Genomic DNA, 68842 nt, shown 5'->3' on the forward strand with positions numbered 1-68842 from the left:
GCAGATTTGGAAGTGAAAATCAAAGCTGTGAGGCAAATACAGATCCTCTCCTCTCTCCTCGCCGAACCCGCACCCACCATCAAAGACCAAGTGTGCTTGGTGACAGTCCCCCCTTAATCATCCAGCCTGACCCAGAGCACTCCCGTCTGCTTGCTGGCCTGGATAATTCTTGCGGCATGGGCCTCACCCTTGTGAAGTTGGATGCATTAATACCAGCAAAATATTTCTTAATCTCCTAAGCCTCCTCTTTGAATGCTTAAAAAGGAAAGAAAGAAATGGCACAAATCTCTTAATTAGGACGCCCAATCACTTCGATAAATATTTACCCGGTTCCGGCATGAGGCATAGAAACCCTGCGCCCTTAGTCTGTGGAGGTCAGCAAAGTGCGCCTTGGGAACAGCGGGATGCGGTGGAGCTCGGCTTTGGATGGAATGCTGGGAGAATGTTTCCAGACTTAAGCTTCTGCTAAAGACAGGTGAACAAACACATTCCATGCCTACTCAGCACAGAGTCCCAGGTGGACATGAGGGGCTCATTAAATTACTGCCCTTAGCTTTCCTTAGCTTTCCGGAGAGAGGTGGTGGCCTCCTCTGCCAGTTGGGCCACCAGGCAAGCAAACCATCCCCAGCATTCTCTAGAACGTCCCGGCCGGGCACCTTTGCCCCTGTCTGGAACTCTCCCCTTCCTCTCCACTTAGCCACACCGAGGGCCACCCTCTATAGGCAGCTTCCCTGACTGTCAACCTCCACCCTTCTACCCAATACTGCTTCCCTGCATAGACTCTATTTGGTTCTTAGGGCCTACATACAGCCTGGAATTAGGGGTTGTCCTGCCTTGTGTATGTTCCAAAGGCAAAGGCTTCCCTTAGATTTTGGTACCTCCAAAGAGGTCTTACACAGAGTAGGCTTTCTGTAAATTCTTGCCAGGTAAGCAATCAAGTGTCACTGTTCCCATTCTACAGATCTGGAAACCGAGACCCTGAGAGTTTCAGGGTCTTGCCCAGGATCTTGCAGATCCTCAGGCCTCCTGATGCCCAGGCTGGGGCTGCCACACAGTACTAATGAGTGGATTCCTCTCTCCTGACCGTAGGAGACTTTAGAGACAGATTTCACTGGAGTCTGAAATAGAAGTTGGGATGAGGGCAGGGGTCTTAAGGAAGGGAGCCAAAGCACGTTGTCAGGTGGCAAAACACAGAAAGGACCCAAGGAAGCAGAAAGCACCCTGGCGCAGGCTGAGGGGGAAAGGTTTCTGTTAGAAGTCTTTGTTCAGCCTGGTCCCCTTTACCCACTGGCACTTCTGTCCATCCTTCTTGGCTGAGCTCAAGCTCCACCCTTCCAGGGAGCCCTCAGAGAACGCCCCCTTCACAATTCCTGTTCTCCCTCAGAGCCAGACTACTTTATACTCATATACTTCATTGTTGTGGCTTGTCTTCTCAGAAATGCTATGGACTCCACTGCTGTTTAGTCGGACTTCTCTGCCCCCAGAACCCCTCACCCCTCCAAGCCCTCCAAGGCTTAGCTTTGAATTGCCCCCTCCCTTCTGCCCTCCCCCTCCCACACACACCTCAAGGGTCCTTGGGCAGTATGGATGTCCAAGGTCATCTGAGGACCACGATAAAGAATGGGAATTCCAGAGAAGGAGGGGAAGGCCTGATGACCTCAGGAGGGGCTTCAGCGAGCTGGGTGTTCCCACCGGGGCTTGGCTACTGCCTGGATTATTCCCTGCAAGTGCTGGGACATTAGACCTTCCTCATCTCTGCAGGCACCCACAAAATGTGCAAGGAGTTGAATCATCTGATGGTTCTGCATCATCATCATCATCATGGCCAACATGGCTAACTGTTATTGATCACTTAATGTGCCAGGTCCTGTACTAAGTACATTGCATGCATTATCTCCATCAGTCCTCAAAACAATCCTCTGAGGTGGACAGGATTGTTATCTCCACTTTACAGACGAGGAAATGGAGGTTTAGCAAGATTAAATAAGTCCCCCAAGGTCACATAGCTGGGACCAGCCAGAGAACTGGAAGAGGGGTAGGGAGACCCTGGGAAGTTCCCCAGCCTCTCAGAACTCAGTTCCCTTCCCTGAAATGAGGTGGTTGCAGGAAGAGCTCCCTCTGGGACTTCCTGGGGCCCTCCAGTTTCCTGTGGTCTGTCCTGCAGCCCTGATCTCCATTCCCAGGAAAGCCAAGCTTGCACAGTGGAGTGTGGGGGGGTGAAGACTCTGGAGCCAGATTGCCTGGGTTCAAGTCCATCAGCCACTGAAGTGACTCTGGGCAAGTCATTGTACCACTGCATGTCAATTGCCCCCTCTGTAAAATAGGGGTGATACTGATAGTACCCACTTCATTCACTGTGAGAGGATTAAGTGTGTTAATATTTGTCAAGTGCTTAGAACAGTGTCTGGGACAGAGTTAAGCACTATGTAAGAGTATGTTAAATAAATAAAAATTCCCTTTCCTTTCACTCTGTGGTGAGGTGCTCACTTGTGGAAGAAGGCTGGGGATGACTGGGGGGCGGGTAGGGGTGTTGAAGGTGGGGGGACAGAACTGCCCTAGCAAGTCAAGGGCCAATCATCAGAGGAGCCTTACAGAATCAACCGAAGGGGAGAGGGGAGAGAAAGATTTCTCTTCCCTTTGGGCAGTCCCAACAACAGACCTTTAGAAAATCAAAGCCAGTGGAGGCTGGGGGTCGGGGAGGAGGGATGATAGGGAGCGATCTGAAACCCACCCAAGGTACTACTGAGCTCTTCCTCAAATAGGAGGCCACAGCCCAGTGGCTGACCTGAGTCAGACCCTTTGATTGCTGGGAAAGGGAGAAAACATATATTAACGCTTTACCTAAAGTGTTTGACAATTATTTTTTAAAAACCAGAAAAGCAGCTCTTGGAGCTGGCAAACAGCTGCCCACCAACCACCCTGTACCCCAAATGAGGGGCTGGAGAACCGCCGCTCTGCAAATCCAGGCCGGACTTTCTGTCTCACCGGGTGACTTTTTTTTTTTTTTTTTTTTTTTTTTTTATGCCAGGAATTCCTCTCCCACGTGGGGTGGACTCCGAGGTACTCAATTAAGCAGCCAATGAAAAGTCAGCTCTCCGGTAGCAAATGACCCTGACACTTCTTGTAACATAAACAGTTGAAACGTTTCCAATTAGAACTGGAGACAGAGACGTTTGAACTCTCTCTCTCCACTCCCCTCCTTCTTTAAAAATAATTGTCAAGCGCTTTGGACGGGGTGTTGTATACATGTTTTTTCTTTTCTCTCTCGAGCATAAAAAAAATTATTTTTCTCCTTGTTTTTCCTAATTTGTGGGGTGGCAAGGTGGGGGGTAGAGCGGTGGCGAGCTGAAAGGGGAGCTGGCCTGGTTGCTTACCTCTCCGCTCCTCTTCCGGCAGGAGGCCCAGACAGCCCAGCAGAGCTGGGAGTGATGCTGGGTGCAGAGCGAGTGGAAGCCAGGGGCTGGGGAGTTGGGCCTCTGACCTCATCGCCTGACCCTCAGAATGAATGAGTGAATATGAATGAATGAATGCCTTTCCTTTTGCAAAAGCTCGCGCCGGTCCAGCTCGCGCTAGCAAAGGGGGCGCTGAAGTTGGCTGTTGAGCCCGCTGCCCTGGACTATTAATCCTGACACCTCTGCCCAGCTTGGGGCAAGTTACTGAACTTTCTCGGCTTCTCTTTTTGACTCTATAAAACGGACTACCAGCCAGGCCGCTTCCTTCAGGAGTGAGGTGAGGATGAAGAGAGTTCTCGCCTGGGTAGCAGTGTCCTGCCTTGTACACAGAAAGTGCTTGGGCGCCGTTATCATTTCGGACTGGGTGGCGGAGCAGTCCAGTCGGGCCCTGCAGAGGAGGCGGCTCCCTGCAAAACGAGGTCGATGACACGCCCCGCGGGCTCCTCCAAGCTTCCAGGCCTGGCGCTGGCCGTAGGGCTAGGGCTCACAGGTGAACTCGACGTGAGTCTGCTCTGCTCATGGGGTCCCCAGGAGAGTGGACGTCTGGGCAGGAGCGACGCCAAACCCGAGACGTCTCTTCTGGCCACGGTCTGCGTAGACCTGATCTAGGGCCCGGGCTACGTCGGCCGACTGCGGGCGGGCGCCGTCGGAGCCAGTCTCGAGTGAGAGCGGAGAGGGAGAAGGCCGGAACAGGGGCCGCGTCCCGGGCATCTTGAAAGCATTGTGTTTAATAAATCCGGGCGAGACGCACACTCGCTCTCCCCCCCTCTCCTCTCAGCTCCCAAATCGAGACCTGCTGCGGGAGCCCCAGTTTATGGGGTCTTAAACCCCCCCCTCCACTTTGATTAGCAGCTTCAAAGAGCTCCCTTTAAAGTTTGCCCCCTTCCCCGTCCCCACCTCCTTTTACATTGCCACCCCTCCCCCATCACTCCTTCTAGACTTCTGGACGACAACAACAGAACACTTAATGCAAGTTTAAAAGTGGGGGGAGAGTGGGGGGAAGCTTCAGGCTTCCTCCTGAACGTGGGCCGTAGAAATTACCTGTTTCAGGCTTGCACAGGAGTCGGAGAACCGTGGAGTTTGGCTTTTTTCCTTTTTCTTTCTTTTTTTCTTTTCTTTCTTTTTTTTTTGGTGTGTGTGTGTTTTTACCTTTTATTATTTAAATTGATACGTTTCATTACTAGGGAGAAAAATAAAATATTCCTTTGATACACAAAATCAAATTGATATTTAGCCTCTGCTTACTTTTTTATGCATGGCTCCTTTATACCACATGGTAGTGACAGATTGTTTGAGCTGGAAGGAAAAGCCATTCAAAGCTAATTAAGCAGCCATTCCAAGCACTATTTGCAAGCGGGAGGCTCAGAAGCCTCGGCATTTGTCAGTGCTCCCCCACCCCGCGTGGTTTTGACTGACAGCCTTGGTCTCGGACTGACAGCGCTCGGCAGCTTCACCAATCGGTAACAGAGAGTCCCATCAGCCGTCTCTGATTGGCCTTCCGGGCCTTGATCGGGGGCGGGGTCTGAGGCCCCCACGTGGGGACAGGGCGAGAAAGGGGCGGGGCGGGTGGGAAGCGGGTGCGCCCACCCGTGACGTAGAGGGGAGGGCAGAGAAGGGGGAGGGGGAAAGGAAGCTCCAAAGAGGAGCCATTTTGTATCTAATGAATGCTGCGGCCAGATGCTCGCATCTGTCGAGCCGGGCTTCTCCCCCCCCGCCCTTCGGTGCGTGCCGCACACGATTTATGTTTTTATTTAGGAAAATAAATAAATGAAGAGAGGAGCACGGTTCGGGGCTGGCGGCCGGAACGGACGCGGGGAGGTTCAACTCCGAGGCGGGTGTTCACGTGTAACTCCCATCGCACCGGCCTCCGAGCGCCCGCTCGCTCTCAGCTCCTCATTAAGATGCAAAAGTGAACTCCAGCTCCTAATGAGGAGAAAATATAGATCCGCGGCCCGCCGACGGCCCCGGGGTGCGTGCGAGTTCGCGGAGATGCTGGAGGGGAGGGTCCGGGGGCCCACCTGGGCCCGCCCACCCGGCGGTGCCCGTGGGCTCTGGGACGCTGCCCCTCCAGCTTCCCAGCCTCTCGAGGGCCGCGTCCCCCAGGCCCGTCTACCCTGACGTAACCCCAAGCACCAGAGATGGAGGCTATCGGTGTGCGGGCAAACTGGCCCCCGTCGTCGAGCTGCCTGTTTGACCGCGCGGGGAGTCCCGGAGGCGCGGGGGCGGGGGTGGGAGAGGAGTGCGCGGGGGCGGATGAGCGTCTGCGCCTCGCGGGGCGTCGAGGCTGGCGGCCGAGATGCCCACAGGCTCGCACACGCGCCGCTCCGCAGGTTTCCGCCGACGCGGTGACACTGCCGAGGGCAGGCTGAGGAAACCGGGTCGGAACTCGGAGCTCCCGGGCCGCGGTGAGGCCAGGCCGCCACCGCATTCCCGACTTCGCTTCCCTGGCCCCGGCTCTCAGTGAGCAGCTGCGGCGAGGGCGTAGCCGTCTCCACCGGGAAGGAGCCCCGGGTGGGGACAGCGTGGACTGAGCAGGGTGTCCGCGGGAGTCGGGTTCTTCCGTCTGCGGTGCCCGCCAAGCAAGAGTTCCTCCGACTTCTCGGGGGCAGCCGCCGCACATCAAAGATGCTGTTTATTTGGCTTTCTGAAAAGAAGGACAAATGAACAAAGAAGAAAAGCTGGGGGCCGTGGGGTCGGGGGTGGGCCGGAGAAGGGGTAAAAAAAGGGACACCCTCAGTTCCGAGCAAATTTTTTAAGGTGGGAGGCAACTTTGGGAGCCACCATTTTATCAGTCCTAAATCTTGTGAAAACATTAAAGTGACAAAGTGATTTTGTTTGTTTTATAGTATCTAATTGGGCTGCTTTGCAGACCTAATGGGATTAGAGGGAGGAATCGTTTTCCGCCACTGCAGAATAAACTGATACATTACTACCAGCCACAGGTTTTGAGGACTGTACAGCTTGTCTTTTTTTCTTTTGTTATTATTCCTCTGTCTTCCCTCCTTCCCCCTCCCGCCAAATAATTATTTGCTAGTAGATCGTGGGAAAAAAAAAAAAGAGAGGAGGGGAAAAAACCCCTAGCAGCACAGGACTATAATATATATCTATTTATTATATGTCTTTCGGTTAATTCCTGATCTGAGGAGCGCTGTTTTTCACTCCCATGCGAAAGTCACCAGCGGGTAGGGCCTGATTGCTACTTTTCATGCATAGTTTTAGACACAAGAGGGCATTGTGACGTCGCGCCCGGCGGCGCCCAGTCGCAGGCCGAGTCCGGCAGCCCCACGTGGGGGCCCCGCGCTCCCATTGGCCAGCGCCGGGCGAAGCTGCCACATTATTTTGTTACTTTTCAGTCCCTATTTGGAACTGCTCTCGCGGCAGTTCAGACCTCGTGCTCGTCTCCCTCGCCTGTCTGTGTGTGGTATCCGCAGGTCCGGGGCACTTTTTTTGGTGCGAGTGTGTGTGTGTGTGTGTGTGTGTGTGTGTGTGTGTGTGTGTGTGTGTTTGGGGGGATTGTCGGGGCGCGAGAGGAGAGCCGAGCCGAGGGGAAGGAAGGAAGCCACAGAGCTCTCCGGTCTCGGGCTGCTTCTCTCCTCCAGCGCTCTCCTGCCTGCGCGCTCCGAGGCAGCGGTGGCGGCACCGAGCGCTCCTCGCTGGGGACTCGGCGCTCGAGCTGGGAGCAGCGAGGACCCCTTTGCTGCGGCTTCCTGTGCCTGCTGGAGTTAGGATGCCAGGGCGGTTGATTCCCACCTACTGAGCCCGGAGTTTCCTCCTCGGCCCTGGGAAGGGCTTGCAGCGGCGGCGGCAGTAGCAGACAGAACAGCAGGCTCTCCTCTCCGAGGGGGGGCGTCGAAGCGCCCGCGCCGGGCTCCCGCCCTCACCCTCCGGCGCTCCTGCGGCCCCAAGCCGCCACCCCGGTGCCTGCCTCCTTCCTCTTCTCGCCGAGAGCCGCCCCTGGGATCGGACCCGCGCGCCCCGGATGCTGGGGCTGCCCCGGCGCGCCTCCCTACTGGCGCGACGCGCTGAGTGAACCGGAGGGCGCCCGCGCTTGCCCCAGGAGGGGCCCCCTAACCTCGGGACCCCGCTCTGGACCCGCCGGGTAGACGACGATGTCCGCTCAGCCCCCGGCTCTGACGCGCTCCACGCAGCGGGGGGAAGGCGGCCGGCCACAGCCCGCCGAGCCCTAGGTGCACAAAGCCCGCGCCCGCCGCCCGGCCTCGGCGCCCGTCGACGACTTTGCCGCCTGCTCCGCGGCTCTTTGTCTCCGCTTGGGGCGGGCGCCCGACTCTGGGATTTCGGTGTGAGAGCGGGCTGGGGGGGCCGGGGGCGAGCTCTCGGTTTCCCGGCCGCCCCCCGCTCGGGCTTGGCTCCCCCCTCCCCTGCACCTCCCCTGCCCGGGCTCTCGGCGCTTCCACGCTCTCGGAATCACGACCCCTCCCTGCCATGTATCCGCAAGGCAGACATCCGGTGAGTAATTGCAATTCGGTTTATTTAAGCATCTATCATGACAGGGTAAACGAGGCAGTTTATCTGGCACCTCCATTTTGCTTGTTGCTACCTTTATAGTGTGTGCGTGTGTGTGCGCGCGCGCGCTCACACAAAGGGGATGGGGATGGGGGGGCGCCGTGACGAGAGGAGGTTAATTCCTCCCTAATGGCGTGGGGGGCTGCCAGTGGTCTTGGGGGACTGTTTTCACGCTGTCCCCCGCCCCCTCGCCTAAGTCTCCCAACTCACTCGTTGTGTCTCCCCCGCCCCAGAAGGGAATGGGAGCCCCTTCGTGAAAGGAATGGGAGCCCCGCGGCCAATGGGGAGAGATTAGCCCCCCCCTCCCCTCCCCCGTTGGGGAGCTGAGAAACTTGCTGGAACGGTTCTGGGCTGTGAGGGCGGCCCCTATGGGGGGGGGAGGTGCGGGGGGAGAACGGGGAAAGCCAGTGAGGGGTCTGGGCAGCTTGGAGCCGGGTCTGACGCCCCCGCCCCTCCGCTGTCTTGTCCTCGCCGGCTTCAGGCTCCCCATCAACCCGGGCAGCCGGGATTTAAATTCACGGTGGCTGAGTCTTGTGACAGGATCAAAGACGAATTCCAGTTCCTGCAAGCTCAATATCACAGGTAAGGCCAGTGGGGGCCGCCCCGGGGCTGGCGGGGCGGGGGCATCTCCGCCGCAGCTCCTGCCACCACCCCTAGGGGACCGAGCGGGCTCCCGACCCCGGGGCGGCGGGGCGGTCCGGGCCTCCTCCTTTTGTTTCCCCTTTCCGAGCGCGGCGCCTTAACCCTTTGCTGCCGGCAGCCTCCCGGCTCCCTGCGCCGCCCCCAGGGTGAGGGGTCGGGGCGCGAGCCGGCTCGCTCCGGGTTCTGGGGGTCGCGAGCTAGCGTCGGGGTCCCGCCCCCCCGTGGCCCGGATAAGTCCACTCTCTCGGCCGCGGGAAGTTTCAAGTTGTTTCACTCCATCTCCGCGTGTCGGGTACCCAAGCCCCCCTCCGCCCGAGGCTGCGGGATAAGGGGGTCCCCCCGGGGGGAGGGTGTCAGGAAAGTGACAAAGTGGCTCCCAGAGGCCCTTGGGTTGGGGCCTCGGAGGAGGCTGTGCAGGCGCCAAGTCTGAGCCGGCTCCTTCTGCCCTCGCAGCCTCAAAGTGGAATACGACAAGCTGGCGAACGAGAAGACGGAGATGCAGCGCCATTATGTGATGGTGAGAGGTGGCCGGGGCGGCGTGGGCCTGGGGAGCCTGGAGCCGGGTCCCCTGCCCGGCCTCCGCTGGGCAGCCCCGGAGCGCGTGTAATCCGAGTGTGCCCTCTGACCCTTCACCAGCCTCCCTCAGCCCGGCCACTTGGAGGAGGGTGGGTGAGAGGAGGGGCAGAAAGAGAAACCCAAACCCCAGGCCAGGCACTTGTGCACTTCCTTTGTGCCCCATTAATTTGTGTTTTGAAGGTTTCCCAGAGGGCTGGTTGTCTTATCTTGGCTAGTAAGATAGGGTTGGATCAGCCTATGTCAGGGTTGGATAAAAATCTCTCTTAGAGATCTCCTGGGAGTGTTTGAAAACTTCACTGCTCTGCAGCCCTGGGACCTAGCCAGAGTGGGACATAAGGCCCCTCCGCCTACCCCCTTTCTTCCCAGGGGTTTCTGACAGTGGAGGAGCCTTTTAGAGGCTTTTGCCTCCACTGTACACTCAGGGATCCCCCAACTGAGAATCTCATCGGCCCTGGGACAGTGTGTAGACGTCCGCCCTTTTCCCAGTGTCTGTTCCAGCAAGTTTAAATCTGTTGGTGAGGAAGGCACCGGAGGTCCTTAAGCGAGGCTCCCTGCACTGTTTTCCACATAAGAGACCTTGGACACATTGCTAAATAACTCTCAGAGGACGAGAGGGTCCCAGTGTACACATGATTCCCTGTTGAACCAGAACCTTGTATAAACAGGATATATGGCACAGACAGGGCTGGTGGGAGGGAGGGCCCCCCGCTCTTCATAATACTGTTGCACATAGGATGTTCTGTTGCAATGAGAACAGCACTCATGAGCCGGTCTTCAGCTCTGCAACCCCCTTATAGCTGGCTTTGGGCTTTGACTTAAACTTTTTCAGCAAATGTATCATAAAAGTACCATTTTGCCAAAACCTTCCCCAAAGCTGATTGTGGAACACAAACAGACATCGGTGTTGTGCATTAACGGCAGTTCTTTTTACTTTTAGTACTACGAGATGTCCTATGGCTTGAACATTGAAATGCACAAGCAGGTAAGTGCTTTAACATATATGTCTAGTTTTAAGAATTTTACCTAATACACAGATTTTTTTAAATGGTCCCTCCTGTTTGAAAATGAGCCTCGTTCTTCTGTTCCTCCTCCTCCTCCTTGAAGAGTGAACGGATCCAGCCCTTGACATGCGGGGTTTGAGGCTTGGCTGATTTCTTGGACATGTTGAGCTTCTAGCGTCCGAGCTTGTGAAGTTTGTCCTGGTGTTGGATCTTGGTGGAGGAGGAAGGAGCAAAAGAAAAGTTGTCCGTTCAGGATCTGCTTTACAAACTCCTGAAACCCAGAGGTGGCTGGCTGCTACTTGTTTTAATGTAAAATTTTCAAGAGGAAAGGCAGGAGGGTTTGTGTGTGTGTGTGTGTGTGTGTGTGTGTACAAAAATACGATGTTCTGCCTTGATGAGATTAAACTTCAAGAGTCTTAAAAGCCAGGCTGAGCTGTCAAAATTTAAGGGAACAAGCCACCAACCGCTTAAAAATACAAAGCCAGAATGAAATACAACCCAATACCTTATGTATATGAGGCAACTTTTTCATCTCCATCTTAATGTGAAGGCGGCCACAGTCTTTCCCATTTTTCAGAGAAGGAAGATGAAGCCGAGAGGTGAAGTAACAAGCCTGGGGCAGCCTAGCCAGGACTTTTGAGATGGCTGGGGGTTGAGCTCAGCTTTGAAATCCTGAAGTCAAACCAGTTTAGCTAGTGTGGTAGTGTGTGATGGATATGTAAACTACCCCGTATTGTCACTCTTCTAATAACAGTATACCTCAAACTGGGCAAATACAAACACCTTTATCTTGGTGCATATCAGTAACTCATCCTGGGTGCTGGGCTGGGCTGTGGGAGAGGCCTGTTTGTGTATTTGTGTTCCGAGGTGAGGCCGCCTATAATTTGGCTTGGCCAGCGATTAGCATTGACTTGGCAAGGAGAAATGGCCCAGGCCGGTTGTTCTCTTTAACAATTGGTGTTCTTGAAATCTCAGAAGACTGTTGACTCATTCTAGCCTTTGGTGACCGTGCCTTGAATGGATTTTCTGCTCTAAATGAACAGTGGTTTACAAGGTTTAAATTTCGCTCTTTAAGGGGGCAGGACCCAGGGCAGGTGAGAAGGGCAGGTGACCTTTGGAATGCTTGTAGATTCCTGTCTGCCCACTCCAGTGGCTTCGCAGAGAGTCTTTGGAATCTAGTTTCCTTTCGCCTCCTGGAGGGACCCCCCCCCCCCAGTGTCGGGTGAAGGGCAGCCAGAAAGGGACCTGAGTTTGTTGAGGAATCTGGGGAGGCACATGAAGGCTACCAGGTTTTTACTTCTTGACTCACAGGAATTGTAAACAGACACCACTTTGTAAGTAAAGATGTTTCTCCTCGGGAGTCTGGGCTAGAGACTGCCCAACTTTAGGTGGAACTGACTGGGTCTGACTGGTCCAGTAAGAATGTGTGAAGTGCAGCCGGGGTCCCAGGTGTTCAAGGACCTTGGGCTGTTATGCAGGATGCCACCTCATCCCTTTCTCCACTCCCTCTTTTTTTTTTGTCCTCAGCGCTTGGTATCTTGGGTGTGTTTAAACAGGGTAATTGCACCCAGGTTTAAAAGTTATAGCAGCCGTTCTTCTAAGAGCTTCGTAATTAAGGTGTAATATGTCGTTGCATGTTGAGGTCTGCGAGGGTGGTGCTCCCCGTGTCTGTGAGTGGATGGTTCTTTGGCACAAAGAATCCACCTTGGCTGGTGGAGCGAAGCTGATCCTGGAGTCCTGGGGACACTCTGAATCCAGGAAGAGTCATTCGCCTTCCTAGCACATTCAGTGGTGGGGTTTGCATAAGGAGCAGCTGTGTGCATCTGGGACTTCTGGCCAGGCCCCAAACCAGGTTCTTAGGGGGAGAATGCCTGAGGTTTGGCGACATGGTCTCATTTAATCCTGTCAGCTGCCAGAGGCAGATAGATGTATTCTTTGCCCCCTTTTTGTAGGCGAGGAAACTGAGGCTTCAAGGAGGCGAGGAGGGCAGAGCTAGGACTCAAATCTGGGCCTCTGGCTTCTAAACAGTACTTTACCCTGTTTGCCACTCACCTTTGCCTTCCAGCCTCAGCTCCCACTTGCTTCCCAGCAGGAGTGTTCCGTGCTCTGAGTTCAGTGCCTTTGCCGGTTTTATGGCAATCTCTGAGTTGGGCGAAATCGCCCGATGGCTGTGTAGGAACAAAGAGGCAAGGAGGTGAAGAAACCCTGCACTGAGAAATGCAGCCCTGACCTCCTGGGGCTGGCCCCTCCCTAGGCGTGCAAGGGTTCTGCAGAAGAAAACCAGCCACTAATTGTAGTGTGGGTCTTGGGTGCATTTGGCGGATGGTGGTTAGGCCTGAGCAAACAAGTTTATCAGCTGACCTGTTTAGCGGTTGACTGGTGTTTTATCTGCACACACAATCAAGTGACTGGAGTGCTTGAATTATTCATGCAGTGTCCTGCCCTCTAGACTTGACTGTTCGTGTGATTACATCTGCCTGGAACAAGCAGGCTGGATTCTTCATCTTGAAGCTGGGGGGGGTGGGGGGTGGGGGTGGGGGGGTGGGGACTGTCTGTACTTTTATATAATGGATGCTCTCCAGAACTAGCACCTTGGGGAGTGTGGCAGTCTTCAGCCTGCGCGCTCGCGCTCTCTCTCTCTTTCTGTCTCTCTCTTTCTCTCTCTCTCACACACACACACACACCTCTTACCAGCACCACGACATATTTTTTTCAAAAGCCCTTTGGTGGCTCTATGGGAAATGCCTATTCGTTGGGAACCTCAGGTTCTGCCAGATGGGCCTGAGTATTGACGGAGGGCAGCTGATGAGGTGCGTCCAGCCCGTTTTTATTTTACCGAGAGGTTAAACTCACTGTGGCTGGCTCCTTTCCTGGCTGTTTCTCTGTCTCCCTCTCCGTTCTTTTTCCAAGCTGTCAGATCCCAGAGAGGCAGTAAATGGTTTCTCCTCCCCTCCCTCCCTAATTGTGGCAAAGCAGAGGTTACAGCATCATGGGCCTGGCCCGAGATTTCAAGAGGTCACCCACCTCCTCCAAGCCTCTACTTCCAGGCAGAATGTCAAGGGTGATTCAGCAAGGCCAGGGAGGCGATGATGGCTGGCCAGCTCGTCAGTTCCCTTCTTGTTCCCGCAGAGGCTGACGCTCTCCACTGTCAGCCACAAATCACCAGCGTAGAAACAAGCACTCCAGAGCAGTCGTAATGCATTGGGTTTGAGGCACTGATGCTCTGAGAAGCTGGGGCAGGCCGTCTTTTCACCCCCCTGCTGGTGAGCGCTAAGGTTTTGGAAGAGCATCAGAGGCCTTTTGATTTGGGGACAGTGTCATGCCCCCACTTTCCTGTCACCGAGCAACACTTCTTCTAACTTTCTGTTCTAACTGGGAGAGCCCTTTGGCATCTCCTGCAGACCTTTCAAGTCACAGATGCGGAAACTGAGGCCCAGGCAGGGGAGCCGAGGTATCCAGTCCCATATTAGCAGAGGAACTGCCGCTGCCACTTTTCCTCCTGACCCCAGGTCTCTTAGCAAAACTCAAGAAATGAAGAGCGCTTATTTACTAACTAATAGCACTCTGTGTCTTTAATTATTGTTGCTTCTTTCTGCGTTATCTCAGGAGGCTAAGGCCCCAAACCTGGCAACACCAAAGTCCCCCATTTCTGGTTGTATAACCATATCAGATGAATCATCTTTGCCTGCCCAGGGTCCTCTTCTGAACCGCTAGCTATTTGCACAACTAATGATTCAATGCACCTAGTGATAAACACAATGCATAACTAGCAATCCCAGAGGTAAGGGTCACAGGTAAGGTAAAGTGATAAAACCTGTGACTCTTTCACCTAAGGATGGGGGTGGCCATGAACATGGCTGAAGAGGGAGATGGGACATCTTCATTTGTCATTGCCCTTCTCTGGGTCCTCACACCTACATAACAAGGGGCTTGGGCTGGAAGACCTCTAGGGATAACATCTTGAAGTTTTGTGGCCGCTGTGAAAGTGTGGGTGGCCAGAGGGGGCCAGCAGGTGGTGAGGTTACCAAAACCCTGCCCGGCAGTCAAGTCTGTCTTGGTGAGGAGAAGGTGGAACACTCAAATTGAAGGGGACCTGGGTCTTCATACTAGGGCAGTGCCTATTTGTGTGGCATCTGAGTCGAGCTAAGAACAAAACCTTTGAGTGTCATTTATTTTGGTCAGAATGCTGGCATCCAGGAACTGCTCTACCCACTGGTTTCCTTCTGACTTTCTTGCCTTGTCGCTTTTCTCCGGAACAGTCTCTCCTCTCGTCACGCTGGCCTGGGGTGCCTGCCTTGCTCCTTATTTAAGACTCTCCATGAATCCTGCTTGGACCAGGAGCTCCTGGAGGGCACGGAGCTCTTCTTTCTGTCTGTGGCTTCCTCCTTCCCCAGCTCGAACAGGAAGGCTCTAGCCTAGGTCAGAGGCCCTTTGTTTTCTTTTTTGTTGTAGGAGTGAGTCAGCCAAGGGATGAATTCCCTTTTCCTTCCTGCGCGGGGGGGAAAATGTTTTTCCATCCCGTTTGTACAAAATCCTGGGATGCCAGGGGCAAAAAGGTGATCCAGGCTAGACCTCAGTGGTGTGCCCTGCTGCGATCTGCATGCAGGAGATCCTCCTGCACCCCCATAGCTGGGGGGCAAGCCTCTCTGCTCAGGACTCCTACGTGCACTTAGCACATCATGGGTGCTCAGTAAACACATTGCTTTTTCTTTGGTCAGGATTACTGGGCCGTCGGAGGGTGTGAGTCGGAGATGGGGGTTGTTCGTTGCGGGCTGGCCGCTGGCTCTGCAGGCTTCCTCCTGCTTCTTCCTGCCGCTCACCATCCAGTTTCTCCATCAGTCAAATGAGGGGGTTGGACTGATTCCCAAAACGATTATTAGGGGCCTGGGAATGTGCCGGGTGTGGTCTGGGGCTTGTTCCACAGACACCCTTCCCTCCACGGGGGAGTCGGGCATCTAAATAAGTCATTGCAATGCAGTGAAGTAAGTGCTAACAGGGCCAGTGTCACAGGAGGAGCCCCCGGGGACAGAAGGGCTCATCCTTCCTGGGAAAGGGGAGTCGGGTCAGAGAAGACTACACCGAAGGGCTGTTACTTGAGCCGCGTCTTAAAGGGAGGGCCGCATTCGTTAGGCAGGAGCCGCCAGTGGAGGCTCCTCCGGGGGTGGCAGCAGCAGTGCTTGGAAAGGCAGCCAGGTGTGTCCCGGAAGCCACAAGTCCACAAGTCTTGGGAACGGGGCGGGGAGGGGGACTCCACTTGGGGCAGGAGGTGAGGTGGTGACATGTTGCAGCAAAGTGATCTCCAAGGCCTCTCTGCTCTCACACTCGCCGCTCTGTGGCTCTTCGGTCCCCAGATGGCTCTCCAGGGCTGGCCCAAGTCCATCTGCCGGGCCGGCGGGGTTGGGGGGACCGCTTCCTGCAGTCTGTGGCCTGCTTCCCCACCGTCATCTGCTGGTTTGAACTTTACTCCCCAAAGTGGCATTGTCTTCTTGCTCATATTGGTAATTCTGTAATGACTGGTTATGACCTGCCCCCTCCCCCATATTTAATTCTCATCAGCCCAGCTCTCCACTTTGCTATTAATGATAGCAGCCAGCAAAATAGCTTTCAACATGCCATTGACAGTCTGGTTTAAGAGAGCACTTGAAGTAGTGCTAGACAGCTGAAAGCACCCATAATTGTGTACCGGAGTGAGAACTGCGCACTCAAGGGCCTTGTTTTTATATGCTTAAAGGGACAACATCTTGTTTTCAAGATCACAGCCAAGATGCTGTCTCTCCCCTTCTCTCTTTGCTTTTCTCCCTTGGCTTTTGCTTTTCTCTTGCCTTTCAAAGTAAATGTTCCTTCTCAGGTTGAGGCTAAGGAGAAACTTAGGGAAGGGGGGGAATTTCCTGCTGCCACAGAAGTAAGGTTTGGTGCCGCCCCCGAGGGTCTTCTGGAGGAGATAATGGGGGAGTTGCAATTCTCCCCAGCAGTGATGTTGAGTTCTTTTGTCTGCTAGGGATGTTGCACGGTGAGCATGTGGGTGGAGCGAGCAGGCTTCCAAACTGTCACCTTGTCACCGTGGATGTGCAGGCAGAGGCCATCTGACGGGGGAGGGGTCAGCCTCTGGGGAGTCAGATCAGGGACCTCGAAGTCCCTCAAATCAGATTCCAGGAGGTCGTTCTTCTGCAGAGGCCCCTCTGGGAATCGTGAGGATGGGGAGGTCAGGGACTTGCCTTCTTCAGGGGAGGTTCATCCCAGCTTGGGATGAGCCAGTGGACCCATTTACTCAGCCCTGAAGATTCTGCCTGAGAACAAAGACCTCCGTCCCCTTCACCCCAGTGATGTCACGACTTTGAAGGTTCAACAACCTTTTAGGAAGAGGCTCCCTTCACTTGCTATCACCAAAACTTGCCCTGACCAATTGCGTCCTTTGAAGGGTGAAGGAAGAACCAAGTTCCCAGGAGTGGGGCTGAGATTCCAGGGGAGCCCCTTTGGGGTTGAGTCTGGCTGTGGCCATTGCCCTGTCCTCTCAGAGGCGCCCCGTTTCATTCACCCACCACATGAGTGACACAGGCGGGGTGCTGGGGCAGCTGCCGCCATCTCCAGATAATCGCAAGAGAAAGCCTTTGCCAAGGATAGAGTGAAAATTTGATCTTCCAAATATTGTAGATTATAATAATACAGCCTTTCATATTTCTGTAGCACTTCATTGTTTGCAGAGCAGATTAGACATTTTCATCTTAGAAGCCTAAACTCACAGGCATTTGGGTCCAGGACACACACACCAGGAGGAAAGCATCAGAGCCTGACACGAAAGGCCTGGCGTGTGAAGATGACCTGTATACTTCAGGGTGCCACAGGGCTGTGTTCTTATACTGGGGCTGGGTTTGGGAGGGGAGGAGGGCGGTGTGGAGGCTCTGAGCGCCCTGAGGGATGAGACCATTCTGTATCCACAGAGGCCCCTGAGCCCATACCAGGTGCACAGTGTGCATTTTGTGGGGGACTCCGGGACTGTTATGTTCCAGTTTGGGGGTCTCCCTGACCCTGTATAGCGTCACGGACCTTCTGGGAAGGATACCAGGCTTTCTCAGGTTTCTGAGAGAGGCCTGTGGTTGCGAAAGTCTTGCTGGTAGGAAGAAATATGTGTCATAAACCTGTATTATAACGTGTCTCTGATAGGCTTAACCATTCCCCCCGCCCCGTCTCACATGACAGGACAGTTTAAGTGTGAGAGGGGAAGAAAGGGAGGGAGGTGAGGAACGAGATAGTTGGGGAAAGATGATAAAGCAGAGATATGGGGGGGGGGGGATAAGGAATGGGGAAGAACCAGGGAAAGCATGCTGAATTTGGATTACAGGAGGACCTGAGTAGCAAAGAAGCAAGGGTTAATGGCTTGGAGGTAAATTAGTAAACGATGCTTGTCATGCCTTAGCTATCTATTTGGGCCTGGAGTTCCAAGTGTTGGGGCCTTATCTCATTGCCCTTTTAAATCCTTGATAACCATTGTTCACAGCTCTTCGACTTTTTTTTTTTTTTTTTAATTCCAAATGAGAACTTTTTAGTTTGTCCTGGGAGGCTACATCTTCCCTCAAAGGCAGAAAGAGTTCTTTCCACCAGTCCTGCAACCTGGGGGCAGGGCAGGGGACTCTTCCTGCCTGGTTGGCTGGGGAGGTTTTGCTTTTAGACTCCTACACCACCCAGCCAGTAGGTGAGGACTATGTGACAAAGGGCTGGGGGAGGAAGGGCCCCTACCCGGTCCCCAAACACTTCTCAAGGGAGAGCCCTCAACAGGTCCGTCCTGCTCCTGGTCTGAAACTGAGCATCCTAGCAGGGACGTGCTTTGTGAACCAGTGGTGATCTCTGCTGGGGCGGAGTGGGGCAGTTTAGTGTGTCTAGGGGGCAAAGGGTGGGAGGCAATCCTCCAGCTGAGGTGCTAGTGGGGTACGGAGACTATCAGACTTCCCGCCCAGGAAGAGGTCGGGCAGACTCATGGGCCTGGGAGAAGCTGCAGGTGATACCAAATGGTCTGGAATGAGGGGCTAAATGGCCTGGTGGGAAGAGAGTACCCATGAGATCGGGCAGATGGAGGTGGTGAGCGGGCCAGGGCTGATCAGTCAGTGGGTGCTTTAACCTCTCCTTAAACCCTTACTTACTCCGAGAAGAGAAGGGGGCCCTTCCTCAGAGTCCCCTTACCCGTGGAGAGTGCTGCAGTCCAGAGCTCATCTTGCTTTGCCTAAGAGCAGAAGTCCTAGGGCAAGACTCCGGAGGAATTGAGGTTGATGGCCCCATCTCCTAGGACCTCACACTTTATCCCAGAAAAACGGTATCCCCATAAAGCCAGCCCGAAACGAGGAGAAGCATTAGAGCCCCCCAAAGAGCTGCCCTCCTCCTGCCACAGTCCTCCCACTGTTGGCTTGACGCTGGTCTCTGTGTCATCTGGCACTTGTGTGTGGCACCGGGGAGCCTAGCCTGCAGGAACTCCTTAAGGTGGTGGTGGTGGGGTGTGTGCATGGATGGTCTTCTCTCTTAGCCTTTTCCGGTTTCTCTCTAATCTCTTACCTGGTTCTCACCCCACTTCTCAAGGGATCTCCACCTGGCTGTCCCTTGCTATCCCCCTGACCAGGCCCCTGTCTTAATCCCCCCCCGACCCTGGTGCTGTAGGAACATTGGGCATTTCCCAGGCCTCCAGGTGGTGGGTCTTTGATAAACCCTTTTTCATGAAGGTGCCAGTGGAATCAGAGTTTGTCTTTCAGAAATCAGTTGGTTCTCGAAGGGGTATCCTGGGAAGTTAGGTGCAGAGCACCAGGGGCTGGGAGACGGCCTGTCCTGGTGGCTAGGAGACAGGCTTTGAAGTCATACAAACTTAGTTTTGAGTCCTAGATTAGGATCTACTGGCTGTGTGACTTGGGACAGGCCATTTGCTCTCTGCGAACTTGACTTTGTAATGGGAATGATGAGACTGCCTACCTATTAGAGTGGTGCTGCCTGATAGAACTTTCTACAGTCGTAGAAGTGTCTGTCTTATTGTCCAGTATGGTAGCCACCAGCCACACGGGGCTGTTGAGCCTTGGAATGTGGCTACTGTGACCGAGGAACTGAGTTTCAAATTGAACTTTAATTAACGTTAGCTAGCCACGCATGGCCGGTGGCTTCATATGTTGGACTGTGCAGTTATAGAGAGTGTTTTGAGGATAATGTGAAATGATGCATATTAACTGCTTAGCACAGTATCTCCCTTGTGTGTGGGGAGACCTCAACAGGGGATTCTCACAACGGGACAGTCCCCAAAGTTGCCAAGGCCTCAGAGAGCGAGGACCCAGCTCCTTGGTGTTGCACATGTGGTAAGACTTCCCAGAGCCCTTTCTCCTTTGTGACTTGCTGGCTCCACATGCCAGCCCTACAGTGTGGACACCAAGAGCCCCACCTAACAGTAGGAACACTGACGTTTCAAGAGGTTAAGTGACCCGATTGCAGTCTCACGGTGGACCAGGGCGGGGTTCAGAACTGGAAACTCGGCTTGTTTCATTTGGACCAGTGATCTTTATCCAGAGGCCACATCAAGGCGTGGTCTTCTGTGGTCTCCATGCTGGCCCACCCTCAGACCCACCTGTACATCAAGGCTTTGATTCCAGTGTGGGGAAGTCCTCAGACAAAGCTTTTTAAGAATTCGGTGAAACATGAGTGTCAGCGACGTGTAGACTGGGATTTCTCAACCTGGGCACCGTTGGCATTTGGGGGCCAGATAATTCTCTGTGGTGGGGCTGTCCTGGGCTTCCCGGGATATTGAGCAGCATCCCTCGCCTTTACCTCCTAATTTCCAGTAGCACCGCTTCAGTTGTGACACCCAAAAATGTCTCCAGACACTGCCAGTGTCCCTGGGGGAGCAAAATCTGACCTGGTTTAGAACCCTTGATTAGGGGGAGGAATTCTGGCTCCAGAGCCGTTGTCTTGCTGTGTGACCTAGGGCAGCTGGGCCTTCTCTGGGCCTCATTTTCCCCATCTGTGAAATGAGATGTTGAATGTGCTGGTGGTTTGGGAGGAGGCCAGTCTGAGAGGGAGCCGATCCTTTAAGCAAGTGTCTAAATAACTGATCTTGATTTTTATGGCTTATGAAATGCCACCATTCCTGCCATCCTTGTCTGGGGAAGAGAGGCCCCTCTGACCCTTTTAATCTAAGGAAGGGCCATGCTCTTGGGTTGTGAACTCAGTGGTGGGGTGGGTAAAAGGGGACTGTTTCTGCCCACAGTCAGTCTGTTCCTTCCCCGACACCTCTCATTTTCTCCTTCCCACCACCCAGGTTTCCCAGAGAGCCCCTGTCCTTAAAAAGTCATAGCGCTGACCTTACAGGGAGACTCCCAAAATTTAACGAGCCACCTCTGCAAGGGTAATGTGACTTTTACAGCCTGTTGAGGGGCAGTGGGAGATTTGCATAATGTTCCAAGGGGGATTAGGTGGCTGGGGGTTGCCATGGCAACGCCTCAGGGATGAATTGAGAATTTTCCCTCCTGGCGGGAGTTGGCCAGTGGAGTCTGGGAAGGTGGGGGAGGGGACCAGGGGGTTATCTGAGGGGAGGGAGGGAGGGATGGGGGGGTTGGTGGGGTCTGCCGTGCCTGGGATGAATGGGCAGTGTTGGGAGAAGCTGTAATCTGAAAAGGCTTTCCCTGTTCCATCTACACAAGCAAGCTCTTTGAGGGCCATTCCCTGGAGTGGGGGTGGGAGGCAAGCAGAGTTTAATGTGTTTGGGAGCCAAGAAATTAAAGTGAACAAATATTTAAAGATTATTGGATCTTGTTAACAGGAAGCCCGGTGGATGGAAACTGAGAGTCTGAGAAATGAAAATCTCGAGTCTTAGAGCCAGGGAGGGACTTGGCTGTCATCTTTCCAAGTCCCTCCCATGGAGTGGTGTCCACGCCCATGTCCCTGTAGGGTTGCCATTGAATGCTCCCCAGGACGGGGTACTCTCTTGCACACAGCACCTAATTCGTTTTTGAGAGCTCTGATTATTAACTTGGACCCAAATCTGCCTCCTTCATGCAATGGAAGCTGAGGTCCTAGCACAGGACACACCTGGGGCGGAAATGCAGGTCTCCAGACTTTGCGTTGCCAACTCTTTCCAGGGTCAGTGGCCTAGATGCTTCCTCTGTTCTCCCACCCACGCCACTCCCACGCTTCCTCACTCAGCGTCACCATTCCCAATTCCCTTACTCCCTAGACTCTTGGCAGAAAATGTCCAAGATTTCTGGTGGGCACAGAAAAGGAAGGCGGGATTCCTTTCAGGGGAGCACGTGGGAAGGTCATGTCACAACTCGGGGCCCCCAGACTCCCTTGCTTTTCATCTGTCCTCGCTGGGTAAGGGCAAGTGTGTTAAATCCTCTCTGCCATCTTTACTCTGTGTGAAGGGCGCAGGGACCAGTGTCACAGGCTGGCCCGAGCCAGCATCCCCTCCCTTCCCCTGGGAGACAGATCCTCAGGGTCACATCAGGGCTGGGCCTTTTTTTGTTCCAAGCCCTCCCGACATAAAGAATTCAGCAGGCTTCCTCGGAAGCATAAATATTTAATGGCGTTGTAGTTATATATAATTTGATCAATATGTCAGTGCTAAAAGGGCCTTTAAGGAGGTTCACCTATCATTGAGTGATCTGTGATGTAAACCTCCCCAGCCCCTGCAGGAGCAGGGGTCATTATCTCCCGGGCTGCTGAGTGGGTCATTTATTCCCCCCTTCTTAAAGACATCGTGGAGCTGCTCTCCCCTAGAGCCAGTGCCTGGTGGGGATGGAGCAGGGCCTGGGAACCCCGCACTGGCTTTTGCTGGAGGCCTCACACCTCCCTGTCCCTGGACTTCCTTCTCTCTGGTGATAAAACACCCACTTGCTTTATTTCAGAGCTCTCTGAGCTTGGTCCGAGGAGAAACTGCTTGGCAAGGATTTTCATCTTGTAGTCCAATAATTGAGGGCCTATCAATTTAGAATTGCCTAGGAAATGCAGTGGGATACTTTAAGGTAAAATTTGTCAGATGCATTGTTCTGGAATCTCCCAGTATTTGATTGCGGGGTGACTGTGGCACCTGGCTGCTGCAGCTTCCTGCTTCTGCGTGGCCCCTAGCCTCTCCCTGTGCCCCTGTGATGTTAATTCAAGACGAGGCAGACTCACTTTGAACACCCCAGGACTTGAGTCAGAGAACCAGGTAAAACCCGATCCAAATTCAAGAACCCCAGAGCAGACCAAGTGTCCACCCCAGACACACATGCTTCAAGAGGAGTAACCCAAGGCCCAGCCACCAGTCCAGAGGTCACATGGCCTGTCAGACACAGAGCTGGGCGGGGGGTGGGGGGGGGGGAGCACCATTTCCACGTGACTTGGGGTGTAACTCACGTCTCACATAGGTATCTTTTCCTTAGCTCATTTTTCTCGCACACGTCCACAAACGGGGCTCCAGAATCACAGCACGCTGTTCTTCCCAAGACGCTTGTTGTCCCGTGAAGAAATCCTTGTTTTAGAAGTGAAACCGGGAACCTAGGCGCGGCCCTTTGGCTGCCTAATTGCTGTTACTTCCCGCTAAATGAGACACCTTGAAGAGCCCTTGCTTGGCTGTCTTCAGCTCCTTGTGAATCACGGAAAGAACCAGGACAGGAGCTGCTTGACACTCACAGATAGGACATCACTGCTCCTTGTCTGCTCTGTGACTGTTGTGTGCAGTATGGCTGATGGACACATTCGAATGGTTTGTGCCATGAAGACTGGTCCTGGGGACCAAGCCCAGCCAGCCCCAGCCTAGCCCACTACCCGGCATCCATCCGTGTCTCTAGTTGGCTTGCCTCTTCTCTGCCTATCCTTTAAACTCGCGTTCTGGTCTGTTTTACTGAGCTTTCTGGAGGAATCGTGTCACAGAGCAACTCAGGAATGTTTAGCATTCTCAAACTCTGAATGATGGCTCCTGGATCTTACAAGTTATTCAGTTCATTCCTCTGTTTTGCAGACAACAGAATTGAAGCCCAGAGGAGGGAAGGGATTTGCCCAAAGCCATGCAGCTAGATTGGAGGCCGAGCTGGGAGGCAACGCCAGGTCATTTCAGTGTGGCTCCGGGGTCGGAACATGTTCTTTTAAGCGGCCAGATTCCTCCCTCTCCTTGTTTTTATTGCGCTGAGGTTAGAATGAAGTGTGCATTTTCAAGAGCTGATCGGTCCAGATGACCTGGCAGTTTAAATACCGGAGAGACGGTCTCCTGAAAGTGGCTGTCGGCTTGAGCAGGCAGTTAAATTAAAAAAAAAAAAAAAAAAAGCCGAAGACTGGCTGGGTGCTGCCGGTCAGGAGCAAGAGGTTACTCGGGGTGTGGACCAGGGGCAGATTCCATCTCCCTTCATTCAGTGTCGTGGGTCAAAGGCCCAACGGATGGGAACAGCAGCAAATGTGAATGCAAGGGTGTGGCTGGAGCAGTGTACTTTGAGAAAGCTCTGGCGCTCTCCGTTTACAGCAGGTTGGTTAGAGGTTCTGCTCTAATGAGATGATGGCGTGAATGGGAGTCACTAAGGCACGTGGAGCAGACTACTCTTTGGGAAACTACACTCGCCCCCCCACCCCCCATATTGTGTTGGGTCATTTATTGCCTAACAGTCTGGACGGAGACACAGGGCAGATGTACCTCCTGCGCCTAGTTGAGAGCGCAGATTCCGGATTTCGCAGGATCTCTGTGCATGCTTCTCTCTCTGAGCGGCTTCTCTGTCTGCGTTGAGTAGATTAGTTCCTTCTGAGGAACGATGTTTTTCCACCAGCAAAGCGGCCTTCTTTGAACCACACTTGAAAAGAAACTTTCAAAGGCAGCACCAGACTCCCCAAACACCTTTTTCCAAAGGAAGCCGTCCTCCCGCTGCCTGGCACCCGCCGCCTCCCAGGTTCTCCTCCGAGGCTCTGACTCAAAGGCAGTGGCCTTTTGGGACCAGGATGGAGGAAGGATGAAGGTCCACCCCGTGAACCCCAGCTGCCTTATTGATAACAGGGTGCCGTGTAGGCCAAAAGGAGCTTTCCAGCGTAGGATCTAGTTCTGATTTGTGATTTGTGACCTGTCCCAATTGTTAAAGTCACACGTCTTGATTTTTTTTCTTTCCTTTCTTGGAAGTGATGTTTAGAGCTTGTTTGAGTTGGATCAAATGCTGTTTTAACAGCTGCCCTAATCGGAAATGCTGTCAATTATTAACCCTGACAGTAGTTTTTCTTTCAAAAATACTTCTCTGAGCTCTCTCAAAATGTCAAAATTTGGCTTCTTGGTAGGAAGACGTTTAGAGACGTTGCTTAATTGCCAAGCGTCAGTTTCCCCATCTGAAAACTGGAGATTTATAAGAAATGCCTTCCCTGTAGGGTTCTTGTGAATTCACACATGCAAAATGCTTGGAACAGCTGGGTCGGCGGATGTTAGCCATTATTATTATCGTTGTTGTTAAGAGTGGTTCTGTCCGGTCAACTTTCTATTTGCAGGAGCTTCCGCTCCTGCCGTCACCACCCTCAAAAAAATAAACATGAAAAAAGAAATTGTTTAGGGAACAGTTTTCCTGTTCATTCTTTGACGCACCAGCGTGCGCTGAGCCCATTCTCAGGGTTGGATGGTCTATGTAGAGAAGACCGAGGCTCAATTCCTGCTTGCACGTGGTGGGGAGACCAGGAGGGGAGAGCTGCTCCCCGGCAGGGGACGGTCCCAGCTGGGAGGGATGGAATTGCATGCTTTCTCCACCCCCGCTTCCTCCCAGAAAAAAAAACCCAGACACGAGGACAGGGACCAAGTGTGACACCACCCCCTTCCCTCTGCCCTCCCCCAACACTGTACAGTCCTAACTCGTGGCGGGCCAGAGTCCTTCCTGCCACTCGGGGAGGCCGCTTTTCATTAAGTCTGGGCCCCAGGAGAGAGCCTGAAGGCTGATAGCCCAGGCCTCTGGAATATTCCATATCTGTGTGGAGCTGTTCTGCTGGCCCTTGGTTGATGTGTGGGGTTGGGAGGCAAGAACTGCTCCCTGTGGGTGGAAGGGTGAGATGAGAGGGGACTTGGTCTGAGCCACCCTCAGGGCTTCTGAGCGACCCAGCCGTGGTCACCTAGTAGCCTGGATGCCAAGTCTTGAACCAGGCAGAGCTACATGAAATCCCGGCAGATTTTTCCTCATAACCAGAGGATGCTGGGCTCTGGACCAGGCCCTGCAGGGGAAGATCCCACCTGGGGGCAGCCTGTGGCCGCACATTTGCTAAAAGGTGTGGGGAGAGGGAAGGTCAGCTACTTTTTGTTTTGTTCCTTTACCTACCAAGATCTTGACACTTGACCTGTTTGCTAGAGGAAGTAAGCAACAGCTGGGACTCCTTTATAACCACCCACCCCAAAAACGGTGAGAGCTGTAGTTGCTGAGCAGGCCAAAGTGATGGGGAAGGTTCAGAGCCTGCCCCTGCCTTCCTGGCTGGGGAGGGGGCAGCAGCCAGAGCCCAACGGGCGGCTTGTGGCTGGTCTGGCTTGACCACTGCCTCACCCTGTCAATGAAGGACTTGTGCTGCTGTCCACCCTACCTCCTGGTTGTAGGTCAGCACTCCGTCCACCACTGCCCCTGCCCCAGATGCCCCCCCACAGTGGGGCAGGCCCAGATCCCTGGCCAGGGGCCACCGCAATCTGAAGTCTCGAAAAATAAATGCGGGGAGGCCAACGAGATTCTTTTGGCTCAACATTTACTGAGCGCCTACTATGTACCAGGCTCTGCTATGCCAGTCATTAGAGGTAAGAAGCCTTGGACCAATGAGCTCCCTAGCAGTGAGGATGGTTTATTTTGTTTATTTCTCTTTGCTTCTTGTTTTAAATAAAACTTTGTATTCTTATTTGGCACATAACCATGTGACAGTTGAGTGAGTATGTTGCTCTTACAGGTTTGGACTGAGTTGATTGTTTCTAGAACTCCTGACGCGTACAACCCTGACTCTTGTATTTTATCCCCCTTGCCCACTATCTATCAATTTGGGGGAAGAAAAATGAACATAAGTGAGAAAAGACCTTGTTTTGGAGTAGAACTCTTCCCACTTACCTAGATTAATAATTTATACAATAATTAGTAATCATCCCAGGTTCCTTACAGTATGAATGACGGGCATCCAGTGGGCAGAGGCCAGGGATGCTGCTAAAAACACTACAATGCCCAGAGCAGCCGCATGCAACAAAGAATTATCTGGCCCCAAATGTCAATAGCACTGATGCTGACAAACCCAGTTTGTATGACAAACTGTTGTACAGTGCCCTTGCTGGAATATACCCCGAATGTGCAGATGTGGCTTTGAGTCCCATGGGGCTTAGCCAGGATGATATACCCTCTCCACCCTGGAAGTTTAGAAATGTGGGGACCATTATTGGCACTCAGTTGGTCTAGGATATGGGGGACCGTCTTTCGCACCAAAGACTTGTTTTACCCCAGATGCCCACAGTGGGCAAGACTGGCCCTGTTCCTGAGAATCTAGAGTGTTCCAGGAGAGAGCGGTGATCTCTGATCCCCACCCAGGAGCCCCTGATGCCCTGGACAGGCGGTCTGAGTTGAAGCCTGCACTGCAGCCAGCAGCCCCAGGACGTGGGACCACAAGAGCCCACCAGATTCCTGGTCCGTGGCCTGTCTCTTCACAAGCCAGGGGCATCCTCATCAGTGGCTGGGGGCTAGGGGGAGGAGGGGGTGCTGGCCCCAGGAATTCTCCTGAGGGCCAGGGTCTGTTTGTAAGCCTTCAGACAACGTTGCTTTTATTTTAAGTGCACAAGGATTTCTCATCCAGAGTCATTTGACATGCAGATGATCACAGATTTTTAAAGGCTGTTGTCATGGTTTTGTCTCTGAAAGATTGCTATGTGCTGATGAGAGCCTTGAAGCCAGCTCTGGGACCTCAGTCCTGGTGGCCTCGGGATTCAGAAGGAGATAAGAGAAGCAATTCTGAGACTTGTCTGTCAGTGGTCCTCGGCCTTCCTGTCTGGATTCAGTTAACCATTTAGCCCCACTGTTTTTTTCTTTTTTCTTTTTCTTTTTTTTTTAAACCATTCTCCATCTGAGATGGTTTCACATGGAACACGGGTGGCAAAATCAGTTGATGTTTTTCTGAATGTGATCTTTTCTGGAGGGTTAGCGGTGGGGCAGAGAATTGACCTGCCTTTCTGTGGTCAACTTAGATGAAGGGCTAGGGATCCAGTTGGTTACATCCCGAGCATCATCTTAGAGAAGGCAGTGCTTTATGCCCCCCAAAAGGAAGCATCAACGGTGGGATTTCAGGCTGGGCAGTACATAGAAGGGTGAGGGATCGGTCTGGTGGGGGAGAGGCGGCAGTGAAAAGTGGAGGGCGAGGGAGACCCTTTAAGGCAGATATCGCCGGGTGTGAGGCTGGCCCCAGGGAGCACTTTGGCACATGCAGCCGGGCGTCTTCCATCACCTCCTGATTTGTCTGGGAGCCTGAGAGCCTGACTTGCTGTTGCCCTTGGGGCCACTGGGCATAGCAATTCCTTCCCACCACACTGCGTTTCACTCTTGTTTGTTATGGGTTTCACCGCAGTGGGCGGTGTGGAGCTTGTTCTTGTTTAGTTTTGCGTTGTTTTGATTAGGGCTTCTATCCAGAGGAGGCGAACTGGATACTCTGAACCAAACACAGAGACCACCTCTGATAGGAAATTGGAGCTCCCTGAAATGTAGGCAGCCTGTGGAGGGAGTTGGAAGAGATTGCTTCACGCTGTGGATTTAGCGAGGCCTCCTGGCAGGAGGCCCACCGAGGGTGGAAGGATGGAGCCCGTCGGGGGTCTGCGGTTTGGGGGGGAGCTTGTCCTTCCACCGTCTGACATTTTGGCGACTTGATTTATTGGCCTGAACCTCACGCGGTCTCTTTTCCTTTGCAGACAGAGATTGCGAAGAGACTGAACACGATTTTAGCACAGATCATGCCTTTCCTGTCACAAGAGGTAAGCCCTTCTTTTACTGTGCCCTCCGTTTCTTGCAGAGCAGCCCAGTGGCTCCCTAGGTCTCACCGGAGCCCCGGCCCCTGTCCGTTCATGTGGACTGAAGTTGACCACCTGGGGCTTTACAGAAGCTCCTCTGGCACATCAGAGGGGCCACTTGCTCCTTCAGTGGAATCTGTTCTCTGCCTCTGCCTGAGCCCCGAGAGGAGGGTCCTGGGCTGCAGCGGGGCTAACAGTGGGCAGTGGGTACCTCTTTGCCTCCCCTCCCCGCCCCGCCCCTACCCATCCCAACCAGCATTCCCAGCCTCTGCTTCCCCGTGCCCCAGCTTCCACACCTGGAGACATCTGAGAGCAAGGAAGCCTGGCCAGTTAGCACCAAGGGCCAGACCCTGCGAGGAGAACCACTACCCAAAGGGGACCCTGGCCCCCAGGACAGAGTGTCCTCATCAGAGGCATGACCAACCAAGTCAGTCACATCATCTTCTAAGCACACTTTTGCAAGAGACCCCTGCCTGAGGCAGGGCTGGACCAGTGGGCAGTAGGAAAAAAGCATCTACAAGGAGGCCCCATGGCTCAGGGCAGATGGGTGGGCTGCCCGAGAGGGCCCCCTTTCCGTCCAGCAGAGCTCACTCCAGCCTGGGGCAGGCCTGCCCTCCAGGCCCCCCCTCAGTGGCTGAGACCACCCTCGCTCCCTCCGGGATTCCTGGGTCTCTGAGTCGCAGTAGTGACCCATACATGATTGAATTCATGTAAAAACAGGATATAGTGATGTCCTAGGAGCTTGCAACCCATTAGGGGAGACAGCTGCCTATGAAGCGGGTTTCACCTCAAGGCTGAAGGGAATGAATGCACTAAAAAAAATTTTTTTTTAAATAGATTCTGTTTTTTATAGTTTGAGGTTCACAGCAAAACCGAGTGGAAGGTACAGAGATGTCCCCTAGCCTTCCCCACCATCAACATCCCACACCACTGATGAACCTACATCGACACATTATCACCCAATTCCTAGCTTATAACGTTGTGCCATTTTTTTTTTGTTGTTCGTTTTCTATTTAGATAGATACAGGTTGAGTATCTGTAGATACACGTACTTTTCCTCTGAACCCTTTGGGTGTAAGTTGCAAACATCCTGACAACTCACAGCACTCACTGCTCCAGCTGCCTCTCCTAAAAACAGGACACCCTCCTACGTGCCTGCACTATTGTCACCACATTTAGAAAACGAATAATCATTCAGTAGCATCTTCTCACATCCAGCCCATTCTCAAATGCCTGGAAGGAAGTTTTTTTTGTCTGCGTGGCGGAGGGAGACGGTCGACAAATAGCCCTCTTTTGGCTCTTTTATATTTTAACTTAAAACTCTGGGAAGTGTGGATTACAGAAGTAATAGGCACGCGTTGAGAAGGGTTTAAAGGGTCCCCCGTCCTCCCTGTGTCCTGCTTTGGTCAGTGGACCTCCTCTGCCTCCTGTGTCACCGCCTGTCCCCTACCCCCGTGCCTCCGTGATCGGTTGGGGACGGCGGCCGCCACTAACCCACACCCGGTCCCTCCAGCACCAGCAACAGGTGGCACAGGCGGTGGAGCGAGCCAAGCAGGTCACCATGACGGAGCTGAACGCCATCATCGGGGTACGTGGACTCCCCAATCTGCCTCTCACCGTGTGTATAGCCCTTTTATTCCTCTCATTTACCATAACCAGAGATGGACCCTGACCTTAGCTGGCCTCAAAGAATGGCAGCCCCAGGGTTCTGGCCTCTCCCAACATCTCATGGGCTTGGACCCACCTAGAGATCTCCCCCTGTGGCTCCCCGGTTGCCTCTCAGTCCCCAAGTTAAAGGGGTGCCCGACACGCCCCGATCCACCTTGAAATTCATCAGCCCCATCCTTTCCTGGCTTTCGGTCTCCAACATTGCAGGGGGGGTGGACTCTGGAATCACCTTGGAGGCCAACCTGATTTCTCCCACCTCCCCGGGGGCCTGTCCCCTCACTGGCAAAAGTCTGCCCTTCTTTGGCCACCTGGGATCAGAAGTGTCTCTGCTGTACTGTGATGTGGAACGTGCTGTGGCATTTGGGTCTGGGCCTTGCTGTCCCATGCGCTGAGCTGCCTGGCGGAGTCTTCATCATGGGCCCATGTCAAGTCCAGCCAGGGCCCCTGGCTAGGTCTCCCTGATGTTCTAGGAGTCCCATCTCACCCGGGAACAGGAAAAGATAATGCAGAGTGCTTCGTGAGGCCCACTTCTGGTCTGGCCCCTCAGTGAAAGGAGGAAGCCAGATCTCTCCCCTTTAGTGCTCCTACCTGGCTTACATCTTTAGTGCATTTCTGGGATTGACACAGCATCTTTCTCCTGCTTGCTGCTTTGGTATGAGGCTGCTAAAGGATATTTAAGACAAGCATCTGAGGAGAAACAGGTTTTTTTCAGGGGACTTTGGGCAAGGCTCTTAGCCTCAGGATGCACCTGTCCTCCTTTGGTCCCTAAAATGAACAGGGTGGGTGAGATCACTGCTTCCCATCCACAGATGGCTGAGTCCAGGTCCCCAACGGAGCTTCTGAACAATAAATTCTAAGGCACTCACCCCAGACTTCTTTTCCATAGGGTTGGGGTGGAACCGGAAATCTGTGTTTTTGAAGTTTTCTAGATCATTCGGAAGGGTAGTCAGGCTTGGGAAGCAGTAGACTGGTTGGCTGAGGTCCCTCTAGCCCTCTGATTGGTCTTCATTCCTCCTCTTGTTCTTAAGTACGGTCATTATTTCAAGGTGGAACTGAAGGCCTAGAATGTTCTGCTTGGTGGGATGAACGATGACTCTGGGCTCTTCATTCTGGGGCAGAAACCTGGAGACCTGTGTTCTAGTTAAGCCTCTTCCCCATGTGACCTCAGGCAGTCCCATCTCTTCCTCGGGCCTTAGTTTCTGCATCTGTGACAGGAGGGGGTGGACCAGTTCATCTCTTTGGGCCAGGCATGCCGGGAGGGGTGGGCTTGGAGTGACAGAGTGATGCTGGCGGATCCTGATCCTCCAACACATTACTGGGACCCGTGATGGTTACGGGGTTCTGTCCTGCTGGTCTGAGTCCCCTGGCAGCTGCTGAGTGCTGCTGGGGGATGGCCAGGGGAGCGTTAGCCTCGGCTGAATCCTGACAATGTTGAGGCGGGAGGAGCAGACGCTCACCTACTGTGTGGCAGGAGCAGAGAGGAGGCCAGAAAGGGCAACAGGAGTGACTGGTCACTGCTTTTAGCCAGTGAGCTTGGGAGGCAGAGCCCCCAGCAGGGAAATCATAATATGGTAAAAGTTTGAAGTCTCCTTGGAAACCATCTTAGCCCAGGGTTCTTCAGCCTCAAGACTCGTGAACTTTGAGGCCAGATACTTTGTGAGGAAGCACAGTAGGGTGTTCAGCAGCAGCCCTGGCCTCCCCCCACTGGATGCCAGTGGCACCCTCCCACACACAGGTGTGACACCCCAAAACGTCTCCAGACATTGCCAAATGTCCCGGCAGGGGCAGTGCATGAAATGGCCCGTGGTAGAGAACCACTGATCCAGCCGATGCCCTTGCTTTACAGAGACGGGGAGTGATTCACAGACAGTCACACACGGTTCAGGAGCAATGCCAGGCCAGAGGCCCCGGGCTGGCTTTCGGCTTAGGGCTCTTCCCCCGCTACCTCCCATCCAGCCCTGGTGTGGCGCCTGTGTCCTCCTCAGTGGCCAGTTCACAGCGTGGTGGCTTTGCTGAGAGTGGCACATGAGTGGCACATCGGGGTTCTCTGATACTTCTCCTCTCTCAGCTCCTCGTCCCTATCCGCTTTCCAGGCCCAGCCTTCCCATTCCTGCCGTGGCCACAGTGGAGTCCCTTCTCCCCCACTGTCTCCCCCCCACCCCTTTGGAATTAAAATCATCTTATGAAAAAATTTTTTTTTAAGTTCTAAGAAAAGAGTGGAATTGGGGGAAGAAGCGCTGCTTGGATTAGCTCCACTTCCTTCAAGGAGTATTTAGGAAGCTACACGTTAGGTCAAGGCAGCTCGAGGCAGATATTGGAATTCAATTAAAGCCAACGAGTGGGGCCTGTGACCCCCATTTTCGAGGTAATTGCTTCTCCGGCTCTGAGTGAATGCGGCCGTCTCCCTGTCATTAAGAAGGCAGCCATCTAATCACTGCGCCTGACAGAGCCTCACAAGGCAGGAATTACGGACGGCTGAGGATGGCTCGCTGAGCCCGGGGCATCCTGTGAAGGAGCAAGGAGAGGGACAGCGGGCTTGCGGCCGGGCTGACTCGGGAGAGTGATGGGAGGAGGGTGGCAGGGGGCCGGGAGGGCTGGTGGCCAAAGGGCAGGAGTCCTGCCCCAGCAGGGAAGGGCGGTGAAGGGAAGGGCCCAGAAGCCTTGTGGCCACCCACATGGTACTGTCCGATTGGCCCCTCTTGGGGGAGAAGTAGCCCAGCCCCCTGGTCTGGGAGTTAGGGGGGCTTTGGGCAAGTCATTTCATTCCTCTGGCCTGTTTTCCCCATTTGTGAAAAGATGGAGAAGGGCTGGGCAAGTTTCCTTTGACGTGCCCTCTGTCAGTCATCTGGGGCTCTCTTGGGCGTGGGGTGGAAGGATTCTGGGTTCACATCTTGGCTCATTTCAGAGAGAGATAAGAAGTCAGGTAGACACATCTGGCGTGGGCATACCTGCAGCTAGTGGTGTGTATTTATCACATGAATTAGAGTATTTCCAGGGCCTCTCCAGTATCTCCAGGTGAGAGAGGCCAGAATCCAGTGTCAGCTTGGTGTGAGGGGAGAGGGGACAGAGGGGCTGACGGAAGCCCAGGCTTGCTGGCCCAGTCCGCCCACCCCACACAGGGCCACTGGGAACTCAAGTGACCGTCTGGGGAAGGCAGGCCTGAAGGTGTGTGTGTGTTCGCCGGGGCCTGCCAGGACCCAATGACTGCAGACCTGTTACACACCTTTTTTCTTGGATCCAAGTTATTGGGGGATCATTCGAGGGTCAAAAGATTGCTGAGCATGAGGGGTGAAATACTGTCCCTTGGTCAGCAGCTTGCACAAGGCCTCCCCAAGCAGATTAGAGACCCTGTGAGCTGATGCTACCCACCGTTTTCAGAACTCACGTTTTACTTTGCTCCGTGCTGGTCCAAGGTCACTGAACCTGGCAGGAGGAGGGGCACGTACCTCACTGGCCCCACTGACAATTAGGCCTGCATTCCCCTGGAAATTATTAGTGGAAGATATAGGTGTTGGCTTGATTACTTTTTTTTTTCATTTTTTATTTTATATTGGAGCATAGTTGATTAACAACGTTGTGTTAATTTCAGGCATACAGCAAAGTGATTCAGTTGTACATATACATGTATCCATTCTTTTTCGAATTCTTTTCCCATTTAGGTTATTACAGAATATTGAGCAGAGTTCCCTGTGCTGTACAGTAGGTCCTTGTTGGTGCTTCTTATTTTTTTTTAAATTGGGTGAGCGGGGTGAGGAAGGGGGAGGTTTTAGCTTGTTACAAACTACACTGGGTATTTTGAAGCCAATCCTGAGGTTCTCGCATTCCCTCCAGGATGCTGATGAGCTGGGTTCAGTTGACCGGGAGAAGGATGGTACAGAGAGTGTGCCTTAGAATGAACGCATCTGTTTCTCTCAGCCGGGGGGCCGTGGTAGAGAGAAGTCATGCTGGGTTTGTGTCCTGGCTCTGGTAACTTTGGCTTAGCAGAGTTCCTTCGCCTCCCCCTGAGCCTGTTCCCGTCTCTGAAATGGGGATAACGGGGTTGTTGTGAGCTCTCCAAACTATAACAGAGCATGAAGGCACAATTCAGCCTGGAGCTGGGGGGCCACCTCCGTGGGTAGGAAGTAGAGGCCGGGGCTGCTCTCCCTCTCCTGGGAGGGCAGGGCGTCTGCTTCTTATGCAGTTAGGACTCTGTCTGGGTGTCCTTGGTGGGTCTCAGCCCTGGAAATGCTTAGACAACTTCACTAGGTTTAACCCAAATCATGAACCTGAGAAGCGAAGCATTAAATCAGGTAGCAGAGGCATGAAGCGCGATGTGCATAATCCAGTTACACAGACTCGGCCAGCGCGGGCCTCCCCGGCAGCCTCCCATGTAAGTGGCCATACCTTCGGAGCTCGGGACCTGGGCATTTGGCACACGTGAGGACAGGGACACACGTCTGCCCCACGGGACATGTTCTTTGACAGGTTGCTGTTCCAGCATGAAATGTTAAAGGTGGGAGGAGGGCGTGCTCACGAGGGGGCTTGCTTCCACACGCCTCACCCCTCTTTTGGGGTTGGGGGGTGGGTTGTTGACTTCCTTTCCTATGGTGGACGGAGAAATCCTGGTCTTGGAGGGAATGGTGGAAGCCAGGGACCGGCTGCTGCAGAGTGGTGAGCCCAGTGCCCTCCTCGGACGGTGGACTCGATCCCATTTGTCCCCAGTTGAAAACGCTGTCACCCTCCCACTCGGATGTCTCTGTGTTTCTGCACATCGTCCTCTGAAGTCAGAGATATGTCACAGGGATAGAAATGCAGCCTGAGGATGGCTGTGCCCTGCCTGCGACACGGGGACGGAGAGACGGGTGGATCACTGCCAGCCAGCACCCCCTGCCCCGCTGCGGCAAAGACTTTATCTCGCTCTTTTATCACAACCAGGACTGTTGTTAGCAGACCCTTGGCCCGACAAGGCCTGGCATCTGTCCTCGCCCCAGGAGAGAAGCCTGGGAGGAGGTCGGCTCTCTGTCCCTGCTTCCTGGAGCCTGCTGGGCCGCTCCCGACTATGCCTTCCAACCACCCAGAGCAGACCTCAGGGGAATTTCTGGCTGTGCAGGGGGTGCTCTTGTATTTGAAGGTGAGAAGTACATGGGAGCTGCCTTTCTTCTGTTGCAAAGAAGAGACACTCCTGCTTGACGGGCCATGGCTGAAAACCACCCTCTCCCAGCTGCTGTCTGGGAAGCTCAGCAGCTTTGAAAGCCACTGTCTTCCAAACAGCCACTGCAACTACAGCCTTTGTTCCAAGCTTCTGATGCTGGTTCACTGGTTCATGTTTTGGCAAGCAGGATGCATCACTGATGCTCCTCGTCCCAACCAAGAGGAGGCTTGGATCTGGGAAGGTGGATGGCTTTTGGACAGAGCCACTCTGCTGACTTAACTTCCCAGCCTCTCTGTGTAAACCCTTTTCCAACATTTTCATTTATTCACCCAGCAAATGTGTATTGGGCAAACATGCCAGGCCCCACTCGAGGTGCTGGGATGGATAAAACAAGGTCCCTTCTTTCTGGAGCTCACGAGTTGCCAAGATCAGAGAAAGATGAAAGATGCAGTTCTATCTGTGGTCCACTCATAGTTTTTGCTAATGTTTGTTGAACGCCTACTTTGCCTTCACGTAGTAACGCACGTGATCCTTGTACAACCGGAAGAGATGGGCTGCACTCTGATCCCCACTTTGCAGATGAGGAAACTGAGGCTGAGAGAGGTCCACTGTTGTCTAAGGTCTTATAACTGATAAAAGATAGAGCGGGACATCTTCCTTAGTCTGTCTGGCTCCAGAGTCTGAGCTGTCATCACTCTCAGAAAGGAGGAACCTGTTGTGACACGGATGATGGGGAGGGCTTCCAGGGGGCCCTTCGGCTTCGTTTCTGCTCTGGCGTCTCGAGGCAGATCTGGGGTCAGGCTGCAACCTGGGCCAGTGCCCACCGGCAGCTTCTGTAAACTGCCCACCAAGAGATGTCCTAGGTCTGGAGCAATGGCCGTGGGTCCCAGCCATTCTCCCCAAACTGAGAAATGAGCTCTCTGGGGCCAGGAGTGTGGTGTGATTGGGGGTGCCGTTAAATTTGGGGGTGCACCAGGTTGGCGGTTTGCGGCTTAGTTGGGGAAGAGCGGGGCTCTTAATCCCTGACCTCAAACACAGTCACTGCCTCTTGGAGCCTCACGTCTGTCCAGAACTGTGGGCCTTCATTGTGTTTTGTTGTCTGTCATCAGTGGCCTGAGAGCCACGGTTCACACTGACAGGCGAGCTTGTCACGTCTTGGCTCTTTGTCACCCCCACCAACTCTTCTTGCTTTGGGGAGGAGGGTCTCTTTAGGAACATTCTTTGGATGACGTCAGTGGTTGACAGATTTGAGTCCAGATACCACACTACTGGTGAGGCTTGGCTAGTTACTGGCTGCCCACTCCAGCCCCTAAGTGCCAGTTTGCCATCTGTAAAATGGGCAGAACCCTTCTGCCAGGTAGTTGGAAGGGTCAGAGAAAATATTTGGAAAGGGCCCAGGCATTCATTCAGGCATTCAGTAAATTTCTGTTCCCTCCTTTTGTGCTCGTTGAGAAGAAAGATGTATGTGTACCCAAGGGCCCAGCCATTCCTAAGAAATATTTCAGTCCCTATGAAATATTCAGCTGTGGTGTAGCTTGCCACCACAGTGCCCGTGGTTCTTGACGCAATCTTGGGAATGATAAAGGGCGCTTTGTCTTGGCTGCTGGGGGAGCACAAGGGGAAGGCGGAGAAGAAGACTCTGAGGCTAGTGCTGAGCGGAATCCTTGATTAGGGATTGTTAATCCTTGCTATTGATAATAAGTGACTTAATGCACGACTAGATTTTGGAAGGGGAGGGAGCCATGGAAAGGCCTCTGGGAAACGTTTAGCTATTGTTATGAGATCACTTAGTGAGTAACCTGCCTGAGGTCACCCAGCTAGTAAGTGCCAGAGCTGGGATTTGAATCCTGATCAGTCTTGATTCCAAAGCCCCCACTCTTCCTGTTACGCTGTTCTCCACTCTGATGTCCAGTGACGTTGGCTCTCATTCCACTGGCCCCAAACTCCTCTTGATCTCGGGACTCCTCTGCTGTGTCCTGCCCCCGCTCTGTAAGACAGGCGTGGAGTTCCTCAGAATTAGGGAGTCTGCCCCAGGGTACGGGCTCAGGGTGGGAAACGCTGGCTGCTGACGTTTGCAGGCATGTAAGCATGAGCAAAACTGTGACCGCGAGGAGCTTAAAAGTGGATCGCCCTCAACGGAGAGGGAACCCCGATGACTGGCTTTTAAATGCATGCTGTATTTATCTTGGGACTGGAAACATGCATTGAGAAGTTCTGTCCCGAGACTGGGGTTGGAGAGGAGATGGAGTGTTTGCCATCATAAATCTTGTGTCTCAACTGTGGTCCATGACCAGACTTCCTCCAGCATGACAGCATGTGTGGCCTGAGCTGGGGGCAGAGGTTTGGGGGGCATGTTCCCCCGGCACTTCCTGTAGGAGCAAGAGGGCTGGCCCGGGCCTCCCCGGCCCTCCCCGCTCAGCCGCACTCACCACCAACTTCATTGCAGCAACAGCAGCTCCAGGCGCAGCACCTCTCCCACGCCACGCATGGCCCCCCGGTGCAGCTGCCACCCCACCCGTCAGGCCTCCAGCCTCCAGGGATCCCCCCAGTGACGGGGAGCAGCTCAGGGCTGCTGGCGCTTGGTGCCCTGGGCAGCCAGGCCCACCTGTCGGTGAAGGATGAGAAGAACCACCACGAGCTGGACCACAGAGGTGCGGCCCGGGGCGGGGCGGGGCCGGAGGGCAGAGTGCAGGGCGGGGGGCAGAGGTTTTGGAGGCCCCTCTGTGAACAGACACAGCAAACGCTGTCACCCGAGGACCAGGAGTTAGCAAAAGGCTTGGAGCCATCTATTCAGTTCCTGGTACACGGAAACCGGAGCCCCATCCCCCAGGCCACCCCCCAATCCCTGATGTGTACCTGCTCTTCTTTGCCCTGGAAGACATGTTGTCCTTTCTTCCTGGAGTACCTTCCCATCTTCCTAGCCACACCCTGTGCACCCTTCAAGGGCCAGCCCCAGTCCCACTCCTTCAGGATGCCCTCCTGGCCAAGCTGAGGGTCCCTCTTCAAATTCCCATAAGAGTTCAAGAGTTGGGGGGTCCCAAGACGGAGCCCTTTGTGGCCGTTCTTCTGTTTTCTACCCTGGAAAGTGTTTTATCCTCACCAGGATCATTGGTCCTCTGAGGCCAGAGACCAAGTTCTTTGGAAAAGATACCCAGTTGGCGCTCAAGTAAAGACTCGTTAGGGGACCGTCTTTAAGTAGAGGTGGTGGTGACACTGCTGCAGGGAGATGATTGGGAAGACTGGGAATGAGAACGTCCTCTACCCTTAACCCAGCCTGTCCCGCGAAGACCCCTGAAGCTGCGCCGAGAAGGGCCTTGGGAGGACCTAGTTTGATCGGGAAAGGAGAGGGCCTGGCTTCCTAGCAGACCCTTTGCAGAGATTGCCACCTTGTGTGGTCTGCCCTTAGATGTTATTTTTCTAGCTTTATTGAGGTATAATCGACACATACTATCCTGTTTAAGGTGCACCACATGATGGTTTGATTTGCCCTTAGATATTTACTGGGGCACATGGCCAGTGCCTTATGAGCCGGCCCTGGGCACAGGGGGCTTGGAGTGTTACCATCCTGCCCGGGACCGGGGCCATGGGGCAGTAGTAGCAGGTCATGGGAACCAGAGGCTAAGTTTTTTTTGCCCCTGCAGTAGGATGGTCCTCCTGGCAGAGGAAGAGGGCCTCCCCACAACAGACAGGAGGATCAGGGAGCTAGTGGTTGGCCGGGCAAATAATCAGAGGCCTCAGCTTCCAGGGGCGTCTTGGTAAAGAAACAGAGAAGAGTGTTAATTAAAAAACAACACCACCAAAATACCACTCCCATAATTCCTTTTTTTTTTTTTTAAATAACAATAATGTTCTCAACTCCCAGGTCCTATGGATATTTTGCATAGCACAATCCTTCCCAAGTTTATGGCTTTAAAAACTGCTGACCAGTAATCTTGGTGCCCTTCTCGGCATGTCAGGGAGAGCTAGGCCACAGATTCCCCCCCGCTGCCCCACCGGGGCCTGGTGGCCGGGTGAAGCATTGGAATTGGGGCGGTTAATTTCCAAACTGAGAGACGTCACCTAATGGCCCTACCTTGGCTGACCCGTGGTGACTCAGAGAGCCAGGCCGCTGCCCGTTTTAGAACCCGTGAACTAGCAAAGCAGAAAAGCCAATTGGATGAGACTGACCTTGCTTTCTTTTTTGTTTCTCTGTCTTGGGGGACCTGCCCCTCCTCCTGTCCTGGCCTTCCGTCCCCAAAGAGAGAGAATCCAGCACGGTAAGTGCCAGCACTCTGGAACCTGTTGGGGGGGGTGTTTGGGTGCTGGGGAAGGGTCAGCCCTAACCCTGTGTGGGCTCCTGGGAGAAGGGTGTTGTCGTGAAAGAGGCGCTGCTGTCCCCTGTTGAGTGACCTGCACTTGGGGAAGCCTTCATCTCTCCAGGCTTCAGGGACATCATTTGTTAAATGAAGAGCTGGGCTAAGTGGGCTCTACTAACCAACCGCCTTTTATACGAGAGGTGATTACTGGAGAGGTCAGCCAGCCAGCCCTGGGCCCTCCAAGGGGGGCTGTGGAGTCACAGGGCTGAACCCAGAGCTCGGGACCCTGGTGTGCCCCACCTCGTTTGGGGCCGGAGTGCTTCCCTGCCCCCCAGATTGGCTGACCCCTGTATGATCCTCTATCCTCCTCATTTCCTCCCAGCACCTGAGGTTTCTCCCTGTTCTAGGCTTTAACTCGGTTTGAGAAAGTGCTAGCAAGAGAGCGTTAAGGGCAGGCTGCCTGTGTGTCTGTCAGCTCTGAGATTTGTTGTAAATCTTTCTGATCACACTGAGGCTGGCTCAGAGGTTCTGTTTCAAGTGAATAAGCCTTCTGAATGAGCACAGTGGAGTCTGGATAAAAAAAATCCTCCAGCGATTAACACAGCTATTTTATTTCTCATCACTGTCCTTGTATCTGGGGCCATCTAATCTGTTAGGATGGCTTTGGTTATTATCTCGTGTTAAGTAGGACTTGGAAGGTCAGGCAGTTAACTAACCATCTAGACAGCAGCTTCCTTGGGCGGCTCCTCCATCCCGACCCACCTCCCCTTCCCAGCCCTCTACCCGGGCTGACTTTAAACCTCCCATTAGCAGCAGTGCTCACGTCCCCTCTCGACTTGCCTGTGTGCTCAGAAATCCAGGTCATTTGGGCCCAGGAATGGCTAGGTGCGTAAAAAAGGAACAGCTGAAACTGTAAATCCATTTTGATTGCTTTAGTGTTGATCCCAGTAGGTGGCCTTGTTGGAGGGCTGGGCTGGACACCTCAAGGCTCAGTCTGGTCCCAGATTCATGGGACGTTGGGTAGTCCTCTTGGCCTCGCTGAGCCTCAGTTTCTCTGTCTGTAACATGGCAATATTCCTGCCCAGCCAGCCTCTCCGCGTAGCTAGGAAGACCCCCTGCTCAGAACAGGACCCAGGATCCCGGAGCTTACCTGCTGAACAGGGACCTGCCGCAGAGAGAAGTGGGTGCTCGGCCCCTTCCCTGCCTTCACACATTCTCATGCTCATCTTCATCGCTCTTGGTTCTGGCTTTGTGCCCCCGTCTGTGAACGCTTTCTGCTAAAAGGAACCCATGGGGAACCCCTAAGAGCTGGGCTCTTCGCTCCGCAGTGCTCGCCGACATCCATACTCAGGGCAGAGGGGCCATCCTTGGGCCACTGGAGAATTCCGTGGAAATGAATCGGGACGCCGTCCTGGGCCGGGAGGGGGTGTGGGGCGTCCCGGGGAGAGGCAGTAGGGGCCCACATGTGTGCACGCGGCCATAGTGTTGGAGGGAGTGTAGACAAACGTAATCAGCCCTTTGGAAACCAGGTTGTCAACAGATGAGGCCCCGGCAGGAAAGACAGGGCCGTGTCGGAGTGGAATGGGCTGGAAGCTGTCCCAGAGGGGTTAGTCTGGAGTCCAATTAGAGGTAGCTTCATTCATATTTCCTTGCCTAGCCGAAGCAATAAAAAATACTTAGTTTTTTGGCCGCCTGCCAGCCAGAGGCGGGCTGGATCGATGCCGCTAAACGCCTGACAGGACTCTCCTCCGGTAGCAGCGAGGGTTTTCAGCCTGACTGCAGGAGAAGAAAGAGCCCGCTGTTCTCTGAGCCGTGGCCCTGGTCGCGGGGAGAAACACGAGCAGCCGCGCGCCCCCCTTTCCTCCCCGCCTGCCCACCCGAGAGCAGAGGGGCTGGGAGCGCCGCTGCTTAGCACGGGGCGGCCACCGTCAGAGGAACTGCAATGAAACGACGGCGATTTTTCTGCCGGCGCTCGCCGCGGCTAATTGAATCACGGCTGTGCGTGTATCGCCGCCGCGCCTGCCCGGCTGCGGGGAAGGTTGAGCTGCACTTCCATTATAACCTCCATATTTTCTTCAAGGCTTGATAACTCTGCCATTTTAATTTGCTTCAGGCAGAAGCTTGGCAGGGAAGGGCTGCCCAGAAACCGGCTTAGGGGAGGAAATAAAGTTCTGCGGCTGGTTCCCGCACCACTCCCACCCGCCCCCCCAGAACACCGACCCCGGCCTCTGGGGAAGTGGGGAGACTCTCCACCTGCCTCTTGACGCCCTTCTCCTCTGAGCAGACGTCCATCTGGGTCCCCACGTGGCCTCATCACACACCCCTGGGGATGGGAATGGGGATGAAGTGGACTTGGCTTTCCCTCCAGCTGGATTGAAGCTCCTGGAGGGCAGGGACTGCGTCTTGTTCTTTCCTCCACACCTGGCATCCAGCCCCAGGCCTGATGCAGAGCAGGTGCCCTGAAGAGGGTGCTGAGTGAAGCAGGGACGGTGTCGCGTGGTATCTTAGGAAGGGGCAAACCTTGGCAGCCCCCTAGAGGGGGTTGTGATATTTTTCTCTTGGCACAGAGGTTTGCTGGCAGGTACCCCTGCCCGTAGCTCCTTCCTCCCTGCTCCCAGCCCGGTGCTGGTGGCCATGTGATGCCTGCCGTTCCTGGTTACCCATCACACCACCAGCCAGGGTCCTCCTCTGTAGGCAGCTCTCCCCTTCCAGCACCGCTCCGTCCCCGGGCCTGCTGGCGGGTGCTTCTCCTGCCTCGCCTGTTGGCCCACCTTCCCTCTTCCCAGGCCCGAAATTCCAAACTCTTCTCGTCCTCACTTGCTTTGTAGTTGAAGGGAGAACTCGTTAAGTCTCTTCCAGGCCTAAAAAACTTGGGTTTCCTTCATGTTGCCTGCTGCTGGGGGACCTTGGGCACGTTGCCCATTGTCTTGGGGCCCCTCCTTTCCCGTCATTACAAAGGGGGGGAGTCTCCCTGTCCTCTATACCTTTTCCTGTCTTAAGAGGGGAAAGGCTTCATGACATTGCATTTTCTGTTTCTTTATAACCCTGGCGTTTCTCTAAAGTTGTAGGAGGCCATGCTGTAGTTGTAGGGTGTTCACACAAAATGCCCCATTGCCCTCGTACACTTAGGAGGCCTGTTGGCACCCCGGCGATCCCCGTCCCCATCAGTCTCCCCACTCCTGTCGGGTTCAGCATATGAAGTATTGCGCTTGGCCCCAGTTTGTCGGCTCATATCCATCTTTCGAGACCCAGAGCAGATTCAGCTTATCCATTCTTTGAGCAAATATGTGTGGCAGGCACAGATGGGCGGTGGAGGACACAGGCGTGACCCCCACCCTCATGAGGCATACGGTCTCATAGGCCAGAGGCAGATGGCCCGTGCTGGGTTAATTATCTAACAGCAGCTACAGAAGAGAATTGTCGTGCTCCCGGGGTCGCTCCCAGGGGAACCGAGTCTGGGGAGTTGGGAGGGCGTCCCTGGGGAACCTCCGATGGAGCTGAGACCTGCAGGACACACACGACCCCTCAGCTGACCTTCTGAGTCACTTAGCTATGTCAATTTGTGCATGAAATGTTCAAACTAACTCTTCTTCTTGCTTGCAGAATAACTCGGTGTCGCCCTCGGAAAGCCTACGGGCCAGTGAGAAGCACCGGGGCTCCGCGGACTACAGCATGGAAGCCAAGAAGCGGAAAGCGGAGGAGAAGGACAGTTTGAGCCGATACGTACGTCTGAGAGCGCGGCGGGTTCCGCCGGGGTTTGGATTGGGTGGGCTGGGGTGGGGGAGACCCCACGGGGCCTCAGTTGTGGGAGAGTCAGGAAGACGTGGGGGCAGGAGACGCTGCCCCACCGAGGAGGGTAGGTGGCCCGCACAGGGGAAGCGTCCACAGACCGATGTCCTGTGAGCCTGCGGACCACGGCCAGGAGGCAGTGGACAGGGACGTCATCCCGGCCTCCGCGGGGCCTGGGGAGAGCTAGGGGCACCTCCCCCGATGGGCCAACAACCCCCTGCTGCCATCACGGCCCCCTCAGAACCTCCGGTCTGCTCTGGGGGCCGTCCCTGGCATCCCCACACTTTGACCCTACAGGTGGTCAGGGTGTCTGCTCTGTGCCAGGCCGAGCAAGGCTGAGAGCTGGGGCAGAGGGCAGGGGGCGATGCGGTGTGGGACCCGGTGCCCTTGGGCCCGGCCCTCCGTGTTCAGCCACTTGGCTGTTCTGGGGCTTTGGACACATTGCACAGCCAAAGCCTCAGCTGCGTTTCTGGGAGACAAGGCTAATCACCCCTCCCACACAGTGATGGGAATGATGGAACGAGACCAGCACACTCACTTGCAAATGGTGGTGGATATCAGGCCAGCTGGAGAGAGGTGTCTGGCTCCAGAGCGACACGTTAAAGCAGGCTTAGAAATATTCTAACTGGGCAGGTGTTGGTGAGGCTGCCTGTGGGCGTGGGAGCAGAGTGACCCTGGGGCTGGGGTCTGGGCTAGCAAACAGCAAGGAGAAGAGGTCAGCTTTGGTGGGACTGAGTGGGGAGAGCGTGGACTTTGGGGTTTGGCAGGGGTTCAGATCCTGGCTGGTGGAAACAGGGGCGTGGTTTGGGCTCAGTCTGGGGTGGGCGTGGCCTCTCACTGGCTTCCCTCTCCATGCAGGACAGTGACGGGGACAAGAGTGACGATCTGGTGGTGGACGTTTCCAATGAGGTAAGGGCCGGCCCAGATCGCAGGGCGGCTGTCCCTGTGCGGGGTGGTTGGCGATTGCTCCTGTCCTGGGTGGGAGCTGTCGTGTCTCGGCTGTTGCACCGTTACCAGCAGCCCCAGCTGGGTGACGAGGCCTTTGGGGTTGGGGCATCCAGCTGGTCAGGAGGAGGAGGGCAGGGCTTGGCTGCCTGGTGGCTGGGCATTCGTGCACGCTGCTGGGTTCCTAGGATGGGTCTCTGGAGAGAGGCCCCTGAAGATCCCAGGGGAGGGCTGGCTCCCAGTCCCCATGGTCCTCCAGGTCAGCTCTGTTCTCCCCACCACCCCTGGGATCTTGGGGTTGTGAGCCCCCGGGTCAGCCTTAACGAGGGAGGGGGAGCTGGAAAGGCTCTACCCAGGGTCGAGGCCCAGCTGCCCAGCTTGGAGTCCTGAACTTGTATTTGATCTTGGGCAGCTCACCCCCACCCACCCAGGCCTCAGTCTCCCCATCTGTGGGATGAAGGGGTCAGACTAGGTCATTAAAAACTCGTTGTCCCCGCTTGGGACCAGGCTCTTTTCCCATGCCCCGTGCCCACTCCCTTCCCGTCCCCAGAGCAGAGAAGACTCCAGGCTCGTCACTGCTCAGCACATCCCCACATCGCTTGTGTTTTTAGGACCCAGCGACGCCCCGGGTCAGCCCCGCACACTCCCCTCCTGAAAACGGGCTGGACAAGGCCCGTGGCCTGAAGAAGGACGCCCCCACCAGCCCCGCCTCGGTGGCCTCCTCCAGCAGCACGCCCTCCTCCAAGACCAAAGACCTTGGTCATGTATGTGGGGTCTGCCCCTGGCGCCGCAGAGGCTAGGAGAGGGTGGGGAACGTGGGGGCAGAGGGAAAAGGTTCTGGAAAAGGGCCTGGATCTGGAGTGGTGCTAAGTGGAAGGCAGAGGCCTGGAGTAGAAAGCACACAGATTGGGGCTTGGCCTGGGTTCGAATCCTGGCTTTACCACTTACAGGCTGAGCCCTGTGCTTATTATTAGTTAACGTTTCTAAGCCTTGGTTGCTGCATCTATTAAATGGGAACAATTACCACAGTCCCTGCCAAACAAGATTGGGCAAGAATTGAGGAGCTGTGGGGCAGAAGATTCAGAGCTGGGTCCAGCACTGGGCTTCATGTGGTGCCCAGCTCTTGGGAGGAAGGAATCTTCATGGCTTCCCTTGGTCTCTGCATCTACCCTCTTCAGAATGACAAATCCTCCACCCCTGGGCTCAAGTCCAACACACCAACCCCAAGGAACGATGCCCCAACTCCGGGCACCAGCACGACCCCGGGACTCCGGTCGATGCCGGGCAAACCTCCAGGCATGGACCAGATAGGTATAATGGGTAGGCACGATGGGGCTGGGCTGACCATGTTTGAGGGGAGGGGGTCTGCCCCAGGCCAGGGCTGGAACCTCACAGATGGGGTCCAGGGAGGGGGGTCAGAGTCAGGGCTCTCCCAGGACCCGTCTCTGGGGGACTTGGTCAGGTTTGAGAAGGAGGTGAGTGCCTGGTGCTTCAACACCGATGTCAGGGCTTACTGGAGCCACTGTGCACTAAGTGTGTGGAAGGAGCTTCAGACCGGTCAGGACACCAATGATCTGTCTGCCTCTGTTGTTAGTTCCGTGAGGCTCTGAACAACCCCCTCCTCTGGGCCTCCGAGTCCTGCTCTATAAAAAGCGGTGGGCACATCTCTCAGCTCGAACCTTCTTAGGCTGTGAGGATGGGGTTCTCTGGTCGGTGGGTTCAGTCCAGGAGGACTGCCTGGAGTAGGCAGCTTTAGAACTCAGGAAGGATTGCTGCTGGGCGGGGAGGCAGTCTGGTGGCCTGAGCTTTGCCCCTGATGGAGGCGTGGGGGGCCCACTCCCCTTGGTGGCCTCTCCTGGCTGACGCCCGCCTCCTTGCAGCCTCGGCCCTGCGCACGCCCATCTCCATCACCAGCTCCTACGCTGCGCCCTTTGCCATGATGAGCCACCATGAGATGAACGGCTCCCTCACCAGCCCCAGCGCCTACGCCGGCCTCCACAACATCCCACCCCAGATGAGCGCGGCTGCCGCCGCCGCTGCCGCCGCCTATGGCCGATCGCCAATGGTGAGCTTTGGAGCTGTACGTAGACCTTTTGGCTCCTTTTTTGGGGGGACTGGGTAAGGAGCGGGGGAGTTGGAGGGGGTGAGGGTGGCCCTTCCTGCACACCAAAGGGGACCTTCCGGGCCCAGCGACCAGGAAGCTGCCTTTGGGGCAGTGTTCATTAGGAGTAAGAGTGGAACACACTTCGGGGTCAGCAGACCTGGGTCCCACCCCGCCTGCCCGTCAGTCGCCATGTGACCTCACACAACACAGCCTCCCTGGGCTGCCCCTTTTCATCTGGGAAGCGGGGCTGACACCTCTCTTTCTGGGCTCTGTGGGGGTGGGAATCCCACGGTGAGTCGGGCGATTTCCACGAGGCAGGGACTTGGCAAACGGGGCAGCCCGTTATCAAGATTTGTCTGCCGTTTATTGAGAGCAGTTCAGACTGGAGAGGGGGGTCCTCTTCCAGGAGACAGTTTCTCTCTTGATCTCCTGAACCCAGGTTGGCCTCCTCTCCCCATGACAAGCCTGCTGGGACACCAGGGGAGGGAACAAAGTGAGGAGGGGCCCGCTTGGCCTTGCAGAGCAGGGAGAATGAGCTGGGAGTGGGAGTGGAAGATAACCGGTTCAGAGTTCGGGGTCTGGACCATCATCCTGTTCCTGCCATTGTCCTGGACAAGGCACTTGGCCCTCCTGGGCCCGTGCTCTCTCTGGAACAAGGGGCTGTGCTCTGCCCAGCTGTCTCGGGTTCTGAAGAGGCAGCGCCGTGCGGGTGGGACAGGAGGTGGTGGAGGAGGAAGCCGGTGGGGGGATGTATAGTGGGGGGACGTATGGCGGCACCCCTCACTAAGGGCTGGCCTGGCCTTGCCTTGCAGGTTGGGTTTGACCCTCACCCCCCGATGCGGGCCACAGGCCTGCCCTCCAGCCTCGCCTCCATTCCTGGTGGAAAACCGTAAGCTTTGGCTATTTTCTGCTTCCTGGGGAGGGCAGGGGAGAGCACACCACCCACCCACCCATCCCCTGCCCTGGTGGACCTCCCCTGAGGAAAGGTGTCTGCCCCTCTTGGGGTACCCATAGGCCAGGTTGCAGCCCCAGCAAAGCTGCCTGGCCTCACTCCTGAACGGCCCCCAGGCTCCCTCTGAAAGGGGAACGAGACAGGGCTGGGGTTGAGGTTGTGGTCCCTGGGCTCTGAGAGGGAAGGAACACTTCGGACACTGCGGTCTCCCAACCAAATGCCATGGAGCTGCCCTGGCCTCGGGGGCTCCTGCGGGTTCTGCCCACAGATGGCACCTAAAACAGCAGGCCGACCACACTGGCTCACCCCTGGCTCTGATGTGCACCCTGTGATTCATTTGGAGGGTCACAAACAGGTTTTCCTCCCTAATGCCACTGGCTCCTAGAGGAGGGGTGGCGTTCAAGCTGGGTCCTTTCTGGAGTCAGCGTGTTCAGGATCCTGTAGATGGTGGGGAAGGGTGTTCCACGGCCAGTTTGGGGTCAGCAGCCTGGTTTGGAGCAAGGATCTGTAAGCGGGGGCAGAAGCCAAGGTTGGACTCTGCAGCAGTTTCCGGCCTGGTGCAGCCAGGCCAAGGAGGTTGGGGTTACCAGCTGCCCTCACATCTGGGGAGAGGGGACACCTGGAGGCAGGGAGGCCAGGCAGGGGCGGGTGCCGGTCAAACTGGGTAGGAGCTGTGCAAACTGTTAGAGGGCTGGAGATGGCAGAAGTGTGGTTCTCCCCTCCCAGAGCCTACTCTTTCCACGTGAGTGCTGACGGGCAGATGCAGCCCGTGCCCTTCCCCCACGATGCCCTGGCAGGCCCCGGCATCCCCAGGCACGCCCGGCAGATCAACACACTCAGCCACGGGGAGGTGGTGTGTGCGGTGACCATCAGCAACCCCACGCGGCACGTCTACACAGGTGGCAAGGGCTGCGTGAAGATCTGGGACATCAGCCAGCCGGGCAGCAAGAGCCCCATCTCCCAGCTGGACTGCCTGGTGAGGATCCCAGGGCTGCGGGCATCCCTTCCACCTGGTCTAGGAGAGCGGGGCAGCCTGGGTCAGGGGGAGAGCCCCATCCCCCCGGCCAGGTGCAGCCCTGTATTGGCTGGGCGACTTTGGGCAAGCTGGCAAACCTCCCTGAGCCCCACTTTCATCGTCTGTAAGGGGAGATGATGCTGACCTCCAGGAGTTTGTGAAGAAGGGAGTGAAAGTTTGAAAGGGGGGTGAGTAAGGAGCGGGGTCGGACTGGCCACTGCCTTCAGTAAGGGCAGGAAGTGAGCAGAAGCGGCCAGGGTGCTCAGTGCTGTTGACTCTCCTGGTCCCCACCAGGGGAGGTGGGTAGTGCTGAACACTGCCCCTTCCCCCTCCAGAACAGGGACAACTACATCCGCTCCTGCAAGCTGCTCCCCGACGGGCGCACGCTGATCGTGGGCGGCGAGGCCAGCACGCTCACCATCTGGGACCTGGCTTCACCCACGCCCCGCATCAAGGCCGAGCTGACATCCTCGGCTCCGGCCTGCTACGCCCTGGCCATCAGCCCCGACGCCAAAGTCTGCTTCTCCTGCTGTAGCGACGGGAACATTGCCGTGTGGGACCTGCACAACCAGACGCTGGTCAGGTTAGGCACGGGAGGGAGCGGGGGTCCTCGTCCTCGGGAAGGCCTCGCTGGCCGTGCCTGGTATCTTTGCTGCGACTGGCCTGTCCGAGGTGCTGTGGGCCGGCCAGAACAGCGCGGGCGAGGGCACCCAGGTGAGAAAACAGCTTGTGCCAGATGCCCGGCATAGGTAGAGGATGGAGGGCTCCTTGGCCCAGGAGCTTGCACAAGGCTCTGGGGAGAAGGGGAGCTGGAGCAGGCCTGGGAGTGTGGGACTCGGATGAGTGGAGACGCACAGACAGGGCAGGAGAAGGAGAGGCGTTGAGACCAGAGTAGAGGAGCAGTACCTCTTGGTGGTTAAGTGTGGGGCCTCGGGAGCAAAGCTGCAGGGTTTCAGTCTTGCCGCCGTGTGACCTTGTGCAAGTCACTTAACCTCCGTGCCTCGGTTCCCCCTGCATGCAACGGGCAGAGTGAAGCCCCTTCCTTAGAGTCGAACCCCAGCGCCGGGCCCAGCATCGGCCCTCAGTGCAGTGTGGCCGTCTGCGTTAGTCATAGCACCATGCAGCTGGTTTATGGCCTCAGCCACGTGGTTCATGCGGGGTGACGAGGATGGATCAAGAATGCAGATTGAGGAGGCATGGGGTGTCGGGCTGAGGGGGGTTCCCCTGTTACGTACCTGCTCCCCCAGAACTGCCCCTGCCCAAGACCCTTGAGCAGAGTAGGAGAGGGGCCCAGGCCTGGCTCTGCTGCAAGCTCCCCGGGGGACGATGGACCTCAGTTTCCTGTTCTGCTCGGGCGGAGCTGGCCTGCCCCCTGGGATGGCTGTCCGCTTGGCATCGGTTCTTCCCCGGAGCTCACCGCCATCCCTGCCTGGCCTTCCTAGGCAGTTCCAGGGCCACACGGATGGGGCCAGCTGCATAGACATCTCCCACGACGGCACCAAGCTGTGGACCGGAGGCCTGGACAACACCGTGCGCTCCTGGGACCTGCGGGAGGGCCGGCAGCTGCAGCAGCACGACTTCACCTCCCAGGTGTGCCCCCGAGACCCCCACCTTCCCTCCACTGGAGCAGCGTGGGGCCTTCCCTCCCGAGGTCCCAGTGGCTGGGTCAGGGGACAAAGGAGCTCTCACACCTGGTCGTTGCAAATGGACCTGAGACCAACCTGAGCCATCTGGGAAGGCTTCCTGGAGGAAGTGGCAATGAAACAGAATCGACAAGGCTTTGGAGTTGGACACACTTGACCCAACGGCTTGGATTTGATTCCCAGCTCCTCTACCGTTGAGCACTTTGGCCTTGGTTTTCTCACATGGGATGGGAATAGTCATAGCTACCTCACGGGTCTGGTGTGAGCACCTGAAATGGTCCCTCTAAAAGCCTTAGCTGTAAGCCTGGCTCATAGAAAGCATTCTATAAGTGCCAGGTATTGCTATTTTTTGTTGTTATTTTATTACTCGTTTTAATATTTTAATCTTGCTATTCAATACGTTAGTGTTTTATTTACTCATTTTTCTTAAGGAAAGGCAGAAGTCACTGAGGCAGAGAGAATAACTGTGAAAGTGAAATATCTGTGCCACCTTTGAGTTTGCTCTGCCACTTTCTAGAGTCAGCAACCTCTCTGGGCCTCAACTTCCTCACCTATCAAATGGGGATGAAACACGAGATCCCATTCCCCTGGGTTATCGGGCTGGGGGTGGGGGGTGGGCTTGGCTTTGCAAATGGCAGGTGGGGAGGTGCTGGGGGAAGGAGTGGTGGGACGCTGAGTCTTCAGGGTCCCAGAGCAGGGCCTTCGAGGAACCCCCACCCCTGTGGCTCTGGAGGATGCTGATCTCTTTATGCCCCTCCCCCGCAGATCTTCTCGCTGGGTTACTGCCCCACCGGGGAGTGGCTGGCCGTGGGCATGGAGAGCAGCAACGTGGAGGTGCTGCACCACACCAAGCCCGACAAGTACCAGCTGCACCTGCACGAGAGCTGCGTGCTGTCCCTCAAATTCGCCTACTGCGGTGAGCCTGGGGGAGTGGGAGCCCCGGGAGGCCTGGCCTGCCCTCTGTGCATAGATGCGGCCCAAAGCTTAGAGAAGGGCCAGAGCCCCAAAGTGAGCACGGTCCCAGAACCAGGCCCCCTGACCCTGACCAGTACCCCCCATCTGGCATCCCCCCCTGCATCCTTGGATGCAGATACTGCCACAGGGTACCAAGCACTTGTGAGACCAGGCCAGAGCCAGACCTTGCTGGCTTGGGGCAGAGGAACGGTACTCACAGCCATGCCAGCAGTGCTTCCAGGTGGTTCAGACCCTAGGCTTTGGTGGCCATAGCCCTGGATTGGAATATCTGCCGGCCCACTTTTTTTTTTTTAATGTAAATTTATTTTACTTTTTTAAAAATTTAGTTATTTCTTTTTGGCTGCGTTGGGTCTCCGTTGCTGTGCGCAGGCTTTCTCTAGTTGCAGCGAGTGGGGGCTACTTTTTGTTGCGGTGGGCGGGCTTCTCACTGCAGTGGCTTCTCTTGTTGCAGAGCACGGGCTCTAGGCGCGCGGGCTTCAGTAGTTGTGGCATGCGGACTCAGTAGTTGTGGCTGTGCGGCTCTGATGCATCCCGTCCTCTCTAAACCCCGACGGGTCTTTCTGTGGACCAGGAATTGCAGGCACCCCACGTGGCTTTGGGAGCCCTGGGGCATTAACGCAGGCAGAGCCCTGGCAGCGCACCTGCAGAGATCCGCCGCCTTCAGCTGGGTCTCCAGCCACTCAGAGCTTTGTCATTCCTAGTACTTCCTGCCGTCTTCCAGTAGTAGAATCGAGATGGATCAGTCGACCTTAGTGGCTTTAAAAAGAATCTTTTGGGCAGTGTAATCCCTGTGATTAACTGCAGATCCTCCCTTTCTCAGTCCCAGCCTGCCCACCCCTCCCCTTGATTGCAGAGAAAGGCATTCTCTGGGTGTCGATGTTTGTGTTACTGTGTCTCGGTTACAAAATGCCTCTCACAAGTGAAGAGTTGGCCCAGCACTGGTTAGCGGTTCACACTGTGTTTCCATGGCAGCCGGCCATGCATGGGGCGGGTCTCACTTTAGAGGGCAGCAGCCCACAACCTGATGTTTCCTTTGCCTCCCGCCTGCAGGCAAGTGGTTTGTGAGCACTGGGAAAGATAACCTTCTCAACGCCTGGAGGACACCGTATGGAGCCAGCATATTCCAGGTACCACCCTCCATCCGAGCACCCCTCCTGATTCTGCCCAGAGTCAGGGCCTGTCCGCAGCGATGGGGGCAGGGGTGGGGGAGGTAAAGCAGAACTTGCCCCGGCCTCTTCCAGCCCCTATCTGCCAGGGGTCCAGGATGGGTTCTCCAGAGGCAAGGGCTTGGACTTGGGCACGTCAGTGGGCTTCACACTCTGCTGCTAATGGCATCTGACCCCTCAGGGTGAGGGCTTTTAAGCAGGGGCTCTTGTAGGGTTTCTAGAGCAAGGAGAAGTGAAAACATGCTCTTGGCTTTGGCCTGCACGCTGAGCCCTCGCAGGAGGTGTGCTGGGCATTTGAGCAGACTGGGCAGCTTTTTATCTGAGCAGTGTTGTCTGATATTCAAGTAAGTTCGTATTTCATCTCAGCACTTCCAAGTAGGGAGAGAGGTGGGGCAGGAGAAGGATCCAGAAGGAAATGGGAGAGAAGGAAGAGGCTTTCTGTGAGTTTTCAAGACCTGGGGCCTGATGCTGCACCCTCTTGCTTGGTCACTCACACGCTCCCACACACACAGACGCGCACACATACAGGGACATGCCACACACACACACACACACAGTCACACTTTCGCTCTCAGAGCCAACAAGCCACTCTCTGGATTCAGGCTAGAAGTCTGGCATCTAGTGTGTCATACCCGTAACTTTCAAGTCTCCAGTTACACTGGATGCTTCAAAACTCAGGTGCAAATCCTTTTTCTTAGCTCACCAGGCTGAGAGTCTGGCCTGTTGACACCTGCTCCCAGCTCAGAAAAGCTTCTTCCTGTTTGTAAACTCAGGATCAAAGCTCACGCTCAAGTGTTCTGTTTTGCTTCTCAGAGCTGGCTGTAAAGATCACGTTGGGCCCTGTTAACGAGCTTTTCCTTGTGGGGCAGCAGGTGGAAGGGGCCCCTCTAATGGGAAGGGCTGTGTTTGAAGGCCTTGCAGTGTGGGCTCCAGGGCGGGCAGAGGGCGGTTGAATTCGGAGAGCACTGAAAGGGCGTCCAGTACCCACAAAGTGAATTTCTGTCCTTTCTCTCGCCTCCCTCTCTTTCCTCTCCTCCTCCAGTCTAAGGAATCCTCGTCTGTCTTGAGTTGTGACATTTCGGCGGATGACAAATATATTGTAACAGGCTCTGGTGACAAGAAGGCCACGGTTTATGAGGTCATCTACTAAACAAGGACTGTAACAGGGCTGTCAAACTCTGGGAGAAACAGACACAGCTGTGGCAGGGAGACCCCGGCGAGGGGCTCCGTGCACGTGGAGGATGGGCGGCGAGCGGGCCAGCGCTGTGCTCCCGCGGCTGAGAAGGTGCCCCCATCACAGTCGGGACTCCCAGGCGTGGATTGATGGGACTCACGGACTCTGATGGATTTCTCCCCTCCTCCTCCCCGTAACGATCCTGGCAGATGCTACACATAGATTGATTCGGAGGCTCGTGGCTCCGGCTCCCCACAGACACCCTCATGAATCTTTCCTTCCCCTTTTGTTTTTGATGTGTTCCCCTGCCCTGGCTCGGGGACACTGGAGCGTGGACCACATGTTTGTGCCAGGGGAGGGGGGGTTTCACGCCCCTGACTGTGCAGCGCACAAGGTTTGTGAAAAGTGTAAATAACAGACTCCTATCTCGGACTGGTCAGCGGGGGGAGGAGGCCCCTTCCCACCGGCAGCGCCAGCCGTGTATTTCGCCTGCTGTATTTGTAATCCACTCGTGGTGGTGGCTTTTTTCTTTTTTTTTTTTTAAAAAAAAAACAACAAAAGTTCCCATCTGGGAAGGGGAGGCAGGGAGCGGGGTGCAGAATGGAGAGGGAGTAGAATGGGGAGAAAACTCCTGGGGTGGAGGAGAGGCACTATGGCTGGCAGCCAGGTTGGCTCTCAGGTACCCCCCTGGACAAGTGTATCTCCATGTGGACCTGGGAATCATTTGAGACGTGTCAGGACCAAGCTCCAGACAGACTGACGGACTGACAGAGCTTGAGATGGGTGCCAGCCCGGGCTGACTGCAGCAGCAATGGTGGGTTTTTCTGTAGTCTCCTGAGCTCCATGCTCCCCTTTCAGGTGTCTGACCTCCTGTCTCTCTCTCTCTCTCCCTCTCCCTCTCTCCTCTCTCTCTCTCTCTCTCTCTCTCTCTCTCCTTCTCCCTCCCTCCCCCTCCTCCCTCCCACCCTGACCTCGACCTCCGACCTCCGTCTCTCTTTGGTGCACACTTGGTTATCATGATGAGAAATGGAAGCTCGAAGCCACTCTGTCTCCAGCCCTTCTTAATCTTCGGACACAACCTAAAAAGGACATAAAGTTAGAGGAAAGCATAGCAACTCAGCTCAGGGAGCTACCAGAGGAAAAATAGTAACTGATGTGGGTGCTTTTTTTTTTTTTTTTTTTAATTTGAATAAAAGGAATTAGAAGTGATGTCCTTTCATAAAATGCCTTCTCTCCCCTTTCCTGCCTCTGACCTCCTCCTCTCTCCTTAGAGGGAAAGTGTGTATTTAACCTGCAGAGCTGTGAGTCTGAGGTTTATCTCCCCGCTGCCTGGGGAGAGGGGACTTGGGGTTGGGCTGGGGGCACACTGGGCTGACTTCTTGTAGCTTCCCGTCTCTCTTAGGAGCCCAGACAGCTTACAGGTAGAATATCGTCTCCTGCAGGTGCCGCTTTTTGGTACCAAAACGTTCTGAGGTATTAGGATTTTGGTGGGTTTTTGGTCTTTTGGGTTTTTTTTTTTTTTCTTTTGGTCTTATTTTTTCTTCTTCTAAGGAAAAGCTAAAGGCCGTCGTGAGTCCTGGTGGTGGGCTCTCCATGGATGTAGCATATGGAAGATAATTTTTATACTGCATTTTTATGGATTATTTTATAATGCGTGATTCTGTCTGGTGAGAAGGAGGGAGGGGCTCTGGTGAACCACCCCCCTACCCCACTCTTGTTCCTGGGTGAGCCCCTCCCCCGACCTGGCATGGCTGTAGAGACGGGCAAGGCGCCCTTCCCTTTCTAAGACTGGGGAGGCGTATCCAGAGTCTGTCTCTCTCTCTCTCTCTCTCCCCCCCCCCCCACCTCCCTCTCTCCCTCCTCTCTCTCTGGGTCTCAGATGCTCAGCTGCCACCTCTTGTTAAGGCTCTCCCCACAAGGGAGGGCGAGGGTGGAAGACAAGTTGATTCCTGAAGAAAAGAAAAAATGAAAAGTCATTGTAATGAGCTGTTTTTATATTTTTAAAAGTTACTATTTAAAGGTTGGTTTGATTGTTGCGTTTTAATTGCCTCCCCCCCTCCCCACCCCACTCCCCCCAAGAAGAGAGCAGGGCGCTGTCACCCCCATGTCCTGGATCCTGGGCAGCTTCTTTTGTCATCCATAAACGTGAGCTCTTCTCTTTTCAAAGCACTGCCATGCTGCCCCCGCCCGTAAAAAGTGATCGCTGCAGGACAGTTAAGGGGAGTGCTTAACTTCCCCTGAGGGGAAGCCCACAGGTAACACCAAAGTCCTATACAGCTGTCACTGCAAAACTTTTTGGGGAAAAAATGAAGTGTGATGAACTTCCAGTGAAATTGCGAAGTGTCTGTGACGTCACTTCAGGACCCTGAAAACCTCCACTGTCTTTTTTAAGCTTAAATTCAGATGTTGTGGGCTGATCCCCCTCTCTAGCTCACTAAGGGTGCATTTCTGAAGGAGGAGGGATTTATTTACAGAAGGGGCAGGATGGGAGATGTAGGTCAGTGCCCTCAGGGAGGCAGGGCTGGCCTGGGATGGTTCCCAGGCTCCTGGCTGTCATGGAGCCATGGGCAAAATCTCTCTAGAACTAGGGACTAACACGGTTTCCAACTCCTTATTTTGTCAGTCATTGTAAATCAGCACAAACAATTGCTTACCGTTATTTCATACAAGAAAGGGAGTTGAACATTTGAAAAAAGGAGTGACGATCAGGATAAAGCAGTCTATTCTAAGCCTAGAAAGGACAGCTGGACTGCACACACGGGTCATTTATCTGGAGCTGGTTGTCCTCTCAGGCTTACAGCGGAGAAGCTTCCAGCAGGTAGCAAGAATGCCCATCTGGGGCTACAGTTTGGCTGACAGCTCTGTCTTGTACTGGTTGCACAAACTTGAGTAAAAGCATCACCCCTTTGAACCACAGTTTCCTTGTTTGTCCAGGTCTGATCGTCACAGCAGAGGGCCAGAGGGGCCAGATGGCAGGCCCTGGCCAGAAAGTTCTGTGTTTGCCCAGTGGGTTGCCCATCGGTGCCGAGATAGGGTTGGAGTTGAGGCTTGCATGCCCCAGCAGGTAGAAGAGGAAAACGTCTCTCATAATGCTCACCTCCAGTCTTGTGCAGCTGGGGGTGAAGGCCAATGTCAGGTTCATTTCTGAGAAGGGGAGGCGACCTACCTCAGAAAGGCCGTCCTACCAAGATTTCCTGGGCACAGTCGAGGATGGAGAGATGACCAGGTTTCAGGCCGAGCGCTAGAAGCTCACAGTCGAGGGTGGGGAGAGACATTTGACCTGTGAAAGTGCGGTTGGGGACACATCCTTGGGCACCGGCTGCTGGTGCCTTGACCCCTTCCTGTCATCACGGCCGCTGTCCTGAAAGGAGCTCACCAAGCCTCTCCACGCTGAGCCTCACGCTGTGCCTGCTTCCTCTCTTCCCCTCTCCCCCACCCACCGCTGCCCTCCCACGCTTCCCACCTCGCAGAACCGCAGCTCCCCCTCCTACTGAAGCCCAAAGCTTCGTCTTACTGCTCTGCAGGTGATTCATCTGCACTCTGAGGTTTGTGAGGCCTCTTGGAGTCTTTGGGGAGAGACCCAAGTATTGTAAACAATCTGACTTCCATCCTTAATCCCCCGAGCTTGCCCACGCCTTCTCCTCCACAGGATGGTAGAAAGCCTTGATATCATTTTTTTAGGCCTTTTCAAAGTCACCCCCTAACTATTGCTGCAAAAATCCAGGCTCATACTAATTGCAGCATTTCACACACCTGTTTGCACAGCTAGACTAGTTTCCCTGGAGGGCAGCGCCCAGGACTTCATAGGCCCAGGGCAGTACTAGTGAATAAAGGATGAGCTTTCACTGGCTTGAGATTATCCCGTTTCTCAGGGCAAGTGGGCTGTCCCAGTGCTTACCACTGAAGCCCAGAGAAGGGACTGGCTTCTGCAGTTCTTCAGTTCCGTTGTGCTGCCTTTGCTCAAAGCAAGGAGATCTGTTGGAAACACATGGAGAGGGCGTGGTCGTCAGAAGCCAGCTTTCACGGTTTTAGGTCACATCAGGTTATGTACAAGGGTCCAGGCCAGACCAAGCAGGGGCAGTGACTCTCCTAAGACCAAGTCACTCTCAAGCCTCTCTCTGAGCCACTGCCATCCCTGTTCCCCACCCCTAGGCAGCCCAGACCCCAGCAGGGGCAGTGACTGTCTTAACTTACAGGGTCTACGGGAAAGAACAGATACAGAGATCTGGATGCTGGAGCTGGAAGTGTTATCGGCAAGACTCTTAAATGTTATGAACTGGCCACGGACTCTCCCGCGATGCTGGAGTGTAAATTTTTTTTTCGAGAACGCAGTGTTTGAGAATGAACTATTTTTAATATAAAGTATAGCAGACAAACCTGATGAACCTTTTTTTATTTACACAGTTAGGCATCATTTGATTCTTTTGTGACAACAATAGAAAATGTACTCTATAAAATATACCGTACTCTATAAAATGTACTGTACTCATCAAGTATTTTTAAACATTACACCAAAACTGGGCCTTTTGTATTTGAAGAGACATCTATCCTGAGACCTTGGTTTGATAGATGGGACAGTTAAGGCCCAGAAAGGGTAAGTAACCCACCATGAGTCACACAGCCTGAGCTGAGACTGTGACTCATACCTCCCCCTCCCCTAAACTCAGTAGCCCACCCTTAGTGAAGGAGCTGCCTGGTGGGCAGGACTGAGTGATACTGTTTGGAGGATTAGTATGCAGGGGATGAGGCCTCCTGCCTCTTCTTCAAGAGGACTGGTGAGGAAATTCCTCATGGAAGGGAGATGGCCCACAGTAGTCATGGAAGTCAAGTCATCCTACCTTGAGAACATTCTAGAACTCACCCACCCATCTTGCCCATGCTTCCATCCGTCCATCCATCACCCACCCACTCACTCATCTACTCATTTCTTCAGCCATCCTTCTCTCCACCCATCCATCCAACCAACATTTCTATAGTGAGAACCTAACGTGTGCCGGGCATGGTTCTGGGTGCTGGGATGCAAAGATCAGTAAGACACAATGCCTGCCCTCCCCACAGAGCTCTCAGCCAGCTGGGAGAAACAGTCACATAAGCTGACAACTGCCACTCCATGAGATATGTGAAGGCACAAACCAGAAGATGTCACTTCACGTAGCTGAGACATTACCCAGGGCGTGGAGTCAGAGCAAGGGGGTCTTGGAAGGAGTGAGCTGAACTGAGGCTGGAAGAATGCAGAGGTACCATGCCCAAGGGAGGTGGGGGGGAGAGTGTTCCAGGCAGAAGGAACAGCATGTACTAAGGCCTGGGGTAAAAGGGCATGTCCTGCCCCATGCCCCTCCCCCGCCCCACCTAGTTCTCCCCTCTGCCTTGTGCTAGCTCCATGCCAGCTTGTTGACGTCCCAGTTCCTGCTGCCTCTCCCTGGCCAGTCTCCTCCCGAGCAGAAGCCAGGCTCAGATTCGGGTCAAGCAGGCTGGTGAAACCCAGGAGGAGGGAGCTGCAGAGGCCAGAGTTCCGGCCTGAGCCAGGAGGGGCAGGGGGACGAGGAGGAAATAAAGGGGGTGAGCTGCAGTTCAAGACGGCCCGTGATGGGCCCCAGGCTCTAGGTCCCCACCTCAATTAACATCCAAAGACTTGGGGTTCTGTGCACTGGATCACTGGACGTGATCTGGGTCCCTTACCTGGCTGATACACTCACGCGGGACCTTTATAAACTGCACATCTGTCCTCGCCACTCCCCTATTCGGAGCCCCTTGGTGGTCCTGGGCAAGCACAGTGTCTGAACTTTTAACTTGTCCCCAGGCCCAGCCATGCATCTCTAGAGTCATGTCTCACCTTTTCTCCTGTTTGACCTTGCACACTAGTCACACATGCCTCCAATGCCCTGAGAAGCCACGCTCTGATTTTAAGTTTCGTATGTGTTTCTCTTCCAGCCAGGAATGCCCTACATCCTTCTTCGAACCCCTGCGCATTCTTTAGGACTCAGTTTCAGTTTCACTTCTTCTAAGAAGCCCTTCCCTGAGCCCCAGCTTCTCTACTCTAAACTGGCTGTGTCTCCTTTGTGCTGTTGGAGCATCCTCTGCCAGCTCTCTGTGGCACATACTATGCATGGTGTATTGTGGCTATTAGTTTAATGATATCATTCTCTCTCCTGATGTCCACCTGGCCCTCCCACCAGGCAGTGAGCTCCGAGAGCAGGGACTGTGTCTCGTATCTCTGGTACTTAATACGCAGTACGTGATCAGGAAATGTTAGTTGAATGAATCAGTGAGTGTGTGATGAAGATAATAGCTATTATTAATAGAGTACTTAGTATGTGTCTGCCAGTGCTTCATAAGCATTGTCTAATTCTAAACTCGTAAGTGTCCTATGAAGTCAATGCTATTATTATATCCATTTTATAGATGATGTAACTGAAGTTCCAAGATCACACAATTTGTAGTGTTTGTACGATGTTGCTGCTGGCTGGCTGGCTGGATAGATGAATGAGTAGATGGATGAATGAGTGGGTGGGTGGTGGACCAGCTGCATCGTTAGGATTGGCTCAGAAGCTTGGAAAGAATCGATCCCACAGATAGAAGAGGAGATCAGCGATCTCAAGATGAAGACCATAGGAAGGTAAGGCAAAGGAGGACAGAAGTGTCCACTGCCCAGCTTAGGCCTTCCTCACATCTATTAGGGCACATCTGTCAATGCCCAGAAAACTCCACAGTGTTCTCACCCTGACCCTGACTCTGAACTCCCCTCCCAGGCAGATCAGACAGGGCAGGGCTGATGGCTCAGAAGCGGGCCCTTGGGGGCTTCCGCTCTGCTGAGGCCAGAAGCGAGAGTGAGATGGAGCTGTGGTCTTGTCTCTTGTGAATATCACAGATGCAAGTGTTTGCTGACAATAGGTGACAAGACTTGAAAAAAAGCACGTCTGGCATGTCCAATTCTGGCAAATCTAACAGCAAGCTAATTAGGGTTCCCTTTCGCCGTGTGGACAGACATGTTGGATAAAATTAAAGTAAAACAGGGAATTCCCTGGCGGTCCAGTGGTTAGCACTCGGTGCTTTCACTGCCAGGGCCTGGGTTCAATCCCTGGTTGGGGAAGTAAGATCCTGCATGCCACACAGCACAGCCAAAAAAAAAAAGTAAAACAATTTTGATAGCCTACCTTGAAAGAAAGGGGAATCCTTTAATGTCATAGATAAAAGACTTTAAATGTAGAGTGGGAGCTCGCAAGCTAAGAAAACTACATAAAAACTACATAAATCAAAAATGGACACAATTTTATAAGGAGGAATGGGAGATTTTAACATATCCACTAACAGAAATTGGTAGATCAAGCTGAGAGAAATTGATAAGGATATAGAAGATTTTAACAACATAATTGAGACATAGAACCCTACAACCAATTATTGAAGAACACAGCTTATTTTTCAGCACAGCTGGAAGTCTTAGTTTTATCAATCAAAAGAAACAGATAAGGCATTTTGTAAAATTCAACACCCATTCATGACTTTCCTTAAAGTACCAAAGTAGGAATAAAAGAAAATATCTTTAATCTGACAATAGATAGCTAAATCAGACCAGCAGCAACCCAATAACAGATAAAGGTTACGTTTTAGAAGCATGATTTCAAAGTCAACAACAAAACAAGAATGCTCATTATTACTGCTTCTGTTCGACATAGTGCTGAAGGCTCTAGCCAATGCAATAGGACAAAATAAAAGAATAAAAAATACCAAATATGATGATTGAAATGAAAGAACATCATGATTATTTGTGAATAATATGACTATATACTTAGAAAATATACAATTAAAACAAGTAAGAGAGTTTAATCAAGTTGCTAGATCTGAAATTAATATTTATTAATCAATAGCATTCCTATTCATAAGCAGTACTCAATTACAAAATGTAATTTAAAGAAATAAAACCCATTTACAATAGCAACAAAAATGACCTATGAATAAATCTAAGTAAAGCTACATAAGACTTTTATGAAGAAAAATATTAAATGTTATAGAAGGAAATAATTTTTAAAAAGACTTATGCAGGGGACTTCCCTGGTGGTCCAGTGGTAAAAATCCGCCTTCCAATGCAGGGGACACGGGTTCGATCCCTGTTTGGGGAACTAAGATCCCACATGCCGTGGGGCAGCTAAGCCCTCACGCCACAACTACTGAGCCCACGTGCCGCAAACAACAGAGGCCACGTGCTCTGGAGCCCGAGAGCCACAACTAGAGAAAGCCCGTGTGCCGCAACGAAAGATCCCACATGCCTCAGTGAAGATCCCGCATGCCGCAACTAAGACCCAATGCAGCCAAAAAAAAAAAAAAAGACGTATATGCAGATCATAATGTTACCGACCAGGATTCTTGGCCTTCCCCAATCAATAGAAATTGACTAGAGGCTAGACAAGAAATTCAGGCAAGGCTTTATTGGGGCCCCTGCTGCAGCAGGGGGCAGCGAGAACAAACAACAGTTTCCCTTGCTTGCTCGCTCCCCAAGGGGGGTGGGCAACCTTGCTTCTTATGTGGTGTGAGGGTAGGGGTGTGTCCAGGGGTCAGGTCAGAGGGGCGGCTTAGGTGTTTTGCCCACCCCTTAGGTGGTGGTGTGTGCAGGGGGCATGCGCAGTACCCTGCTTTTGCTCCCCACGCCCTGTTTTTGCTCCAGGTTCTTCAAAAGTGGCAGTTGGGTTTTTTTGGTCTCTTTGTATCATTTGGGTCCAGAATTTGCCCCAACTGCACCATGCACACGGTTATTTTTAGTTCCGTACAGTTTCTTTGTATTTTGTTGCTTGAGGAGAGGTGTCTAGGTGCAAGCACTGCAGCACTTGCAGCAAAGGGGCCCAGGTCCCACCCAGCCTGTCTCATTAAGCTATACCATATTCACTGATGAGAAAATTCGGTTTCATTTTAAAAGCTGTCTTTCCCAGCAATCTATACAGTAATGCAGTGTTAAACAAAACCCAAAAAGGATGCTTTCTATGTAATTTTAAAAGCTAATACTCACATTTATCTGAAGAATAACGGACCGATAATAGCAAATATAATTTTGAAGAGGAGTAAGAAAGGAGAACTTGTCCTCCAGATATCAAGACTTATTGTAAAGCCACAGTCAGCAGGAAAGTGTGCTCTTGGTGCGTGTATAGACAAGTGGACCAGTGGAACAGAAGAGTCCATAAATAAATCTCCATAGAGATGAACTCTATGACCTAGGTGCCATTATGTATCATTGAAGAAAAGCATTATTAGCAATAGTTCTGGAGCCATAGACCATCTTTATGGAGGGGAAAATGGATCTCTACCTCACACAACATACAAGGACTAAAATCCTTAAACTTTTAGGATAAAATATTAGGGAGCAACCTTAGGACTTTGAGTAGGGGAAGGATCATTGAACAAGACACAGAAAGGGAGAGCTATAATGAAAAAAATAAAAGAGGTCAATTTGACTACATTAAAATTTAAAACACCTGTACGACAAGAGATGCCATAAAAAAGCATGAAAAAAATAAACGCATCACCTATAACGGACACAGAAGTGGTATCTGGAATATGTAATGAATTCTTCCAAGTCAGTACGTGGAAGTAAACAACACAGAAAAATGGGCAGAATGCAGAAAAAGGTGATTCACAGGAGAGGAAGCACAAAATGGCCAGGAAACAGGTGAAAATGCCCCATTCTCACTAGTCATCAGGAAAATGCAAATTCAGAAAACAAAAGCCAAACAGAACAACTCATTCCCATTGGATTGGCAACTTTTTGAGTTTCATAACATGCAGCTTCCAGGGGGATGGGGAATGACTAGTATCATCAAACCCTGCTTGTGGGAGCATGATTGGGTCACCCACCCATTTTGTTGAGCATTTGGCAATAGTAAAGTAGAAGCAACACAACCCTATGACCTGGTAATTCTACTTCCAAGTATATACGCTAGAGAAACTCTTACACAAACACACGAAGAGATACGTACAGAGATTTTTCATTGCCCCATTGTTTGAAGCAGCAAAAAATAACTGAAAATAACTGATAATGCAATAATGCATTATTGGAGGAACACATAAAGAAAAATCTATACATTTTTGTATAATGAAATTGTATAGAGGCTTTAAAATGCATGAGCTAGATCTTCATGTATCAACTTGGATAAATCTCAAAAACACAATGTTGTGTGAAAAGAGCAAGTTGCAAAAGGAAATATACGATATGATACTATTTATGGCAGATATAAATCCACACAAAACAATTATAAATTAGAGTATACACAACAAACTATAAAGACACAAGTGGAAAGAACACAGCATGCCACCAGGATAACTGTATCTGTGAGGAGGGAAGGGAGAAGAATGTGGGAGTTCAGTTAGTTCTACCTAACACGTTTTGTTACCTTTAAAAAAACTGAAGAAAATCTTAAAATGTTCACATTTTTTAAATCTGTGTGGTAGCTTTAGTAGTATCATATTATCTTCTGTATGGTTGAAATATTTCGTAATTGAAGATTAAATAAAGAAAAGCTAGAAAAATCAGGACTTGATAAGGAATCATCATAATTTCTGGTGACTAAGAGGGGAGCTTTGGGCATGGTGGGGGGAAGGGGGGGCGAGGTGCACATGCCCAGTGGCAGAGGAGCAAAGCTCACCATGTCATCTTATCTATGTCACCGGACCTCTCCTCTCAGGTCTTGGTCTTCTTATCTATGGAGTCATGCTTGAAGGCTGGGTGAGCAATCCCTGGGTCCTCTCCAGCCTAGATATTTTGTGATTCTAATGATTCTGTAGATTTCATGGGCAACTATCTCATGCATAGACATCATGGATTAAATTTGTTTAGCTTTTTATTAGGAAACATGGGAAACAAACAAAAGTAGAGAGAACAGTATCATGAATCTCCATGTACTCACCATCCAGTTTCAACAGTTGTCAGATCAGGGTTAACCTTGTTTTATCTACACCCCTCCTATTTCCACCTGGCTACCACCACTGGAGTATCATGCAGCAAACCCCAGACATCTCATCATTTAATTAGTAAATATTTCAATATCTCCAAAAAGTGAAATCTATTTAAAAATATAACCATAATACTAGTAACCCACCCAAAAAATTAACAGCAATGTTAAAAGTCATAAAATACCCACTTCGTATTTGAATTTCCTCAATTGTCTCGTGATTTTTTTTAAAAATTTGTATATTTGCATTAGGATCCCAAATAAAGTCCGTACAAAGCGACTATAATTGATAAATGTCTTCTAGGTTCCTTCTTCATATCTCAGTCTCCCTCTCTCTTCTCTGACACACACACACATACACACACATTTATTTATTGAAGAAACAAAATTATTTGTCCTCACAGCTTCTCACAGTCTGAATTTTGCTGATTGCTAAATTGTAGTTAGATCTTGGAGCTTGATTAGATCCCGGCTTGATTTGCGGCGGGGAGAGGGGGGGCGGGCAAGACTATTTCATTGATCCATTCGGAAGCACATAACTATCTATATGTTCCTCCTTTTGTATGTTAGCAGTCATGGTTGATCACTGTCTAGATGCATGAATTCATTAGGAGGCTGCAAAATGGTGATACTTAAATCCTATCACTCCTTTTTCATCTATTTGCTTGCGTACTTCTGTGAAGAGAAACTGCCCCTCATGAACCATTTGGTTATCTTGAGGTAGAGTTTAAATGCAGGATAAATACTTACTTATTTGCTTTATTTTTCAGTTTTCAAAGTAATAAGTTAGTTCCTTAGCAACCTCAAAGATTTTCTTCTTTTAAAGTATCAGTCTAACCATGTGGGTTTATATATATTTGATATGTTTCAGTCAAGTGGAGTTATTCTTATTGCTTCTCAAATCATCCTATTTTAGGAAACTTCTTGAAGATGCCTTCTGAGTCTTTTTGATATGACTCTGGTAGTCTTTGATAGCTTCATTGCTTTCTGGTACAAGACAGTGTTCTCATCTTGTACATTTTCTGTCCTAAATCTGGAGTCAGCCATTTCCCCAAGGACCCCTAGTTCCTTTTAGTGGGAAGTAGTATTTAAGAGGCCATAATCTGGGGGCTAGGGGTGCTTGATGCTAATGGATTGGTCATTGCTTTTAGATCCTTTCAGTAGCAGAGCTAGGAGATACGTGTTTTTATATAGTTGTTAAAGATAAAATACATCATGAAGTCTACTGATACCTCTTTTTTTATTGAAGTTGTGCCAGTTTCAAGTGTACAGCAAAGTGATTCAGCTATATATATATCATATGTATATTCTTTTTCAGATTCTTTTCCATTATACGTTATTACAGGATATTGAGTATAGTTCCCTGTGCTATACACCTGCTGATACTTCTAATTCAAATTCAGGGTTGCAGGTTTTTACTTAACCTCATTGATCTTCTATCTGAATTTCCTTTCAAAATTGATTAAATTCTGAGTGGTTTTACATATAAGTGATGATGACGTTGAAATCCTTCCCTTGTTACCCATTTGCTGCTTGCCTCACTCTCCAACCTGTGAACTTCCTGAGAGCACAGATCAAATTTGGTTCACTCTGTACTCCTGGCCCCTAACAAAGTAACTGTCACATGATAGGTGCTTAGTAAATAGTTACTGAATGCCTGAAAGAACGATGCCTTCAACAAAAATTTTCCTCTCCTTAAATGGAGAAGTAGAGTGAATGGAAAACTATCTGAGAACTTTAAGCCAAACCAATGCACCCATCCACCCACCCACTGATTCAATAGATATAGACAGATGCTCTATATCTATGTTACCCAGTGTCAGAAGCTAGGCACACGGGGTATAGAAATGAATGGTCCATGCTTCAAGCAGTGTACTCATTAGTGGGGAAAACAAACTTGAACAATTAGGACAATTATAAAACAGTGTTACTAATAAATAGTGGTATGGAAAGCATATTATGGGGGTCAGGAGGATCATGCAACTCTTAGGAGGGTCAGAAGGGGAGGAATACATGAAGGCTTTTCAAAGGAGATCACATTTGTCCTAGGTATTTAAGGATGAATAGGAGTCGTGGGTTGAGAGAAGGAAAGGCATTTTAGACATACTGGTCCCTGATTTGCCTGCCCCTCTGTAGTGCTGAGCTACTTTGCTCCTGGGTGGCTAAAGGTTTTACAGATCGCTTGTGCTGGGGCTGGAGGCTACTCCTAGGAGGACCCCTCCCCTGGGGGGGCTGTAGGAGGGCAGGCACAAAGAGTGAGGGAGGAAGGGAGAAGGGAGGGAGCCCCCAGACCTGAGTCACTTTGTAAAGCACCGCACAGAGACGCTGCCCCTCTCTGCAGAGCACTGTTTGGAAACTAATGCCAAGTGCTGTGTGTGCGCTGTAGATCAGCTTGTCTGTCAATGAAAGTAATTTGCTTTCAAGCTTGTTTAGGGACATACTCCCTAGTCCCTGGGAAGCCCCAAGGACCGATGTTACCAACTGGCTCACCATCACCTTTTTATCAGGGTGTGGTACCCTCCTCTGACCCTGCTGGCCCAGTTCTAGGAGCTACAGCTCTCAGGCCTCTGAGCCCTGCCCCCAACGTGAGCAGAGCTACCCTGGTGATGCAGCAGCCCCTAGACCCAAGGATCAAGGAATTGTGGTCATTTGTAAATTGTCATCTGGTGATATGTGCCCTGGTTTACTAAAACCCACCAGCCTCCGAGTTACTTAATAGTTTTTCTTTAAATAAATTCACTTTTTAAGCTTAAATATAAGCAGTTAAAAGGGAAACTGTATATCATTATCCTCAATGGGTTATCACTCATCTTTTAAAAAATTCTTCACACTAGTAAATGCAATGTCAACAAATCTAACTAGGCCTCAAGTCCTCCTGACTGAGAGGCGTTGAGGACCCGTCAGTATCCAGATGGAGCTTGCTCCTTGACCTAATCAGAATCACTGAGAATTGGAAAGGGAAAAACTTTCCTGCTCTGTGGGCAGTGATTTTCTTTTTCTTTCTTCTTTTTTTTTTTTAATTGAAGTATAGTTGATTTACAATGTTGTGCTAATTTCTGCTGTACAGCAAAGTGAGCCAGTTATATACATAGATGCATTCTTTTTAATATTCTTTTCCATTATGGTTTATCCCAGGAGATTGGATATAGATGGCAATGATTTTCAATGAGTCTTCATCTTCCTTAAAAAAATCCTCCCCCATACCACACTTTGGGAGACCAGGTCAAGGCCATTACCCTCATGACAGATGGGAAAACTGAGGCCCAGAGAGCACAAGTGACTTGGAATGGAAGTTCCACGGAGGCAGGACCACCGTTAGCATTGGACTGTGTCCGTAGCTCGGCTTGCAGAATGAACGAATGAATAACCTCACGCAGCCCTGAGTCAAGACTGAAACAAAAACCCAGGTTTCTTGACTCTGAGTGCCTTTTGCATTGCAGACTCTCCCACCTCGTCCCCGGCCTTCAACACCTCTCCTCAGCTTCCTCTTTCGGTTCTACTTGGGGAATTCCAGAGACTGTGCTTCTCGGGCTGCGTGGTGTGGTCCTGCCTGGACCTCACTCTTGTACCATGTCTCCAAGTGTCCCCAGTTGCTGACAGTCCAGTGTCTAGGTGGCCTGACGTGGGATGTGCAGGAGAGAGAAGGCCTCAGCAGTCCGCAGCTCCGAGCCCCACTCTAGGCCATCAGCCCTGCCTGGTCTGACCTGCGTGGGAGCCAAAGGTGGAGCACAGAGTGGGCTTGTCAGGCATGGACTGAGGGGCCCTGGTGGATGTGGGAGAGGCTGGGGAAGGGGGATGGTTCCTATCCCTTCACTTCCCCTCCCTCGCTCTTCACTCTAACGCTGATCTCTGCCTTGACCTGTGGGCTGGGTTCCGTGCTCTCCTGAGCCAGTCTGCGTGAGGTAGCCATTTTGTCGGCTTCTGTCTGGGCCACCCACCCACATTCACGCATCTGTCCAGTCAGCGCTGAGACTTCAGTGATGCACAGGACCTAGCCATTGCCCCCAAGTTGCTATCATGGTTGGAGGTGGGAAACAGACCTGTCCCCAGATGACCCCCGTATTCTTTGGTCGGTGCTCCAAGGGGACTATCATGCAGGTATGAGAGCCCAGAGGAGGGGCACCCAGCTGGCCTTGAGGTCGGGATGGCTTCCTAGAGGAGGAAATGCCTAAGCTGGGCTCTGAAGGACAAGCGGGATGAGGAGGGCCAAAGGAGGAGGGGCAGAGCTTCAGTCTGTGGACCGGCATGTACAAAGGCCCTGGGGCAAAGGGGAAAGATGAGGCTCAAAGGAGAACACCTGGGGGGTCAGATGTATCCTGGGGGAACCAAGGGGCCGCTGACAGTTTAGCAAATGAGACTTGTGGTGGAATTTGGGCACTAGGAAACGAGCTCTAGCTGTAGCATTAGGCTACCATGGTGACTGTGGCCTTAGAGGCTGGCACCGCTGGAAAAATGCTCTGGGTAAACAAGTAACAGAATAACCAGGAGAAGAGAACCCGAAGCACCTCCTTTCCCCCACCCCACCCCAAGTCAACAGGGTCTCAGAATGGAGACTTTTCCAGATAGGGGACCAACTCATCTGCTGGTCCAATAGACAGGTTCCTATTCCCTGTGCCTGACAAAGCTGGAGGCCTGGTGTTCTGGGGTGACATTGCTGCCCCTTGAAAGGCAGCTGCGTCCTCCCCGTCCCTCTGCCTCATGGTGTCACAGACCCAGGCCATGGTCTTCTGCCTGTCTCAACCCCCTAGCCCCTCTGAGTCACCCTGCCCAGAGCCCACGGGTGTCTGATCCGCTGCCTGCTGATTGATGGCCACCTCACGCCCCACCTCACTCCCCCAGCAGCCCTGCCCTGTGGCTGGTGTCCCCCCCACATTGCCCCCATAGGCCCTCCTGTCACCAC

General features: G+C 53.1%; 1 protein-coding gene across 4 annotated transcripts; it reads left to right on the top strand.

Annotated features, from left to right (window-relative positions):
- The first annotated feature begins 6818 nt into the window (after nucleotides 1-6818).
- TLE3 (TLE family member 3, transcriptional corepressor) lies at nucleotides 6819-55031 on the top strand. 4 transcript variants are annotated; one of them, XM_061180130.1, is made up of 20 exons: nucleotides 6819-7919; nucleotides 8458-8558; nucleotides 9072-9135; nucleotides 10132-10176; nucleotides 28053-28115; nucleotides 29665-29739; nucleotides 37397-37601; nucleotides 39190-39206; nucleotides 42849-42968; nucleotides 43893-43943; nucleotides 44591-44743; nucleotides 45158-45299; nucleotides 45860-46059; nucleotides 46896-46972; nucleotides 47762-48011; nucleotides 48386-48633; nucleotides 49493-49640; nucleotides 50459-50609; nucleotides 51719-51795; nucleotides 52877-55031. In XM_061180130.1, exons 1-20 carry the CDS (start codon nucleotides 7896-7898, stop codon nucleotides 52982-52984), a joined length of 2319 nt encoding a protein of 772 aa, XP_061036113.1. In that variant the 5' UTR covers nucleotides 6819-7895; the 3' UTR covers nucleotides 52985-55031. The 4 variants fall into 4 exon arrangements, with proteins under 4 accessions (XP_061036113.1, XP_061036115.1, XP_061036114.1 ...); XM_061180132.1 differs by having other exon boundaries at nucleotides 45860-46044; XM_061180131.1 differs by having other exon boundaries at nucleotides 45158-45290.
- The last annotated feature ends 13811 nt before the right edge of the window (nucleotides 55032-68842 follow it).

The sequence above is a fragment of the Eubalaena glacialis genome, chromosome 2, assembly GCF_028564815.1.
Source record: "Eubalaena glacialis isolate mEubGla1 chromosome 2, mEubGla1.1.hap2.+ XY, whole genome shotgun sequence".
NCBI lineage: Eukaryota > Metazoa > Chordata > Mammalia > Artiodactyla > Balaenidae > Eubalaena > Eubalaena glacialis.

Coding starts and splice junctions, on each gene's coding strand:
- TLE3 (XM_061180130.1), top strand. CDS start 7,896: ATGTATCCGCAAGGCAGACATCCG. Junction 8,559..9,071: donor CTGCAAGCTCAATATCACAG/GTAAGGCCAGTG, acceptor CTGCCCTCGCAG/CCTCAAAGTGGAATACGACA. Junction 10,177..28,052: donor ACATTGAAATGCACAAGCAG/GTAAGTGCTTTA, acceptor TTTCCTTTGCAG/ACAGAGATTGCGAAGAGACT.